Source organism: Lygodium microphyllum, chromosome 7 (assembly GCF_053477565.2).
Source record: "Lygodium microphyllum isolate KBCC chromosome 7, Lygodium_microphyllum_v1.1.10, whole genome shotgun sequence".
In the NCBI taxonomy this organism is placed as follows: Eukaryota; Viridiplantae; Streptophyta; class Polypodiopsida; order Schizaeales; family Lygodiaceae; genus Lygodium; species Lygodium microphyllum.
The window spans coordinates 137,606,703-137,678,791 of NC_141141.1; the positions used below are offsets into that span (position 1 = coordinate 137,606,703).

At 38.9% G+C, this 72,089-nt stretch overlaps 1 protein-coding gene across 1 annotated transcript; it reads right to left on the reverse strand.

Moving 5' to 3' along the window:
• Positions 1 to 30,330: 30,330 nt before the first annotated feature.
• LOC148034014 (uncharacterized) lies at positions 30,331 to 33,063 on the reverse strand. The gene is made up of 2 exons (XM_087682033.1): positions 32,575 to 33,063; positions 30,331 to 30,661 (listed from the first exon to the last, which is right to left on the reverse strand). The coding sequence occupies exons 1-2, from the start codon at positions 32,882 to 32,884 to the stop codon at positions 30,597 to 30,599; spliced, it is 375 nt and encodes a 124-aa protein (XP_087538159.1). The 5' UTR covers positions 32,885 to 33,063; the 3' UTR covers positions 30,331 to 30,596.
• Positions 33,064 to 72,089: the final 39,026 nt, after the last annotated feature.

The window sequence follows — 72,089 nt, forward strand, 5'->3', positions numbered from 1 at the left end:
TCGCAACCTCTCGGGGTAACTCCTCTCTCTCTCTCTCTCTCTCTCTCTCTCTCTCTCTCTCTCTCTCTCTCTCTCTCTCTCTCTCTCTCTCTCTCTCTCTCTCTCTCTCTCAAGCTCCTTCTCGTAGCCTCTTGGAGGGGTATCCTTCTACCTCCCTCTCTCTACCTCTCTCTCTAGTCTCTCAGGGTCTCCTTGTGCTTCCTCTAATTGCTCCCCATGTCTCATATTTATAGCTAAACAAGAGAAGAAGGGTTGTGGCTGAGAAAAAGAGCTCTTTGTGGAGGGGATCTTGGAAAAATCAGCAATCTGAAACTTCTAAGATGCAGTCTCATGCTCAAATCACAAATCTGATAGTTTTGTTGGCTCCGAAAGGGGGGTGAAACCCCAAGACACTTGATTAGAAATCTTTCAAATCACTCCTTCTTCTCCCTGTTCGATTGCTGCCTGTAAACTACGATCGCGATGCGCGTGATTTTGCTAATCATTCTTTTTTTCATGAAATCTTCAAAACTGGTTGACAAACCCACTTACTTTTCTTACATGACATTCTATTTTAGAAATTTCCATATCTTTTTAGGATATTTACAATAAATAATATCTAAAATATACTAGTTTTACCCCAAAATCTAATATTTTTGGACCATCCATATTATACATATTGACATTAATGACTAATATGGCTCATAACTTTCGTTCACATTGTAACTTCCGTGAAGAGCGGCTATAGTCCTTGTGAATCTAGAAAAAATATTGAGTTATGAATCTTAGTTTTTTTTATTTTTTATTTTTTATTTTTTATTGTTAGTTATTAATGTTAGTTAGTTTTTACTTTAGTTAGTTTTTTATTAATAACCTTACTAACTTATTAATTGACTAACTAACTTTCAAACTAACCAACTAACTTTTAATTGCATGGAAGTATTGCATCCACTTCTTTGCTTAGTGGGTATCTCAACATGGCATAGCATGCTACTCTAATCAATCAACATGATGTTCAATATGTGAAGTAATCTTTTATCTCATTCCATGTAATATAATAAAATGGAAATGGAACCAATACAATGGGTAGGAAGAGGGATTTACCATACAATGAATCACTGCTTAACTTACCCTTTACAATGGATTTTCATTTATTTTTGCCATGAACAATAAATCATCAACAAGATATTGGATTAGAGCAATGAATCCAATCAGCAATTCACTCCTAAACAAAAGTGATTTTATGCAATGCCACAATGCCAAGCAAGAATTCTAATTCACTTAATTAATCAATAGAGTGACTCAAAAATGAACTGGACTAAAGGTAATACAAATCTTCAATTCTTTAATCTCTCCATCAATTGAATGAGGCTTAGCAAAAGAACAAATAAGAGAGACCAAGAATTCATAAAATACCTCTTTCACAAGATTAAAGGAGGCTTGAATACCCCAATTGCTTGAACGTGCTCCCAAATGACCAATGTTGCTCAAATAAGCTTCAATCCTTGCTCCTTGAAATATTTGGATGATCTTAAAGTATCAAAGGCTTGAGATTGAGGCCTTGAACTCGTTTGCCCCAAAATATTGCTTCAACATTAGACTCCATAACTCCATAATGCTCCAATGTCAGTGATGAAGAAGCAATATCACTTGAAATCCTTTGAATTAAGTGTCTTCAACTCTCTTTATACTTCATAAATAAAGAACCTCCATTCTTGATGAAGAAACTCCAAATTTATCCTCCATGGAAGCTTGAAAGATTGAAGAAAGCTTATTGATCACATCTTGAAAAGATCTTACTATAGCTAAACTCCATGAGTGAAGAGAAATGAAAACCCCTTAAATTTATGAAGATTTACTAAAATTTGAATGGCTGGTCATGGCTTGCACCTTTAGGGTTTCAAGAGAGTAAGATATGGAGAAACATGCTTGAATAGAAGGCTTATAGACCATAGACTTGAAGTATGACAATGCCTTAGAAGGTATGAAGCTCCACAAGCTGACCACATGACCTAAGACGAGGGAAAGAAGTGCTAAAAAATTGATGCAAACTTTGTGATCTGCAACCCTATCTTCACATGATGATGTGGCACCAAATGGGACTCCATATGCTGAGAATGATACCCTACATGCCCTTATGCAATCCACTTGTGAAGGGAAGCAAGAATGGTAGAGGGAAGAAGTGATTTTTGAGATAGACACCATGAAAGATTCTCAAAATCTTGAAGGAAAAATAAGAAGACTCTCTCTCCAAAAATTAACTGAGTTTAAAGCTTCCACTAAGTCTAGTTATCCCTCTTTCTACCAAGTTACCTTCAAAATGACTTGTACTTGACACGACCTACTATTTTGGCCATGGTTTGGTTAAATCCCTTCAAGACCATTGTCAAAGCTCCAAGGTTAGCCTATGCTTCATGTAGACAACCTACAAGTACCTACCATATATCCTTGTACTTGCTATGTTGGATTTTTAGATATTAAAATAGGAAAAAAGGATAGGGAAAATAGAAAAATCAAATGGATCAAGATCCTAAGCTCTTATACCACTTGAAAACAAGTGAGGTAGGAGAGAGAAAGAGGAGAGAGAATATTGTAGGAGAGAGGGAAGATGAGTAGAGAGGAGAGAAATTTTGAACAAGGAGAGAGAAAGATAGAAAAGAGGTAAGAGAAGGCATGGAAGCTGAGAAAGAGAAGATGTAATATGAAGAGACTTTTGTATTAGCTGATGATGAAAATGAAGTCTCGTACACCTTATATACCAAGTAATGTAGCTTGTATTTCCCCACATTATTTCTAATCTCTTACAAGTAGATAGACAAACCCCAAAATGGGGAGAACATTTGTTTGCCTCAAATATATTCACGGTGATATGTCCATTAAGTATAGTGGTCCAAGTAATAGATGAGACACCCTCATATGCCGTAGTGGAGAAATCTTTTGCTATAGCATCATTTATTTTCTCTTTTAGAAGAAGAAGCCACATCTCTATAGAAATTTGGGTAGTATGTCTGAAAATCCATAGGCCTACGGTTGGTGATGGCATGCCTATAGATAGATTTCCAACAATCTAGGTGGTATAAATGAGTCAACATAGCAGCCATGCTCCTATTTATGAACCCATTTTGGGGTTTCCCTAGTTGCATCTAAAAACTCGGCATTCTCCTTGGAGAAGTCCTGGGGGATGAGACATTTGTGTTCCCCAAAAGTAGAAGATGGGGTAGCAATATGAAGGGATTCTTTTTGTTTTGGATTCTCATCTTGATAAGGGACATTTAAATGTGGGAAAATATTCCTAATAATAGACTTTGAAGATTATGACAAATAATTAAGTTACATTGGTTTACTTTGTTCAATAGCTCCAAATTATCATATAGATCCCTCCACCTTGCAATAGCAAGTTGTGTGCCTTTAAGAGAGATATGGTAGTTCTTCATCCAACATGAAGCATCTAGTTTGAGAAAAGACATATTTTCTGAATCAAGGTTATGGTTAATGATTGCCATGTCCAAGACAATAAGAGTTTGATGGAATTGAGGAGCATTGATATAGTAGAGAATGCCTTATATGAAGATTGAATGTGCAAGAAGAGAGCCCTTGTAGCTATAAGCTCATGATGCCATGAAGCAAACTAAAAAAGAAATCATGTTGAAATAAACTTAGCAACGTAATTATAGAAATGGCTTACATTTTACACCCCCTCCATTACTATATGTTAGTAAAAGTAAATAAGAAAGTAATACTTGATTCATGAAACGTGAAAGAGTTTTGGGACATAATGATAATCCAAACTTAAAACCAAATAATTGCTTAATACTTCTCAAATTTAGGTTACTATGCCAAGTGGAAATATTGAAATGAAGCAAGCATTAATACATGAAGGATCCAAACAAGGCAATCATGTGTAAGCTAGAAGGTATAGATCTATTACCACAAAACTAAATAGGAAACTAGTTTAGTAAGGACTAAAATGGTATTCCTACATTCTATATGTTAAGAGCTTGCATCAGTTACCATCCTTGTCACTAGCAACACATAGTTATCTTGTTGAATACCGTGCATAGGTACTAGACTTTGAGTAGTACTCAATTCGAGGAAAAAATAGGGAGTGACCCCCTTTTTCATAGGTGGAGTGGAGATGGGGGTTACCCATGATAGGTATAAGTTCTTTCCCACATGGATAGAGGTGCATTAACAGCATAGAATCTCGAGAAGGAAAGTAGGGTAGAACAAGGGAGAAGAGGCATAGAAAAAAGATTTTTAAAAGAGGATATAACACATTATACTAGCAATGAGTTATACAACCATTTTTTAATAAGATTGTGACAATATAGGCAATAGAACATTAAACTAGAAGGTATTAAAAGTTTCACATTAAAACAAAACATATTAGTTGTGAACTCAATGGGACAATGCAACCAAGTAAAATAGTATTACATAGAAATGAAGAAAAAGATTAACTATAACCTATCAAAATTTTAACTTAAATTTAAAAGTAGATGCTTGTGACAACCCACGTAATATGATATGAAAGTGTATGTGTGAAATGGTGTGTGGATGTAGCATGTACAAATGAGTCAATCTTTATTACAAATAGGATGACTGTCTAAGCAAAGGGGAGGGGTAAAGAAGAGAGCATGTGCATGTATGTGAGTGTGTATGTGCATGTTTGTGGGTATATGGCATGTGCATATGAAAGCATATGAATGTGTGTGTGTGTGTGTGTGTGTGTGTGTGTGTGTGTGTGTGTGTGTGTGTGTGTGATATGAACGTGATGTGCCTAGAGCTTCATTGTACTTGGCTAGCACCTACAAAGAGACTTGAACACCAATTTTTTTGCCAGTGATGATTAAGCTACTGATACAGTAGCTTTGGAGGAAAGATTGAGGTGCTCACAACATTACTTAGTAAGGATAACATGAGTTTATGTCATGAAAGTGAAGAGAAAAGGACAAAGGAGGCAATGGCCGTGAGTTGGAGAAACTAATATATATATATATATATTACTACTATATTATTTTAGCTATAGGTTCGAAAAGCCTTGAACCTCTAGAGGGCTTCCCGAACCTACCCCCTTTTCCAAACCTATTTTCTTTAATCAAAACCCCCTCCCCTCCTCTCTTTCTCACGTGTAATATCTCATTTTCTCTTCCTCTTCCCTTTTTTCATTAAAGCCTCCTTTCTTCACCTCCCTTTTTTAAATTAAAATCCCCTTCCCTTTTTAATTAAATTCCTCCCCCCTCCCGCCCTCTCTCTCATGTGTAGGGCCTAGGTTCTCTCTCTCTCTCTCTCTCTCTCTCTCTCTCTCTCTCTCTCTCTCTCTCTCTCTCTCTCTCTCTCTCTCTTTAATTAAATCAAACTTCTTTTTAAATCAAAAATTTCTATGTGTGTGTGTGTGTGTTAGATTAAGCTATTTTTTATTTAAAATTTTTTGAACATAGTTTTTCACACACTTTGAGAAGGAGATAGAATAAAAGAGAGAGAGAAGAAGAAGAAGAAGAATGATAAATAGAAGAAGACGAAGAGAGAAGGGGGAGAAATAGGAAAGAGAATAATCTTTTTTTAATTAAACATTTTTATTCTCCCCCTCCCCTCTCTCTCTTATGCATAGGGCCTAGGTTCTCTCTCTCTCTCTCTCTCTCTCTCTCTCTCTCTCTCTCTCTCTCTCTCTCTCTCTCTCTCTCTCTCTCTCTCTCTCATATTAAACTTTTTAATATAAACTTTTTGTTTAATTAAAATAAGGAGGGAGAGAGAGAGAGAGAGAGAGAGAGGATTACAAAGAGCAAAAAAGAAAAAAGAGGAGAGGGAGGGAACAGAGAGAAAGAGAATTATAGAGAGAGAAAATATAAAATTTAAGAGAGAGAAGAGAGAGGAAAAAAGGAAAAAAGAGGAGAGAGGGGGGACAGAGACGGAGAGAAGAAAATGAGAGAGAGAAAATAATAAGAGAGAGAATTTGAACACAGAGAGAATTATAGAGAGAGGAAAGATAAAATTTAAAAGAAAAAGAAAAGAAAAAATTTTAAAGAGAGAAGAAAAAAAGAAAAAAGAGGAGAGAGAAGGAAAGGAGAGGAGAGGGGGAAGAGAAAGAGAGAGAGAGAAGAATAATAAGAAGAGAGGGAAAAAGAGGAAGAGACATGGGAAAAAAGAAAAAAGAGAAATGTCTTTTTAAATTTTAAATATTTTTTGAGAGAGAGAGGAAGGGAGAGAGAAGGAGAGAGGGGGGAAGAGAGAGAGGATATAAAATTTAAAAGAGAGAAGAAGAGAAGAAAAAGATAAAATTTAAAAGCGAGAGAGGGAGAGAAGAAAAAAAGAAAAATTAGGAGAAAGGGGAAAAGAAGAAAAGGGGACGGAGAGAGAGAGGAGAAGAGAGAGAATATAAACATAAAGAGAGAATTATATATAAGGAAAAGATAAAATTTACATAGTTTAAGAGAGACTGGGGGGGAAGAAAGTGAAAGAAGAAGAAGAAGAGAGAGAGAACATGTAGAGAGAATTATAGAGAGAGAAAAGATAAAATTTAAAAAGAGAGAGAATAAAAAATAGAGGAGAAAGAGAGAAGGAAAAGAGAGGAGAGAGAGAGAGAGAAGAAAAGTGCAAAGAGAAGAAAAGGAGAGAGAGAGAGAGAGAGAAAAGAAAAAATTTAAAAAGAGAATGAAGAGAGAGAGAAGAAGAAGAAGAAAAAAAGGAAAAAAGAGGATAGGAGAGAGAAGAAAAAGAAAGAAGAGATGGGAAAGAATAAAAGGAGAGAGAGAGAGAGAGAGAGAAGAAAAGCAAGGAGAGAAAAAAAGGAGAGAGAGAACTAGGAGAGGAAAAAAATAAACTAAAATAGAAGGCAAAGAAAGAGAGAGACAGAGACAGAGACAGAGAGAGAAAATTAGACATAGGGAATTTTGGGGGGAGAGAGAAAGAGAATGAGAGAAAAAAGAAGAGAGAGAAAGATGAGAAATGGATTGTTGATCGAAGTTGCCATGCGATAGCACGGTAACTTTGCTTGCCGCTTCGAGGCAGCAAAGCTACCGCAAAGCGGCCTAGCATTCTGTGCACGCAAAGCGTGCGTAGAATGCTAGTATATAGAATGACCTTAATATTTTTTAATGTTAAAAGAAAAAAATTGCAAATGGATACGCACCATCTAGGAAGTTATCATCTTCATCATCAATGTCATTGTCGTCACATCCAAAATATGCTCCACACAAGCGTCCTCATCACCACAGCCAAAAAGCTGTGTTTTCAAGTTTTAACCCCAAAATCTCGCATCAATCCCTAGCACTTTTTCCTTTGTTTCACTGGATCGTATCACTAAGCAAAGATTGCACACAGCTCCACAAAGGACGTCAAACCTACAAATGATCAAAGGCTATATAAAGCCTTAGTTATAGGAGGCCATGGTAATTCGAAAATTTCCACACAAAAAGAAATTGTGCTACTAAGCAATCTTGGGGGGGGGGGGGGGGGGGGGAGGGAGAGCGAGAGGGAGAGGGAGAGGGAGAGAAGAGAGGAGGAGCTAGAGAGAGAGATAGTGAGAGATTTAGAGGGGTAGTAAAAAAAAATGAGATACAGAGGGATAGTGAGAGTAAACTAAAAGGGGAGACGAACATAGTGAACGAGAGGGAGAGATAGTAAGAAAATAGAGAGGAGAGAAAGAGATAATGAGAGAGAGAGAGAGAGAGAGTTAGGAAGAAGAGAAGAGAGAGAGAGATTTTTTTCTATATATAAAGAAAAGGAGAGGGGAAGATAGTGAGATAGAGAGAGGGGTAGTAAGGGACATTAAGAGTGAGATTTGTGTGTAGAGGGAGTGAGAGATCAAGTGGTGTGCATTTTATTTATGCTCGAGGGTCGTGCAGTAGTTCACGCTCACAGTTTTGGAGATCCCCCATCATATGCAAATTACTTTGCCACTCTCTTTGCCCCATCCGCCTGCTCTAAAGAAAACCCATCTACCTATACCACTTCCTCTCCATCCCCTATCATCCTCACCTTACCGTTGTCATCCACCTTATTCTCCATCTAGAGAATACATCAAAAACCCTTCCAAATATCTGTCATAACCTTATCACATGCCCACTCTCGTAAGGCAATTTCTCACTATTTAAACCCTGCCTACATTTCTTTTGAGCCTATTCTTCTACTTCAATGAGCCCCGATTTGAGCCTCAAGTCTAAGAAAAATTGAAGAAGAAGGAAGTAAGGAACGTGCTGACAAAGATAGCCCCTAAGCAGGGAAGTACTAGAGCTAGACATAAGGTAGCACACACAAGAAATGCCCCCATTCCGCAACCTCATTTCCAAGTTATTTCCTCGTATTTTTCAAAGAGGTGTTTTTAAATAAGGATAGAAGAAAAACTCATTTAAGTAACGTTGATCAAATCAAACTGCTAGATAGGACAAGATGCTTATGGGTACTCGAGCTGTCGAGTAGAAGGATAAAACACTAGATGCTTAGGAGCAAATTCAATTAGAATTAACCACCCATGATGGCACCAAGCCCCCAAATAAATCAGGTAGTTAGCATTATCCCGGTTTATGTAGTAGTCTGATTTTATCAACATTACTTGACAATAATTTCTTCTATCCTTATTTAACAAGATTGATTTGCAAAATACATAGAAATAACCTAGACTTGCAGTTGCGAAACGGGTGCGTCAATCATGTATGCTACCTCATGTCTAGCTCCAATACTTCTCCACTTAGGGGCCATCTTTGTCGACATGTTCCTTACGTCCTCCTTGTCAGACTTGAGCCGCCTTGAATCAGGGTTTGTTGCAGTAGAAGAATAAGCTCGAAGGAGCTATAGGCGGGGTTTAATTAACAGGATAGTTGCAAATGAAATAAACCGGATAGTTAGCATGATATTCAATTTGAATTAACCTCCTGTGATGATGCCTAGTCCCCAAATAAATCGGATAGTTTTTTTTTTTCATTTTAGTAATGAATTATGGGTTTAGATCATTTGTTGTTGTGAGATAGTTAAATCTAAACCTAACCACCTCACAAAAGGAATTAAGGAGGATATTAACTAGGGTAGATGTTAACAAGTACCTCACTAGGGTTAAAATATAAGAATTGATCATCTAGAAATAAACCTCAATGCTCAAATAGAGGCATCATTGTTGCTTAAAAGTGGGTTAACCTAGCAAGAGGCCTGAAAATCATGACTTCATATTATGAAATCTATGTTTGTGAACTCATGGCCTACATGGGTACATGCACAAGAGTGTTTGTCATCTTGCTTGTTACATCAAAAAGACTACCTTAAGATGCTAATGATTTCCAAAAAGAATAATTAAATACATGTTGAGCACACTAGGATATGAGAGGTCTCTTTGTAGAGACTCATCATAGACTAGGAGGCACCAAGGAGCCAAGGGAGCTCTGTTTGTAATTCCTTGGGTATTCTAGGACTAGCCTATCCCTTATGAGCCTAGGGGGATCTTTTGAAAGGCCCCAATGCTAATTATGACTATAAGTGGATTATTTTAACCTTTGGGTGTAGAGTCTGAACATGGACTAGAAAAATTATTGAAATAATAATATTTATTTATTTATTTTCTTTTTGAAAATATTATTTTTATTTGTATTCATGTTTGTGCTACTTTACACAAATGAATATTATTTTAAAGGGATAATTAATAAAGTTGATTTTTATATGTCCAATTAAATTATTCTGGATCAATTAGAGAAAAGAAAAACCCTTCAAAAAAGCATATGGTCAAATCCTCGAAGGGTCTTTCCAATGGCAAGGTGGTTTTGGTTCACCAAAAGGCTTCTATCACAACTCAAGCATTACAATAGGCAAGGCTAGAAAGCATGTCATCATTAAAAAACCTGACTAGTGATGTTTTAGGGGGGTCAGAGTTGTGAGAATTGACCCTATGGATAAAGGGTGTTATGGGCATGGAAAGTGTTCTTCAAGAGCAAGGAGATTTCTCTCGCAACTTATAAGTGAAGAACTTGAAAGAGAAGTTGAACTAGAACTTGATTGCAAGATAGCTTGATGACAAGAGAATGCTCATAAGAGCATGGCTTGATTACAAAACAAGAGTTGATGCAAGACAAGACTAGAATAAGACAAGAATTCGAAGAGGACTTGCCTTGCAAGAGCCTCACAACTGGTGTTGGCAGACTAAAGGGCTTGTAGCCCATGACCCCTATTTATACTATAGCCTAGGGAGGTTAAGGGGAACACATGTCATTACAAAAGGATGCCACATGGCATGACATGCATGTTGACACATGGTATAATAGCACACTAACACATGGCATGCTGACTGATCAACGATGATGCAGATATGTTCTTGAAACTTCATGGAACTAGGGGGTGTCCAACTTACACACGAACCGTAAGGGCTATCCTTACTTGAGTGTCTATTGCAAGAGAGAACTTGAAAGAGATATTGAACTTGCAAGATAACTCGATTACAAGAGAATGCTCAAAAGAATATGGCTTGATTACAAGACAAGACTTAATACGAGACAATACTAGAACAAGACAAGAACTAGAAGAGGACTTATCTCACAAGAGCCTCACAACTGGTGTTGGAAAGACTAAAGGGCTTGTAGCCCATGACCCCTATTTATACTGTAGCCTAGGGAGGTTAAGGAGAACACATGTTTTTACAAGAAGATCCCACATGGCATGACATACACATCGACACAAGGCAAACATGCATACTAATACATGGCATGATGACATCATCGATGATATAAGTGATGATGAGATATCTTATAGAATTTTCTAGAATCTTTTAGAAACCTCATGGAACCAGCGGGGTTGTCTCAAACCAAGGGCTGTCATTTCTTGAGCATTCATTACGGAGCAGTTGATGCACATCATTCCCCCTCATTTCTCACTCTCTTTGAGCTAAGTGTGGCAATGGTCCGCTTCGACTTAAGGGATGATAGCAATGCAATCATCCCAAAAGCTGATGCTAGATGGTCGACAGGAGGCTATAACATTAATTTAGGTTCCCATTTTTCAGGTTGATCCTTGCAAGATTGAGGTGGAGCTTCCCCTATGAGGTAGACTCAAGTAGCTCAAGATTATAAATGTCTGATTATTCTAACAAGTTCTAGGTAGTAGTAGTCTTGATTACTTCTTGATGGGCTACTAATATATGTATTATTGATGTTCATCTAGGTAGGCATGTTACAAAAATGAATGTTTATCGTGGTATTCACTAGGGCTGGTGGGCTTTGTACAAGTGAGTAACCACAGAATAAGTTTAGTTAGAAACCCATTAGGCAATATAGGAGCCAACAACATTACTTAGTGAATGTAAAATGAATTATCATCATGATAGTGAGGGGAAGTAGATGGTGAAGGACAATGAGTTGGTGAAAATAGAAGATAAAGCACCTGATTGTTGTGGCAATCAGTAGGACTAGCAAACTTAGCAATAGTGAATACCCAAAGAGCAAGCTTAGTTAGCAACCCATTAGTAGGAGGTGGCCAAAGGTAAATATGCATTGTGTGAGGCATCTTCAGATTCAATGATATATTAGATTGATACCAAAGCCTATGGAGGCTGGGAATGTTAGCAGTGACTACAATTATCTACAATGATGGAGAATATACAGAAATAGTGAAATAAATCATAACCCAAAATTATGGGCATAAGAATGTAACAAAAAATGAGCTAGCAAATGGACCACGATGAAAGGGAAAAAAGGACATGAAAAGGAGATGTTAATGGGGGTGTGGAGCTACGATGAGGCTTCAACCATGAAAAGTAGTGAGCTCATGAGAGTGACTGAGAGTTGAGTGGAATGAGATTTTCATGGTAGCTCCAAGTCATATAAAACATTGATGATAGAACACTCTAGCCTATGAGGTAAGGCTACATGATCCATAGTGTATCCAAGGAGGAGAAGAGGGAGAACGGGTACTAAAAGGGAAAGGATGACTCTTAGACTTAAAGAAGCTTGAGGTACATCCCCCTTTTAAGTCATTTCATAGAGTAGCTCCATGCTCAGATGTGGAGAAAAGGAGAGAGGGAATGATAGCAAGAACACCCTTTTATAATAAGGAGGTGGAAGCTCAAGGAGAATGGGAAACCCTAAATCCAAGGCCCATCCTATTATTTCTCCCTTTTTGTCTCTTTTCTTTTTCCACATCGTGCTATTGTGAAAAGAGGAGTATGTCCTATAAATGGTAGTAGAGCAAGGGTAAGAATCCATACACATAAAAATATTTGAAATAAAAAAGACTATGCACCTCGTGCCTAGATTCTTTCGACACTCCACACCTAGATTCTTTTGGCACTCCACACCCAGATTCCCTCCACACTTTGTGCAAAGTGTTCTTTCAATGCTTTGCACCAATTTTGAAGGACCTATCTCAATAAGAATTAGGGGACTTCGCATCCTAATGCACATTTCTTGTGGCAAGAATGTTGATGAGTGGTTAAGTCACAAAGAAGGCAACCATGTATACATGTATGTGTATGATTTATATGCATGTGTCCATTTGTCTAGTCTCATAAGCTCATCATTATTTTATCCCCTCTCTTTTGTTCTCTCTCTCTCTCTCTCTCTCTCTCTCTCTCTCTCTCTCTCTCTCTCTCTCTCTCTCTCTCTCTCTCTCTCTCTCTCTCTCTCTCTCTCTCTCTCTCTCTCTCTCTCTCTCTCTCTCTCTCTCTCTCTCTCTCTCTCTCTCTCTCTCTCTCTCTCTCTCTCTCCACACACACACACACACATGCAAGCATATGTATGTATGTATGTATGTATGTATGTATGTATGTATGTATGTACATACACACACATTCTTTTTTCTTTTCTTCTTCTCTTGTTGTCTCTAACACACACACACACACACACACACACACACACACACACACACACACACACACACACGTGAATACATTTGCACACGCATGTATATATATGTATGTGCATATTTAATATGTGTATTTCCATTCGCATAATAGTGTGTGCTTCCTCTCTCTCCCTCTCATCATTTTTCTCTCTATCCTTTCTTTTTCTTTCCATGTCCCTTGTCTCTTGTCTTTTTTCACATCACATGTGTGCATGTTGTGTACATGTGTGTGCATGTGTATGCATGTATATATATGCATAGATATATGTATAAGTGTGTTTCCATTTGTGCGATCTCATATGTATGTGTGTCCTCTCTCTCCCTCATCATTTTTCTCTCTTCTCCTTTCTTTGCTTTTCTAATGTGTGTGTGTGTGTGTAACATATGTATACTTGTGGATGTTTTTAGAATATGCACACATTAGATACATATATCCAACGATTAAAATATCATTTCATCAAGAAAATTCATCTCTCTCTTTATAATATATGTGCATTTGAAGGTGTCTTTAGGGTTTTGCACATTTCATCTCATATCTTCAATTAGAAACAAAATCAATCTATCTAGGGGAGAGAGAGAGAGAGAGAGAGAGCTATGAATAAGCTTTCAAAGGTTCACCTTTCCTCTTTTTATCATCATATCACCCTTTTAAAAAAACCTCTTTAATTCTTGTACACCCAACCTTTCTCTTTCCATCTATAGAGAGAGAGAGAGAGAGAGAGACATTATGGGAGTTTTGAGGTCTCGAAAATGCCTTTTAGGATGTGGAGAGAGAGTGCTCTATACCAATAGGAGCAAAGCCTACGTAACAAAACTTCTATTTAAAAAAAATTAAAAAATCATTTTACAAAAATATATAAATATAATAACATTATAAATTTTTATTTTTATTATCTATTTTTAGTCTCTTATATTCATGATTATGACATCTTTTGCATTAATGATATAGAGTCTCGACTACTTTTATTTAATGATATATCTAGATTAATGATAATGACTGATGTAATCTAAATTCAAATTAGTGAAAAGCATGGCACTCAGATTTTTCCCTCCTTTCTTTTATTCCTCTATTGTTTTTCCCTCTGTTGTGGTAGCCTAGTCCTCTCTCTCTCTCTCTCTCTCTCTCTCTCTCTCTCTCTCTCTCTCTCTCTCTCTCTCTCTCTCTCTCTTTCCTCTACCATGGATACAGAAATTTGACCTTCAACAAGGCGTCCAAGCTCCCAAATCACATCTATATCAGTGTTTAACTCATTCTAAACTAATGGAAGATGGATTCCTACTATCATTAGCAAAGGTAGTTGGATCACCATGCAACAAGCAAAACATGGAAAAAGGCAAAGACATGAGAGCTCGTTTATCTCTGCTTGGAAGGGCAGAATCCGAGATTTTAAGCTTGGAGCAAATAAGAATAGCATCAAAGAGGTACTAATGCAACATGTGTTCATGCATAGAGAGCTGTGTTTGGAACCTGGATCTTCAAAGCTTCCAATGCATAGACCAAATTGTAAGAATTTGATTCTTAAAGTTTTTCCTTTCTTAAACATGGTTTAGGTTTTTCCATTACAATATTTGTTTGTCTTGTAGATGTCTATCCCTCTAATCTTGAGGAATGGCAACCAGTGGAGTCTATTGTTGATGTTATTGATATTATACATGGTTCAATTGGAGAAGAAATGTATAGAGGCATAAAGAAGACAGAGCTTGCAGAGAATGGAATATTCTTTTATGACCATTCTTATGTTATTCCTATGCGGCATTGCCAATGGGGATCAATAAACCTCCTTCCTTTGCCAGATCTTTCAAGCTTTGAGTGGCCTTTCCCTAGTCCAGCTACTAGTGAGGGCTATAGATGCAAGATATTTTCTAAGATCCAAAAAGCATTAAAATCTAATATCTCAATTAGGCTAAGCAAAGTTACTTTGTTTATTCCTATTAATATATTTATTGATTTCTTCTCTAATATGGAGATAAGAAGAACAAAAAACATGCTTTCAATGAAGAGACTAACATATGATCATGTCATACAATTTGTTGATGAAGGATGGGATACAAGGAGAGAAGGAAAAATTATATGTAAGATAGATCAAGACTCTATAGCTTGTAAATATATGATTACTCCTCAAAATTTTATCCTTAGCTTTTACTATAGTCGATGGCATTTTGTTAGTAGTAGTCTAGTTGCTTTAGACTAGAATCTTGATGGTTTCAGCAAAGATCCTATAGTGGATCTTGATATTTGGTTCAACGAGGATATTATTGCAATCTTAAAGATCAGAAAATCATGTACGCTACATCATGTGAGGATAGATTTACAAAATGAAGACATTGAATTACGATGCTCCATTGTATTCCAACTTGACAAGAAACAAGTAAGTTTTCACATCATATTATATCTACTTAGATGTATATCAAGATCTCACTTCCTAACTAACAAACATTTGTACTTTATTTTTTGCAGATATCAAAAAGGAGAGAAAAGAATATACACTACAAGGACATTCAAGAAAATATATATTTACTGTCAATATAAAATATGTACAAATTTTGTAGCAGATGTCTATCTGCCATCTCTATAAGATATACAAGGGCTGAAGGGAAAATTTCTATATATGAAGGCTTACAAGGCGATATGGCAAAGCTATTTATTTTTTTGAGAACTGTCCTTGCTAGGAGTCCTTTTGTCTTTCTTTGATGCCTTAGGTGTAGAAGGTGTGGGTAAAGGTGTTGAAGCTGTGGCTTCACCTTCCGTGGTTATAGGCACCGCATCTCCTTCATCATGTAAATCCCCACCAATCTCCTTTATTGGTTGTATACAATTGACCATTATATACTTCAAGAGCTTTGCTCTGACGTACCAAACATGCTCAGATGTATAGCAATCCTTCGAAAACTGTCACACATTTATAGGAAAAAGAGTTTTAGTTCATTATTGTTCTTACAATAGACTATATTTTTATCATCAATGGACTATTTGCAATGAATATCTATCTTAAAATTTAGCATCTTTCATATTACCTTTACATGTTTATCATCATTAAGATAAACAAAGTTAACCATTCTTCTAGCATTTGCAATCACCCTCCAGCCAAGAATGGCTATCATCCTAATGAGGACACTGCAACCACCAACACAAGGTAAAACTATGAAATTTATGGATGGTAGTTCATAGAATAAACTTATGTTTCAATTATTTTAATCAATAACTTACAGCAACTTGTCTATATTGCATTGTATAAAATATATTGAAATTTAGAGTACTTACAAAAAAAAAAAGAATTGAAATATCAAGGAGCCCTTGGATAATATAACTTAAAATTTAGCATTTCCATGGCTTTCTTTCATAGAGTTGATTAAAAAACATTGCTTATCCACATAGTCTATTGCAATCAAGCTCCAATGAGAACTGAAAGCAATCATATCTCAACAAATTAGTAGGATAAAATCTCAAAAACTCTAATAGAATATTGAATCATTTACTTTTCATTATATGGAATTATAAGGAGCTCCAAAGTATCGAAGTCAATCAGATTGAACCAGTGCTCAACAAAACTTGTATCAAGCTCGTTCCTCATAAAGTGTGAGATAGATGGATCAAGAACCTCAATTTTTTGTTGCATATTCAAAGGAAACTCATGCATTACACACCTAGAAAAGGCATAGAAATAGTGAGTATAAACAAGAAAAATCTTATTGTTAAAAAAATATCAAAAAGTAGAAGTAATTATGGGTGGATATACCTTAGGCTAGCAAGAATAATACTGTCATTTATTTCTCTTCTTTTATCCTTAAGAATCTGAACACAGGCAGCATTAAAGGAGATAATCTCAGCTCTTTTGTCTAAGTCACCAAGTAAGAAACAAAACACATTGAATCCTTCTGGATTAGCTGCTTCAAGAAGGGTGACCAGCTCATTTTCAAAGGGCTCTAGTTGCTCTGCTTCCCTTTCTTCAGCCCTTTACCGCCTATACTCTCTCCATTTATCTGCATGTTCCTCTTTAGCTTTCTCCTCTTTTTCATGTTGCCTTGTATCCCTCTCATGGGTGACATCCTCAACCTTGGGACCAAAATCATCTTTCTTTCTCCTAGCTGGGGGCACATTAAGGATATTAAATGTATTCTCATCAGTGAGGGGAACTGGCTCAAGGACCTTTGAAAATCTATATCTTAGCCTCCTAAGAATTACCATGTCCTTGTCCATGAGTGTGAGCCTATGAGAGCATGAGCAGCATAAATATAGGAATCTTGAAAAAACTCAACTAAAAAATCCTATGTGGCTTCCTGTATACAATTAAGGGCTGTTCTTGTCCATCTGAAACTATCCAAACTATATTTGTCACAAATCTCCCTGGCAAGCCTTTGAAAAGGCAGCTTTGGAATTGCATTGTTTAGAGCCTTTATTGCCTTCCTAATCTCCCTTAGGCACCTGATATTTTGAGAAAACTTTCTCTTTGTCTTTGACTTTCTAGAGCACTTCTGAGGCTTTGGAGATTGATGAATCTTTGATGCTAAACCCCTAGGATCAATCTTCTCCTTCCTTGTTATTGATTTAGTCCTAGCCATCTGCCAAAAAAAGACATATTACTTCTTGTCTAGTGAAACACGAGTTTGAGAAGAGATACCTCCTTGCAGCATGTTATTTTCGTGTTTCACCAAACAACACATAAATAGCAAAACAATCAACAAAACTGAGGAAAACAAAACATTAACCTAAGGAATACCATAACAATTACCTACAATCTCTATACCATTAAAGCCATAGAAGCAATGTTATAAAACATCAAGGGAAAGATAATTCTTTATACTACCACCAGGTTATATCATAGACATGAACTTTTCAAATGCGAGTCAAAGGAAAAGTCCAGAAAACCATACCTTGTCTCGCGCTTTGCTGGAAAAAGTCTGTTTAAAACCAATTTTGTGAATAAGCCCCCGGTGAAACGCAAATATGTTCTTCACAACCACAGCTCGAAGACCCTGGTCGTGTTTCACACAACAATGTTATGCTGGTACCAAAAAAACAAGTATAAAAGTGACAACTACCTATAAGCTCCATACTATCAAAACCCTAGAAGCAATGTCATAAGACATGAAAAGAAAGATACTTTTTCACATTGGTATCAGCTTACCTTACAAACATGGATTTTGAAGCGCGAATCAAAGCCAATTTTTAAAAAAACTCCCAATGAAACGTGAAAATGTGTTGCATGACCACGACCTAAAGCTTCTTATTGCGTTTCACCTGACAATGTTGTGTTTGTGCAATAAAAATAAGTTTTAAAGTGACATTAAACTATTTTTATAATATCAGGCTAGTTTTGTCATGAAATTTGCCATGCATCTTTCAATTTTAGAATTACTATGGTAAAATTTGCAAACAAATAGTATTGTTAAACATGAAATGGAATACTTACCAGGTGTGGATGACTTCACGTGACAATTTTCTCGCAATTCTAGACAATTCTTTCGAGTTGCTTTGTCTTTTGCGAAGTCCGTTGAGAAATATGAACAAATTTGGCCGTTGTTTCCCTTTATTGGGGGACTTTTCTAAAAATTGATGGTACATGCATTAATTGGCGGTGTGTTAAGTGGAACACGTCCGCACGTATTCTGAGATATTGTTATCCCCGAAAAAAGGGAGTCTCCTTTCATGCATGCAGAAATATTGGAAATTTCCTCGAAATTTGCGGTCGCCTTTATTTTGCCATCATTATGTTAAATTTTTCGTTGGAACTATCGACACACATTTGACAATTGATCAAACTCTGAACACACAATATTAATATAAAAGCTTTTCAAAATCATCTTCTCCGATATTGTCTTTCTTTCTCCCGAAATTTTGCTTCAATTTGTCTTCAAGATCCTTGCTTCCTGTTTGAAGAGCACTTCAACAATTTCTGATAGGTAACAAAATTTTGTTATTACAAGTATCTGAACAAAATTTCATTGATTAGTATAGAAAGAATTTTTAACAACACTTGAAAAATCACAGATGTCATGTGTTTTGTGTCTTTCAAAAGGAGCATGGCACTTCCAGAAAGGATTTTATCACAAATTTTTGTGTTTTAATAGAATTAATTCATAGTTCATGTTTCTCTTGGTGTTCTGAATCTATCGACCAATGAAACACGAAATAATGTCTCTGGTTAGTGATGTCTTCCTAACTGTCGCGTTTCACCGGTCAAATGTTGAAATAACACTTGTTTTCAAGTAGTGTCCGGTGAAACACGAGTTCTTCACCAGCTTTGGCCTCTGGACACCTATTTTTGCGTTTCACCAGTCACATAAAAAATTTTCTCCTTTTTCGATCTTTTGTCTTGTGAAACGTGATTTGTTTGCATTTGAGGCCTCTTTCGATGGTTCTATCGCATTTGAATGACATTGTTGCCATTCTGATTTGTTTGTAGGGGATAAATCTTTTGTTGTTCAAGATGACAAAGAGAAAACTATCTTTGGAAGGAATGGATGAGGAGGAGCTAATGGAGACTTCTGATGATAGGCTCTTTGATTTCTGACACACAACTGGAACCAAGTTTAGCTATATCAGGGAAATTTTCAATGTTCCTTTTGATTTGAAAGAGTTATTGGAGGATCTTGAAGATAATAGGAGTACATATATTTTTATGATAGACATGTGCAAGGTTTAGAAGTCATGTGGAAGAAAAGGAGATCGAGCCAAGTGCACAGGTTGATGAAGAATGTCCGCTTGCATGTGTTCCAACATTTCCCACTTATCTTATCAACAAGAAGAGATATCTGTTGCTAAATGATATTCAGATCTTAGAGAAGATTATTGCTTAGCAATCCTTGCAGGTTGGGGCCAAAATGATATGAATTTTATAGGTTATGAACAAGAACCACTAGCAAGTCTTGATGTTGAGGGAGAGAATTTCCAAGACAGCTCTATAGCCTTACATACATGTATTAATCAAATCGTATAATACGAAAAGGAGGAGCTACCTACAGAAGAAGAGTTCTTGCATGTCCAGAAGAGACTTCGTATTGATTATATAGGGTATGAAGAGAGATTGAAGTCTCCATCAAATGAGAAACCCAAGAGTTCAATAAATCTTTATGATGATAGAACACCCTAAGGTATGAAATATAATTCGAAGTTACCCATTGAGTTTATGTTAGACTTTATTATGCATTATAGATAATTATCTTATATCTTATACTGTTGTGGTTTGTTGTGTAGATTGAGATTGAAGATCGGGGCAAGGGCTCTAGGCCAATGAAGCTTGGGAAAAATCAAAGCCTTGGCCATTATATTGGAAACTTAAACAATCAAACAATTGTAATATATCATAGTAGATTGTCAAGCTCTCCAAGTCTACCAATGATGGCTTTGAGAGCTATCTCAAAGGTAATTGGATCTCAAGTTTTCAGCAGAGGTTTGGACAATATCATTTTAGTGGAGAAGAAAGAAGCCATAACAGTTTTTGGCTTCATGCCTGGATACAGTGGATCTAGAGCTGGATATTTTGGAGTTCTTGGCTCCTATTTGCTCTCTTATGTAGGAGATAGTAAGAATTTGAAGCTTCTTCCAAGCTATCGAAAATAGGAGTTTTTGAAATACAAAGGTCTTATTGAGTGGGATGAAACAAAAGATTCCTCTAGAGACCCTGTCGAACTACGTGAAACCAAGGACTCCTCTGAAGGCCCTATTGAGGTGCCTAAAACTAAGGACTCCTCTGGAGGCCTTGTCGAGGTGCCTGAAACTAAGGACTCTTCTGCAACACAATCAGACTAGAAGATGCCAAAGATCAAGGGTTTTTTGAAACCCATCTTTTCCCAACTCTTTGTTTGGTTTGTAACCATTCTGTAAATCTTTGCTTTGCGCAAGAATTTAAATATCTATCTTTTCTTCTTTGGGTAACAATTTGTATAGTCCTTGCTAAATATTATGTATTGCTTGATGTGGTTGTATCTTTAAGCTTGAATTTATGCCAGATTTGTCGATAGAACCATTGAAAAACCTCTAATAAACTGTTGGCTTTGTGTCTTCCACCTCCGTGTCTTATGTGTCTGAAATATTTTGTTCTTGCTTGATAATGTGATTTTTCCATACCTTGGGTTGACTAGATAGATAGAGATCCATATTGTTTAATAAAGTATGGAGCATGGTTATATAAAATATGCTGCATAGTCAACAAATAAAGAAAGTTATTAAAAAACATTATATGAGTTCGATAATGAAGAAACATACATATACAAACTTCTTACCATATAGTGAGTAAAGTGTTGATCACCCCAAGCTTCTGTCATCGCCTTTTTGAAAAGGTTCAATTGGTTTTTAAAGTCTTTGAGATCACCATCATGCCATTCAATCTTATCACAATAAAAAAACACTTTTTCTAGTGTTTCCCAAACTTTAGCTTTTCTATTCCGATCTTGTCCATTATCAATGTGATCCTTAACTACATTATGTAGGGATTTCCACTAATTAAATTTAATAATTGAGCCACCATTTCTCGAGTTTATCTTGCCAAGTCTCCCATGAAAGCCTAGAAACCTTCTAGCCTTCACTCCACCAATAGATGGTTTTTTTGGGACACAATTACCATCCTTAGACTTCTGAAGATTTGGTTCAATAATAACATTGCCACCATGCAAACCAATTGCAGAGAGAACTTTTTCAATCTTTGTTATAGCATCTGTTCTAGTTAATAATGGCTTCAGCTTCCATGCAAATCTTATATAGAGATGAACAAGCTTTTCAATTATCCTGCAAAGTGCATGAAGTGTATAAATATAGACATTCACTAAAGGAATGTCCAAGACTGGTTTAAACTGTGGATCCTTATTGTGCCTAGAGGGAGCTCTATTCCAATTGCTTGAGTTTAACTCTGCAGCTGGCAACATGCAGTATAAGCAAGGAGATCTCAAGTTGTCTCCCTTTGATACATTATACATACATTTGAGTGTCTTTAGGTCACCAGCTATGTGCCACTTAATCCTGTAGTTCCCAAATCCTTCAACAAATAGCTCTTCTCTTGCTTGTTGCCTTTGAATAACATTAGGTATTGATGTTTGATGAAAAACCCAATATAATATATCAAAATTCTCAGTATCTACCTCAAATGCTCCTAGCCACCAGATGTTATATTCAAATTGAACACTAAATGATGTTGAGTGATTGCAATGACCTAACGAAGGTGCTCTATTCATCAAGGTAATAGAGATTCTCTCCAATTTTTTACATTTCAAAATCTCACTTTCATCAAGTTTAATCACAAATCTAGCCACTCCCTGTGCCTCTGCTACTGACAAGTCATAAAATTTGATCATTAAGCATTGTAGGGTCGGCAAGTCAAGGAAAATATTGTTAAATTCATTGAATGTAACCTCCTTTTTCTTGCCCTTGAAGGTAGCCTTGATATGAAAAGGCTCACCTAGAATCCCCATCACTTTGTTATTAACTCTCTATCTGATAGTCCTAACCACAAATGGCTTTGGAAGTATGCAATTACGTATATGTCCTTGCTTTCTAGTGTCTTCTGTACTAACTCAGAATCCAAAGAATGATCCTTTACAAATGACTCCAAGCATTGTTTCTTTGCCTTTTTAAATTTCTTCTTCTCCAAAATATCCTTTGAAACTACTGAAGGATGAAGATGATAATAAAACTGAGCTGCTTTTAAAGGATCTCTTTCACTTGCATTTAGTTGTAGAAGATATCTAAGCAAAAATAACATCACAAATCAATACAAGTAATTTAAATAAAGCCATATTTAAGATTTTCAAAGTGAAAAAAAATATACCTTGCTACTTGGATTCTTTTACCACAGCCTCCTCCTCCTCGTTTGAGATTCTCAATATTTTTAAGAGCTCTTTGTCGATTTCAAAGGCCTAATAAAGTTTACTTTCATTGATAAGCTTTGATACACTTTTCCAATGAATGAATTTTTTGTTGACAATCCTCTAGCTTCTGCAACAACTCTATATTGTGTTTCATCAAAAGATGATTCTCTAGTCCAAGGATATCCTTTTCTGCAACAAGGTTAAGTGTATAACCTAAAAATCCATTGTAGCCATCACCAATAAACCTCATTAATGATGAGCTATTATAGAAAGGAGGAGTGTTATTTCTGCTAGGATCTTTGGGATATAGCTTTCCATCTAACCAAAGATCAATATTCTTCTTTCCTTCAAACCTCAGTATATGTTTCTAGAGAGATCTTTTATGAGAGCTACAGAGATCATTGGATGATTGATCCATAGCTGAGTTACAGAGATCATTGGGTGATTGATCCATAGCTAAGGATATGATTAGAAGCAAGAACGAAAACAAAGAAAAGACTACTAAGGAAGAGAAAAAAAGAAGAGAGAAACGATGGAGGGAGGCAATCGAGTATCCACCAAAATTCAAATTGAATATTAGTTTTCACATTAATGAGGAGAGGTAAGATCTTCATTATGACAACCTTTGCCAACTTTATGGCGACCTAGATTTCTAGGTTTGATGTGACCACGAGAATATCACGACAATGACTTATTAATGAATTTTGATATTTTAACTTACCAAAATATAAACCTTTAAAAAATTCTATAAAATGATTTTATTTCTTAAATTGTTTTCTCTCTCTAGGATCTCTTACAGGGCATTTTCAAGACCTCAAAACTCCCCTAAAGGAGAGAGAGAAAGACAAAGACAAAGAGCCACATACCAACATTTCAAAGACTTGCCTTTTACATGTGCATCTTGTGTACAGATGTGTGCGCATGTGTATGCACATATGTGTATGCATGCATGTATGTGTGCAAGTATATGTTTGTGCATTGATGTAAATGTTTACACGTGTATGGATGTACATGTGTATGCATATATGTATGTGCATGCTTTGTAAGTTGTATCCATTCTCTCTCCTCTCCTTTATTTCCTCTCTTGTCTCTTTCATGGTTCTCCCTCTCTTTCTCAATGATTTTTCCATTCTCTCCCCCCTCTCTCTCTCTCTCCATTTTTTCACTTGCTCATATGTTACATGTGTACATGTGCATCACATGAGTGTATGTATTTGCACATATATGTGCATGCGTACATGTGTGCATGTGTGTGTGTTTGTGTGTGTGTGTGTGTGTGTGTGTGTGTGTGTGTGTGTGTGTGTGTGTGTGTAACATATGTACATTTGTGGATGTTTTTAGAACATGCTCACATTAGAGAGAGAGAGAGCACCATACCAACATTTCAAAGAGTGGCCTTTCCCCTTTTCATTATTAAATCACCCTTCAAAAAAGAACCTCTTTATTTTTTGAATACCAAATCTCGCCTCCTTGTGCCACATCATAGGCTCAAGGGTTTTCTCATTGGTTTACAAGTCACCCATGCAAACATTTAAATAATAAATAGTAAAGCTTAAACGTGTATGTCTGTACGCAAGGAAAGCAAAAAGAAGAAAATTTACAAAAGAAAGAAGTATTTGAAAGTAAAGTACAAAAGTCAAATAATGTAAATTTAAACATAACTTGATTTTTGAGGTCATGATAAAGATTATTAAAATGTTAAATCAAGTTTTTCAAAAATATTTACATTAGAAAATAGATAAGAGGAGAAGAGAGGAAAGACATGGTTTTAAACTAGTTGATCAAATTTATTCATACGTCAAATCAAGTTTTTCAAAATTACTTCTATTAGAATATAGATAGGAAGGAAGAAAGACAAGTATCAAGTTAACCCTCCTTAAGATTTCACTGATAAAAGTTTGCTCTTTTTGTTTTCACTTTTTGCACCATGGAACAAGTTGTGATCTTGATGCTTTGTACAAAACATAATGGAAGTATATATCCAAAGAGATACATTTATTTATGGCTAAAAAGCCAAAGCATAGTATATACCAAAATGAGGCAAAGAGAAGAAGTTGAACTCTTATAAAGATTGGTGATAGAGAGGAAAACCTAAACTCTTATGATGGGATGATGCATAGTGAAAATGTACAATCTTCTTAAGTTCTTGTTGGAAGGCATTGTGCGTGCTAATTACAAGGCTTTGCAAATAGTTACACCTTACAAGGCTTGGCCTAGCAAGAAAGCTCTTTAATGCACATTTGTGTGTTTTCAAACACTTGATTTATGCTCTTCTTCCTAAAAAACAACAAACAGAGTTTGATGCTAAGGTTGTAAAGTGCAATTTTCTAGGGTATAAGAATGGAAGTAAATTGTATACACTTCACCATGTTGCTAGGGTATAAGAATGAAAGTGCAATTGTCTAAGGTATGAGAATGGAAGTAGAGGGTATATACTTTAACATCTTGATAAGAAAAGTGATTGTAGGTAGGGATGCTAAAGTTGTAGAGTGCAATTGTCTAAGGTACATGATTTAACATCTTGCTAGGAAGAAACTGATTGTAAGTAGGGATGTGATCTTTGCTTAACCTATCATTGAACATACATTCATGTAAAAGGGCAATAAAATGTATCCACTCAAGGCATCTTGATATGTGCTCATCTCTTTGTTTGGTATTGCATAGCTCAATGGAGAACATTTATGTGCTCCTAATTATACTTCTTCAACACCACCACAATCTCATCAAAGTCACAAATATTGCTTTGCTAATCAATTGATCAATAGAATGGATTTGTATGAGGAAGTACTTGAAGACGGAGAGCACACCATGAGTCAAAACAATTGCTTAAATGGGCTTTACATATTAAGGATAGTATACTAGTTGGTTGTTGGTTGTTTTCCCAACAAGACACATGTTGGAACTTTGCATATTTCATTGCTAATGACTATGCTCTTTTTGCTTCTATCTAAGATAAAGAATACCCACTTGTTTGAACAAGCAAACAATTGTTGATTGGAAGAGGATTAGCATGGTTCTGTACTTGAGAATTATACATGAATATTAGTCGATTGACAATTGTTTGAACAAGCAAACAATTGTTGATTGGAAGAGGATGAGCATGGTTCTGTACTTGAGAATTATACATGAATATTAGTCGATTCACCTAAGTAGAAAATGGTCATTCATAGCGTGTGGATCTACAAGTTGAGGGTATTATAACCTGCTATAAGGCTAACTTCATCGCAATGGTTATGCGCAATAAAAGGGGATTTATGGTGAGGCCCTTACAACTACATCTATGGCCATGATTTGATGTCTTATTGCATTGGTTGCACATCATGGCTAGAATGTGGGCATTAATATGACACACTTAATGTATTTGTTTACATACATGAAACTTTTGTCATTGTCAAATGCAACTTGATCTGTTGTTCACATAGGAATAACCTAGAGTCACTTATCTATGGCCACCTCTTTCGCTAAAGTTAGCGTGCATTTGGCATGTGAGATGAAGTGGATTGGTCATAATGGTCCCATTGTATATTTTATTATTAAGAGAATTTTTCATTATCCTATTTTGCAAGGCATCCATCATCAAGTTTTGGATTAGAATGTACTATGAAGGTGCTCTTTATGAGCAAGTAGTTTCAAAGAAATGGAAATAAAAGTTGAGGGTCCAAGTTAATCTTAGACCTAAGCCTAATATGGTCCAAGTCTAGAGGCCTGAGTTGGCAATTCCAAAAGAGTGTATGGCCTTGTTAAATGTCATGGATTTGTAGTTGTTATTGCTCAAAATGGATGTCAAACTTATTTTAAAAATGATAATACCTAGAGGTGAGCCTAGTAAGCCTCTCTATTGTAGGCATCCCTATGGCACACTATAGCAACGGGCTGACCCTCGGTTGCAGCCAACCTTCTTGCCATTAAAACTTGCTTTTTCCTTGTTCCTTGCTACTTCCTATGCACCCTTCAACACAGTGGCCAACAATCCGAGAGTTGAATGTTGAGCACAAGCTTCAAGCATATCAAGTTAGAGAAGGGGAAACTAGGTTGAATAATGATCAGTAGAGGACTGTTTAAAGAGGATGTGCAACTGCATTGCTTAAAATCATTCAAAGGTCATTGGAGAGATGGACCTAACTAATGAAATAAGCATGTGCATTGCAAAAAGCACTGGCACTTATACAGTATAGACCCTCTTTTCAATGCACCCATTTGGTATTTCCTAAAAAAAATTGTTAGCCTGCAAAGTCATTTAACCAATGGCAGCATAATTAGTCTTTTTGTTTTCTTTTACAAGTAGAGATGTCATCCACAATTGTTCACTTCAAACTGTACGTTAGCCTACTTCACCACGTTCCAATCAATTCTCCAAATATTGTTATTTGTAGCGCTGGTGTACATGTTGGATGTAGCACGTTCTATCTGTGCTTGCATATGTGGTGCTCCTGCATATGCTTGTTGGTATACTCTCAATTGTACATGTCAGTTGTATGGTTGTGTTTGAGAAGAGAGTGAAGGGCTTGAATTCCCTTTTTATCTGAAGACCATAAACAATATCTATTATGGTATCATATAGAGGGCAGCTAGTTTTATAGTTCGTGCCATTGCACTGCTATCAAGTCCTGATCTGCAAATGAAGTTCCTAGTGACACATTTTGAAGATGAGAGAATAAGCCACTCATATAAGAGATTCTTTACTTTAATACTCAGTTTTGGTGCAGGACAAGAAGCATTTGATTGCTTTTGAGTTAGACACTTTGCACTTAAGAGTTTATGCCAGCCTGATTACCCTTTTCCCTTTAACATCAGATTCTGGATTTAGCATACTGTACAAAACTCTGTAAAGGCTCAAAATATGGAGATTGGAAACCATTGTGTAGTGTTGATCAGTGGAGGTCTTTTTGTTGTGTGGGCGTGGGATTTATAAACAACACACAAGGATGAAAGAAGCAAGACAATGGGTGAACAGGAGAAATCATCATATACGACATATCAGACCACGACCTGAAGCCTACCTAACACCACAAAATTCTTGAGAAGGACAGGAACTCGAGGGTGAGTATGAACAAGGGTACTGGAAACGAGACTAAGTACATTGGGATCCTGCCAAAGGTAAAAGTGGTACCCTTAACTAAAGGAAATATCTTCCTATGCTACCAAAAAAATGTAAGCAGAAAATGAGAGGTTCCATCCCCCGCAGAGAGACACAGAAGTGGCTAGAGCTTTGCACTGATGAAGGATACCAAGATATAGAGCTTTGCATTGGTGCAGAGAGACACAGAAGTTGCTAGAGCTTTGCAATGTGGCCCTCTAGAAGAGGTGCAAGGAGAAAATTGTTACATCAACCATCAAAGCAGCTCACCAAACCCTTAGGCGGATGCATCTTCAAAAAGAAATCCAGCAGCACATCAAAATACAGCCAGAACAAGAAGCAGAAAGTGAAGTGCCATGCTTTACAAGCCTTTAAAAGCTGCTACTCCTGTAAGGAACCAACTCCCCAAGCTCTCACAGAGCTTCATTTCCAAAATCAACTCAAAAACTTTGCCAGCCCAAACAAAAGCTCACCCAGCTTCTTGGTGGTAAGAGGAAATGCAGCAAGCTTGCCCCAAGACAGCTTCACATCTAACAGGAGCAGACATCACAAAAAAGCTTACATCGGGTCAAAAGCATCAGAACAGAAACAAGCAGTTGTGTGAGATAATATATCACACTCCTGAAACAATGTGGTTATACGAGAGGATGCCTATATACAGGCAACATTGACCTAGTTGACAAAACCCATAAAAGCCATCGAAGTCTAGAAGACTCCCATGTGCAAACCTCAACTCTGCATTTAGTCACATAAAGTAGCTCTTAGCATGATTTACAACTCCATCTTAACCCCAAGCCACCCATGCATTGTTGTCCCATCAAGTTGCTCTCGGCATTAGTCCCAAAGCTGGCACACTGTTGTTTCAGTCTTTATGAACATCAACTACACTGTATCCTTTTCTGTTTTGAGAAGCTCTCGTGGCAGATTCATGTATCATCATTGCCTATGATGGATGAATTTTAACTGCATGTCTGTCACTTCAATTCTCCAATTTCTAAAGAGGATGGTGGGTAATAGAAAGCCCATGTGGCATGTTAGCAAAAGTCAAACAAAAAATTAGAACGTAGTCAGGGAAGCTAAACAAGTGCTGCAACCTGCAGCCACTCTTCCCCATTGACTGCCTTACCACCTAGTACCAGTAGATGTCGCACAGAGAAACAACTACATGCATTTCAAAAGGCCCTCAAACCTAATGCAATGAGAAAAGCTAATATTGGATGGCAGATGCAACAACACAACTCAGCCACAACTGACTGCTCGAAGAGTTTTGAATATCAATCTATACTATCCATCTTGTAACTTGTAGACATGAACTGTCATCACATCAACAAGAATATGCCACTTGAAAATACAATAATCCTTACCACAGTTTTGGTCATTCATGTTTGCATGGTGAAGCAAACGTTTGCAAATGTCTAATAGGTTCGGAATACAATTGGACATAATGTTCTTCACTTTTTTGGGTTCAAAAAGGTCGTATGCTTTTACAACATGTTGTGGAGCATAATTTTAGTGAAAATACATGTCATTTTTGCTCGTTGGGACTTGTATAAACTTTTCCATACAAGAGAAAAAGGAAACATGTTCTGTTCATGTTTCTGAGGCTGTCCTTCTAAGCACACAGCAGCCTTACAGGCTGGCTCTCTCTCTCTCTCTCTCTCTTTTTTTCGTAAATCTCTCTCTCTCTCTCTTTTTTTTTCGTAAATCTCTCTCTCTCTCTCTCTCTCTCTAGTATCCACCGTATTTAGGGTTTGAAGTTTGAAACTGGTTCATTGCTGTATATTGAACAGCATTGAGCAGAGTCTAAAAGCCTAGATTATAGACTGCTGTAATCAATCTAACTGCAGCAAACAATTTGAACCCTCTTTCTTCTCAAGTTGTCATGAAGAGGGACAGAAAGTGCTAATGACAAGTCATTTTCATACTCTCCAATGGGAGGGAATGTTTAGCAATGTTTCCTGCTTTCTTCTACCTAGTATTTACCATTAAGGTTCATTAGTTAAGTTAGTATCTAGTATTCACTACGTTGGTTGGATTTTGAAATTTTGAATCTAGATGACAGATGTTATGACCTGATCTATTCTGTATTGATTTTCGAGCCATGTGGCTGGTTTAAAGCTCAAGAAACCACAATGTGAAATCCAGGTTCTTCTTGCTTCTATGAAGCTTGAATTTCAATTTACCAAAAATGAACCACTAAGACTTGCAGCTATCACCAATGTTCCAGACAATAACTTGGAGGATAACTGAATGGTACAAAACTCAAGAAGGCCCTCTTTAATGTGTTAATGTGTTAATGTGTTATACTAAAATGCTTGAAACATTCCACTTTACTATATTGATGCTTTAAGCAAACAAGAAGAGCTCCAAGGCTGAACTCTCTGGGTGCTAGACCAACAATGACAACAGATGCTGATGTACAGCAGTGAATGGCTACTTTGCAGCCAAGTGTCCAGTCCTTATGAACTGTTTGTTAGAGACCTGTATGATTTTATCAAAAAGTGATAGATAACAATGGTGTCTAGCAGTAAGTTTATCATCGACATGCATCACTGCTGATCAATTACAAAAGTAAGTGCACAAACTCAGTGCTTTTGAATGCTATGGTGAAAAACAATGCACTGACAATAGAAGACAAAGCGCCCAAAACACACCTGCCAGACTACTGGAAATTTGTTCCTGAAATTCCTTAATTTACACCTGAACATCTGTTTCTATACAAGCTCTTTGAAGGTATGAGCTCCAAAACAGTAGAATCAGGCCGTTACGAGAACTTTCAAGTACGATGTGTACAAAGAGCTGCATCCTGTTATTTCAAAGTGTCTCTGAGACAGGTCAGTGACTCCCTTGTACCTTCGCAGTTCTTGAAGAAGAAAAGAGAGCTTGCACAAAGTTGTATAATTTTAGAGTTGAGCTGTTTTCATGGCAATCACTCCACATCGAGCATCTTTATATTATTTGTCAAATCATTGATGGATTCCCATTCAAGAAAAACTGCAAAATCAGATAACACAGTTTGATATTTTTGTTGGCTCTGACTAAATAGATGGACAAAGCTACAACTGTGAGACATTAACAATCGACTATTGGCATGATACTACAAAATTCACGATTACATGTCTGAGGATTCAGTTTCATACACACACTTATAACAAGGGAAAGGTAGTAAAAGGCAAAAGAAGGCATATGCCTCAGTCAGTTTAGCCTGGCTGCTACTTTACCACATCTCCTCCTATACAAGATTGATAAATCTTAGAAACACGAACGCCCAACCTCAAAAATGGGGACACCCGACAGTTAATGGAATAAAAAGAGGCCACCGGACACTACACAGGGACATAAGAAACTGTCAACCTCATCTGTCCAACAAATCTCATTCAGATTACACCACACAAAAAGAATATGACAAGTTCACCACATTCAAGCCACTAGTGAATACATCTTTGTAATGAGTTGGTTCAGCTCTTCCCCATTGACAGAATGATGCTATGAGTACAAGTTCAGAGCAGGACTAAAAACAAAACTTTGACATGGTCTCCTCATGAAATGAACAGAAGAAACAACTGAATAGTCAAATGAAGAAGGAAAAGTAGTAGGCAATGATACAGGATCAAAATAATAAAGATCCATAGCCTTCTCACATTTCCAAGGTTTGTTGTATCTTGGAAAGCCTTGCCCAGTTTCACTATTTTTATAACTTCTGGTCTCTCAGCTTGTCACATATATATCCATAATAATGATATATTCAAGAGCAATATATAATTTAATGCACCTCAACACAGAAATAGTAAGTTTGCAAACACCAAAACCTAGCACACACAGGTTGGCGTTTTACATGTAAAACACAAAGACCCATCCCCACATTCCAAGTGTCGATTTCCTTACCTGGCTTACCAAAAGCACTTCTCTACAGCATCCTGTAGGGAGAGTATACAGCGTTGTGTTTCTTAATCTTTGACATAACTAACAGTAAATGATTGCCCTCATGCTTGTTCATTAAGTGGAATGAAAGCATCGACAACATGTGGCCCAAGCATTTTCCCAGCAGCTTATACCTTTTCACAATCCTTCTTACCCATCTTCATTCAGTGGAAAATTTAATGCTTCCTATAGTTAAAAAGTCTGGTCTCTCTTCTTTTTCAATAGAAACCCAAAAAAAATTACAAGATCTCCATGCCTCTGGGAACTACAAAAACCTCAATAGAGACAGGTCCTGGCTCTTGGCTTGGACAACCTCATCACTTGACCATCACTTCAGGACAATCCTGACCTCAGCCTCGTAACAGAGTAGCCGATTCTCCATATTCTAATGTGTGGTCAGCCTCGATAGAGACCACAATGTCGCACAAGTGCTGGCCAGGATCAAATCCCTTTAAGGAGTTCTTCAAAGATAAAAGCAATTCAAGATTTTCTGACTTCACTACCGCAAGAAGTTATAGACAAATTCCCACCATAACTTCCACATTGAGAACTACGACAACACCTTGAGCTTCTGCAAGGGAGGGATCACATACCTAGCTGGGCACGGCTGGGGGCAAGGGGCTAGTGGCACAGCTTACCTCACGAGCACAAGCTCATGATGTTGAACACTGTAGGGTAAAACAACAGAAAAGAGCCCCTTTACCCAGTCGGGAAAATGTCAAAGACTTCTTGTGCACTGGCTTTGTCGTGTTCAACAAATAATAGATGTAGACAGCAGATGACTGAGTTGGAAAAATGTGACTCTAAGCGCAAATGCCCAAACAGCGTGACAAACGAAACAACAATGCAACGGTAAAATGACAAGCTTCAATCAAGATAGATAAAACAGAGCAATGGCAACAAAAAGAAGCCCCGATCAAAAGGAAGAAAAACAAAGCAAATGGTAGCAGAACGAAGCTCTGATGCTTCCGGAAAAAGAGGCTTACCAGGGGCAACAACGATCCCGTTCTCAGAAGCAAGCTGCAGTGCCTCTTCCGCCTGCTCCATCTCCTCGAGCTCGGCCTGCAGATCCATGAAATCCTCGACAGCGTCGAGTTCCTCCAGGTCCTCGACGGTCACCTCCTCGCCATCCACGCAGTCGAAGCGGTCGCGGAGCCAGTACTCGCGGAAGGCGGGGCAGGTGTGGACGAGGCGCCACCACTCGGGGGAGAAGTCCTCCGCCTGCAGGAACGCCGCGGGAACGAAGAGAGGAGCGTTAGGGTTGAGATAGGAGAAAGGCCGGCTGTTCACTGCCATGTCTGCGTGAACATTGAAGGCTGGACGGGATCGATATCAGCGTGCCAAACTGAACACGAAAGAAGCAGATGCACAGAGAGAGAGAGAGAGAGAGAGAAACACACACACAGACGGATACACAGAGAGAAAGAGACAGACAGAAAGAGAGAAGAGAGGGAGAGACGTAGAGTGGCCTCGACATCGAGAAAAGGGCTGCCATGAGCAAGACGAACGCCCATACCCGGCGCTTCGGTGCCGAGCCTAAGGCACGGAGACAGCACATGTTCGGAATATCTTTCATGTTTTTTGTGTGCTTCCTTTTAGGAATATATAGGTACCTGCCCGCTCTAAATGGATATTCCTCACCTTGCTGCAAGCCTTAGTGGCATGGTTTGTAAAGCGCTTCACTTCTAAGTCTCCTCAATGTTATGGAGGAATTGATGCAACGATATATGATTCTTGAGAGCCAAGCAAGAGCGCACAGTGGGATAAGAGGGACATGCTTTGCCCCTAAGATCTCAAGAGCTGAGGAGGATGGGAGAATGGGTGTAGAGAGCTATGCTACTCTCCTTGAAGGTAAAGTTGTTGACTTGTAGGTTATGGCAAAGGCTCTGCTTGTCAACATGCAAAAAATCAATGAGACAAAGAGAAAGGGTTTATAGGGCTTGCAAAAGCATATTCACAAGGCTAATGTCTCACTTCATATGGAGGGTATTATGATTTCTTTGTTGTTGCCTCACAAAAGCATATTAATAAGGCAAATGTCTCACTTCCTATGGAGGCCATATGATCTAGGTATTATGAATTCTCTATTGTTGCCTTGCTATTCTTTTTCGACAATTGACTGTCATCAAATGAGGAGTTGAACAAATGGCTCCTCAACACTTATCAAGCACACTATTCATTGGTTTATCATAGGTTTGTGGGCAAAGAGTTCTACCAAATTTTGCTTGGATCATAGTGAGAATGTGACTAGGTCCTTTTGTGCTTAGTGAGCTTCAAGAGAAATTCGATCTATCATTTCCCTTGAACTACAAGGTTTTCAATCAAAAGATCTTCTGCTTTACTAAATGCCCCATCTAGGTTTCATTCCCAAATCTATGTGCAATCTTTACAATGGCGATTTGGAGCAATGCCTCATCTCTTGGCAAAGATTACTATATGTTTCTCCCCAATCCTCTAAACCTAGGGGTGAGAGGAAGGCTTGCATTCACTAGAATCACATGATGGAGCATGTTGAAGGGCTCAAACTACATACTAACAAAGTTTTCAAGGTCATTTGTGGGGTCAAATTTGCATTATTCCTAATTGCTATACTTGTATCATCAATCTGTGCATTTTGCAAGGGCCAAATGACTAATATGAAGAATGGAGAAGCAAGACAAAATGAGGATTATACTATAAATTGAGTAGCTGTGAAGCAAGCAATGCAAGAAATTGAGCATGGATGGACCAAGCATGTACATGAATTGATGCAAGATAAACAATTTTCATACTATACTTTTATTAAGAAGAGGGCATTTATTCTCCAATACCTATCGAAACAAAACACGCCATCCTAAACTAACTAATAAAATTCCAAGCCACAATTAGGGCACTATCATGGCCAAAATTAGGAAGAGACCATCCTAGCCTACCAAGTTAGAACTCACATCCAAACACTATATACACATAAGATTTGATGCAACACTGCCAATTTTTAAACTACACTTTTTCACTAATACTATAAAGGAAATGTAAAGTGATATAGTGTAGTCTTTTCCCTTCAAAATCAATCAATGAGACCAAAATGTGAAATACATCATCATAGCTACCAAACCCAAAATTCACTTTCAAACAGAAATCATCACCTAAAGATAAATCACACAAAGGCTACTTTATGATGCACCGACAATGCCAAGGTGATCTCCAACTTTTTCAAAGATGCTAGATGCATAAATTTATGTATTCGGAGCTCCAATCCAAGAAGTCTAATGAACACAAAATATAGGCGTGTACACACAAGGCATGTAAGTCTCCTTCTTTGATTCGTAGAGCAAAATATAGGCATGAGTACCTTGGAAACTCATAGAGGTTCACAATAAAGGCAATCTCTGCCTTCTTTGATTTCATTATTTGCTCTCGACAATCCATCTCTTCTCTTAACACTAGAGCTACATAGTGTAGATGCAAAAGAGTAGAGGTGGAGGCTTAAAGTGTAATGCATGAATCATAAGACCATTGACTAGAGAGGGAGAGAGAGAGCTTAGATGGCTTGGAGCAAGAATACAAGCCCACTAGGTGAGAGGTCATTGAATCATAGGCATATTAAGCCCTTGAAACAATAAGAGTCTCCATTCAATATCCAATTTGTTTAGCACTCACAAAGCCTAACATGAGTGCACATACATAGCTTAGAGAACAAGAAGAGGAAGCTTGAGAGCATACAATACAAAGAGTATTGAGAAGTATCAACACAAAAGATTTACAAGACTAAGTTATCCCTAAAGTGAATGGGCATATATACAAAGGTAAGGTAAAAGACATCCTACTAAGTGAAAAAAGTGCCATGGAGGTCCTAAGTGTATTCACACATCAATATCAAAATATGGCAATGTTTACCTCTATCTTTCACATGCAAGGACTTCCAAAATTTGACATTTTTGGGATTGCCCAAAGGCCCATTGCGTTTGTGTGGTGTAGGGCTAATTTTTCTCAAGGAAATGTGAGATATTAAAAAAACTTATAAGGAAATCTCTCTCTCTCTCTCTCTCTCTCTCTCTCTCTCTCTCTCTCTCTCTCTCTCTCTCTCTCTCTCTCTCTCTCTCTCTCTCTCTCTCTCTCTCTCTCTCTCTCTCTCTCTCTCTCTCTCTCTCTCTCTCTCTCTCTCTCTCTCTCTCTCTCTCTCTCTCTCTCTCTCTCTCTCTGAATTTAAAAAAACTGGTAATTATTCCAAGGTTTCATGTGGATAAAAATTTGAATTGTTGGGCTTGCCAAAAGGCATTACATTTGTTGCATCAAGACAAAAGTAAATGAGAAAAGAAACTAGATTACATTATACCTTTATATGTTCATGATGAAATTTTGAATTATACCTTACCATGAAAAGAACATGAATCATTTTCAAACATTATAATTCTTGACACGAGATGTTGCCACATTTAGCTATTTCATTTTTGTGGACAAGGTTAAGAAAGTATTTGTTATACTTTGTGATAATTTGTCTAACAATGTTGACTTCTGTGCAAAATTATCTTGCTTAAGAACATTATTGTCCATCTCTTCTAGTACCACAAAGCCCAAATTGCTACATATACTCTCTTTCTTGTTCTATTTTTTTTTCCTTCAAAGGGAGTGCTTAGAAAAACCATGGTTGAGTATGAATGGTTTAAAAGAGAAGTGTATTGCATTATAACATTGGTGTAATGGAAATATGAATAGTGGTTTTCTTATTGTAGTTTAATTCTTGAGGTACATTTGAAGAATATTGTTTTCTAAGACTTAGTCAATATAGATGGCTATATTAGGCATGAAATCTCTGATGGAAATTTACATTCTTTTGTGACTTCTTCTTTTTTGACATAGATGCTTTATAGTGGCATAATTGCATGCTAATTTTCAGGACAAGCAACTTGAGATGTCTCGTGAATGAGTTCTTACTATCTTAGTTTGTCTCTCAAAGTACCAAACATGAATCCTATCCCATAGTATCATATAAAGGACGACATGGAGGCCTCATCTAGAGGAGAAACGAAGAATAATGTATAAATTGACATGGTTAAAGTCATGTACACTAGTTATACCTTCTCCTGCACTTCTAAAGCTAACTTGCAAATGATAATTGTCGAAGGAGAGCTGAAAGAATATCTTTAGATATGCATCTAAGAAGATCAAAGTAAGCATGAGCACCATTTGTCTCCCAAGTAAGAACTATCTCCTGTAGTTGTCTCGATCTCAATCTATTGAAATAGGATCTAGAACTTGAGGACACAAGATAGATCTAAAAACTCTAGTTATGAAGAAGGTGTTGAGATATAGAGAGAGAATATACGTAGAGACACAAGAGAGAGAGAGAGAGAGAGAGAGAGAGAGAGAGAGAGAGAGAGAGAGAGAGAGAGAGAGAGAGAGAGAGAGAGAGAGAAGAGACACACCATGTACACTCCCAAAGACTATATCATATTGATCACAAGGGAAAAACCCAAGCTCCTATATATAAATGTACAAACATGACCAATAAGGATTATTATGTGCATGTAAAGTGAATCCATGCATGTGAAGTGAAACTAAATATGTATGTACAAAGATGACCAAGAGATCTGAGGTGTATGTGCACATGTGAAGTGTATGGTGCCTACAAGGAGTATGTACAATGGCACTACAATGCCATAGTAGATTAATTTCCAAAGATTGAAGCTGAGACAACTCCAAGTTCCAAGCACACCAGAGTGAAGTGTGTTTCATTGGGTCCTTTGGTGAATATATCTGTAGTCATCTTATCACTTGGACAATGTTCAATCATGATCACACCTTTCTTTACTTTATATCGAACATAACGATAGTGCATTGCAATATGTTTAGACTTGTTATGTTGAACATAGTCTTTAGCAAGACTAATAGCACTTTGGTTATCACATTAAAGTGGTGTGCTAGAGAGAGGAGGATGGCCAATATATGATAGAGCTTGTCAAAGCCATTACTAACTCTCAAGCTGCTAAAGATGCAGCTACATATTCAACCTTTTGTAGTGGACTTGCTAGTCCAAGAAACAAGACATCCATTGATAAAGAAACAATTTCCACTTGTAGAATGCATAGATAAGTGAGAGCTTTGCCCAATCTAAATCTATATAATCCAAAAGGTGAAGTGAATGTAGAGAATCAGAGTTTTGTTGGTGCCAATAAACCAATAAAAAATCTTTAGTGCCTTTCAAATACTTCAAAACTGATTTAGCGGTAGTCCAATGTTTAATACATGGAGAATTAAGATGTTGTCCAATAAAATTTATAGCAAAAAGAATGTCGAGGCGAGAATTTAAGCTAGCAAATTGAAGACATCAAACAAGATTAGCATAAGATTGATATAATGCTAATTGTCCATCATTCTGTAGAAAGTGAGAGTTTTTAGTAGAGCTCACAAAACAAGGTGTACTACCAGGATGTGCAAACCCAAACCAAACTTCTAAATAACATCTTTAATGAACTTTATTTGATGTAGTAATAAAACACCCTTTTCTCAATAGTGTTGAATTTGAGTACCAAGACATGAGTGTATGTCTCCAAGATCCACCATGTCAAATGCAAAACATAAAACCTTCTTTACTTGTTGAAGGAAGTTAAGATTGTTAGAAACAAGTATGGTATCATCCACATATAGAGCAAGAATAACAAAACTATCATTGCAACAGTTGACATATAAGTTAGGATCTAAAGAACAAGAGATAAATCCTTATTTTGTAAGGAATAGATCAATCTTTTGATACCAAGCACATGAAGATTGTTTGAGACCATAGAGTGCCCGATGAAGTTTGCAAGCAAGATTTTCCTTATGTTTGACTACAAATCCCTTTGGTTGCTCCATGTATATCTCTTCCTTTAAATCACCATTAAGAAAAGTAAATCTCACATCCATTTGGCGAACCTCCAAATCAAACTTAATAGCAAAAACTAATAAGACCTGAATATTGGTAATACAAACAACATGTGAGAAAGTTTCTTGATAATCAACTCTTGCAATTTGTGAGAAACCTTTGGCTTTGAATTTTTCCATCTACTTTTATTTTAGTCTTATAAACCCACTTGCATTTAATAGCAGTATGTCTAGGTGGTAACTCGGTTAGAACCCATGCACCTTTAGAGAGAATAGATTCATACTCAGCTTCCATGGCCTCCTACCATTATTCCTTTTGTGGGGATGACATGGCATCACTATAAGAGACATGAACTTCATAAATATTGAGAGTACCATGCTCATTATTGATTGGAAGATCAACATAAAGATCAATGCCAAGGTCATTATGAGCAATAATAGGTGCAGGTTGTGAATCCTAATTTGAAGAGTCAATATTATCTCGTGAAAGAGCTTCATCAGATAGAAAAGGAAAATAAGTGAGTAATGACATCGACATTCTCTAGTGACCACGTCCTCCCAACATCCTCTTGAGACCATGTGATGCCCATAAGTTGCTCATTGAAAATAGTATCACAACTTATGATTACTTTCTTGGAGGATGGATCATAAAACTTGTATCCCTTAGAAATTTTTGAATATCCAATGAAAATAACTTTCAAACTAGGAGGATCAAGTCTTCTGTGAGTATCTTTGGGTACATGAATATAAGCAATACATCCAAAAGTTCGAAAATATGAAACAGAAGGAGATTCACCTGTCAAAGTAGTAATCGGTATTTTATTAGAAGGAGCAATCGTAGGAAGATGATTTTGCACAAATACTATTGCTAAGATTGTTTAGCCCAAAAACATTGAGATAAGCCAAAATGAATGAGCATACATCGCATGGCATTGAGGATAGTCCTATTTTTACATTTAGCAATACCATTCTGTTGAGGAGAGTAGGGAATCGTAAAATGTATTCTTCACCATGATCATTGTGAATTTTCTTGATCCAATGACTAATATGAAGTTCAACAGCTTTTTGATATTTCTTAAAAGATAATAAAGCTTTTGATTTGTGTTGCAAGAGAAAAATAGTGGTGTATCTTGAGAAGTCATCAATAAAAGTCATGAAATATCGATATTGAGATTTCGATGGAGGAAAAGGTCCACAAATATCAATGTGAACAAGATCAAGTAAATCTTTGGAATGAATTGTAGTGGAAATGGAAAAGAGTTTGCCAAAATAATTTCCAAGTACACAATATTCACAAATACCCATGTGAGGATGAGCTTTGAATTCCATACCTTGAACAAGGTCACGCCGATAAAGATCGACAAGCTTAGAAAAATCAGTGAACAAAGTGATGATGCCATATTTTGCTATTAAGATTGCCAGGAGTTGTAACAGCATTTGCAACATCTTTATTTATAAATAAATAAAAAAAAAGATTACCATTTGGAGGGGCGACAGCTACGGTTTGGCCATATTTTTTAGTGCAACACTTGGTATGGTCAAAACCAACAAAGACCAAGATCCACATGTCTTGCAACTGAAAGAAGATTCCTTTGTAGATTTGGGACATGTAAAACTCCACACAAAATTCTTGTTGAAAAAAGAGTACCAAGATATAAATTACATATACCTTTGACTTGATAGGTTGTGTCACTCAGCAAGATAAACCAATTTCTTAACAAGAATGGAATGATAATTATGTAACCATTGGGACTAATATGTCTTGTTTCTCATAGTACCAGAATCAATAACAAAAAGAGATCCATCACGAACATGAAGTATCCTTTCCAGAGAGATAGAATAACTCACACAATGTGTTTCTTCAGTAGTGTTGTCATGCGTAGTAGCATATGCTTTATTATGTTCTGAATCAAAACGCCTCTTAAAACATAGATGGGTTAGATATATCACTCTTTTTGTAGTAGTCATAAGGAGAATAATTTCTAAATAAACGTGGTTGTTTATTTGTAATACCGTGTTCTTCATCATATTATTTTTCCTAGCAATCATCTGTAGTGTGACCATTTCTATTGCAATAAGAACAATGCCTATTATAGGAAACTTGAGACAAGAGAAGTTACCACCACGATGACTCCTACGTGTAAAGCATGGAAAAGGATGCCTTTGAGTAAGTATAGCTTGGTCACTTGGTAATGATTGTGTGTCCTCTTGTGAGATCATAATGGTTTCTTGATTTGTGTGTCGTTGTGAATATTCAATCAAAGATATACAAGCTTGAGCAAAATTGATCCCATCTTTGTTAGATAATATGGTAATAATATTATCATAAGCAAGATCCTTTACTATGTCAAGAAGCTGTGTCACCGATTGCTTTTGTGGAATGGCATCACAAGCCACACAGCAGCAACAAGCTGATTGCTGATAGCATTCTTGAATGATTCAATGTGTTGTCATAGAAGTTCCAATGTTGTATTATAACTCGGTGAGTTGATTACGAAGATAAAGTATATCCGTAATATATTTCTTCTCAAAATTTGATATCAAATACTCCCATATAGCTTGTGAGGTTGAAATATTACATACATCAAGCATAAGAGATACTTGAAGAGTAGAAAGAATATACCAATGAGTTGCTTTGCCACGTCTAACCCACTTATTATAAACAATTTGCCATTCTTCAAAGATAGGTCCTTCAATTACAAGGGTATTATCATGAGCCTAATCAATTGGTTGAGGCAAACATTCATAATTACCAAGAATAATATCATGCAAGTCATCGCCTTCAAGAACTAGTAACATCTTTACTTTCCATCCAAGGAATCCTTGTGTTGAGAGTGGAAAAAGATTGATTCTGATACCTTCTGTTTAGCTTCTGTTTTGTTCTGATTTTCTTCTGTATGAAGCATGGATTGATGATTGATGAAAGTTGAAATCTTTTGAAAGTTTATTGAATAGTTTTTTATAGTTTGGAATGGTTTTAGTATGAGTTATGAGGATTTGTTGTTCTCTGATGACCTTTTGTAACCCTCTGTAAACCTTCTGTAGACCTTCTGTTTCTGCTCTATTCCCGTTCTGTTTTGTTCTATAGAACTTTTGTAAGTGTTCTGTAGAATGTATGTGTGACTCTGGAAAAAGTTTTATAAATTTTGGAAAGGATGAATCTAAGTTTAAAAGAGCTAAAACAAATGGAAGAAGCAGTTGCTGAAGACTGAAGAGAAGACTGGAGTGACAGAGACAGGAGCGAGATATGAAGGGTTACTGTAGTGGCTCTGGTGCCTCTTCGACACAGACATACCTTTTGGGAGGTGTATCCACGACCTAAAAAGGATTATTGAGATTCACTCTTGAGTATTGTAGTGAGGAGATGATGTATTATTGAGAGAGAGAGAGAGAGAGAGAGAGAGAGAGAGAGAGAGAGAGAGAGAGAGAGAGAGAGAGAGAGAGAGAGAGAGAGAGAGAGAGAGAGAGAGAGAGAGAGAGAGAGAGAGAGCCGATCCTATGAAAACTATGTACCTTTCTATGAGAGATTGAAAGAGAAAACTATGAAGACATTGAAGATGAATACTATGTGATTGATTTTCATTCAAAAATGGTGTATTATTTTTTTATTGATGGATTTTATGAAGATGTTGAAGATTATGGCTGATTCTATCAAATCCGTGGGAGATATCTACTATGATGCTGCATGAAGATTTGTTGTTTTCTTTGTTTTAGTCATCAAAAGAATGAAATATAAGCTTATTGATGTTACAAGATAGATTTTCATGCAGTAGAATCCCCTTTTCCTTGGTGCTCCTCTTGGGGCTCCATGTTTTTTGTGCGTAGCCGGGGAAACTTGCCATCAACAAGCATTAGAAGAGGCTGAAAATGAAAGAAATGGCATTGCCAAGAAGAAAAGAATTCAATGGATGTTTGCAAAGTTCCTTCTTCCACACTGAAGAGTTGGAGATTCTCATTATCAAAGCCACTTTCCACAAGAAGCTCATCCCACAATGGCGGAAACATATTACCATCATGATGCAAGCTCTATGTAGTGGACTGTTTCCTCTTCCTGTTGAAGCAACAGAAACTTGCCTCTTTGTGGCAAATTGTTTGGAAACAAACTGAAGAGCAGAACCAGAGAGAATGACTATCCATGGAAGATTTAGTATTCATTGAGAAGTTTCCATACATCATCAAGTGGGAGATCGTGAAGAAGCTTCAGGAGTCGTGGTCTGTGGAGGTTCACGAAAACAAAAAGGAAAAAAGTTGGAATTTGTTCATGGATGCTCAACAACAAGATACGTGGGATGCTTGGTGCACTGACAATCTTCTGTTTGTCCAATAAGCAACCCACTGCAAGTTGTTAGACAGAGTGTTTTTCACAACATGCACTGTTGAAACCCTCAGAAGCTGGCATTATTATAATGATGGCACAACAATGATCCTAAGAAGAATGAGTTTTGATACTTTCAAAATGGAATATCTCCCCCTTTGTAGTGATTTGAAAGCCAAATTCAGAGATGTTGAAAAGAAGAAAGTAGAAGAGATGTTGGCCAGAGAATCCCCCAAAGACTAAAGCCCCTCTCTAATTTTATTGTGTTGAGTATTGAACTAGTGGTTGGAGCCAAGCCCCTGATGAATGATGCAATCAAGAGGCAAGCGTTAGAATGAGTCCATAGGTACGTGAGAAGAGAGAAGGCAAGAATCAAGGTTGAGAATGAGCTCGCAACAGAGGCCTCCTTTGACGCCCTAAAAGCACTCTTTACAAAAGTCCCCATGGCGACTCAAGGTCCCCTTCCTAGTCAGATTCATCCTGGAAATATTGATGACATGCCATCAAATGTAGTCCCATTGCCAATTTTTAAGGGAGAGTACAATGAAGACCTTGATCTTCATGTAGCAGAATTTATGGTAGCATGTGTGGCTAACAATGCCAGAAACCTTGAGCATTGGTTAGCAATATTCCTTGCCACTTTCAAGAGCGCGGTGTTTCAGTGGTATGAGAGACAAGCAGCAGGAACTTTTGGCACATGGGACGATCTGAAGTTGGCCTTCCTCACTAAATTCAGGTGTGAAGGTTTTGAAGAGTAGATGCGAGAGGAGTTCATGAACCTAAGTCAGTCCTCTGGAGAAAAAGTAGAAGCTTATGTCTTGCGCATGGAATCCATCCTGAAGAGATGGACTAACCATCATTTGGACAAAGGTATCCAAAAAAGAGTGTTTCTCAGAGGCCAACCAGAAGTCCGCAAGTTTGTGGAATTGAGAAGACCAGTCAATCAGCAAGCTGCAGTGGAAGGTGCAAGATTGTATGGTGAAGTTGAAGCAAGGTTGTCAATGGCTCCAGGAAGAGGAGTCTTACCTCCTCCCATGCTAGGAATGGTATACCCACCAAATGCAGTTCCAGGGACAATTCCCTACCCTATCCCCATATGCAAACAATGCCGCAGTACAATGCACCTAATCCACTGTGGTCGCCACAAACGACAGTGCCTCAAATGGTGGTTCAACCACAACAACAGTGGCCTCAAACAGTTCCTCCAGTGGCGACTCAATAACAGCGAAATCCTACCAACTGGAATCAACAACCCCAAGTCTCAATAGGAGCTTTGAATCAGAACTAGAACATAGGATCCTCTGGATCGACCCAACCAGTGTATATAGTAATTACAGAAGCTTCCCAAAACCCTACTACAAATACTTCAGGAGGTGAAAGTCTGAAGGACTACTTATCCAACTCAGTGCAAGTATCAAGAAAGAGCTTATGGATGTGATTACAGAGCAACTACAGATATTGAAGGTGAATACCACCAATATATCCACTCTTGCGAGACTTGGGAGAGATGTGATGCGTTCTAATACATGGTGCGGAAAGTGTCATCAAGTAGGACATTTAGCCACTGAATGTACTCGAAAACCAACCATCCCTAGAGCCTTTTGTTCCTACTATTTGAGGAAGAACCATACAGAGAATATTTGCTCTCTGAAAGAGACTCACGAATGAAGACAGAAAGATGAAAATGTAAGATTCAATTTGCTAGAATCCAAAATGACAGCACATGTATTGGACCAAAGCCTAGGGATTTTGGTCCTAATTTTGGTCCAAGGAGGTTTCCCTCTCAAAGTTACAAAGGACGACAGTCTGGCGGTGGTTAGAGATCGGAGGTGAAATGTTATAGGTGTGGAGAAAAGGGTCATATCTCCTCGAATTATCCAAACCCTAGACAATCCGTGGATTACAAGCCCTTATGCAGCCGATGCAAAGGAGAAGGCCACACTGCAAAGGATTGTCCAAGTCCAGCCCCTGTCAAGGCCAATGCCATTGATAGCCAATAGAAGGTACAAGAGCTTGCCTCCAATTTGGTAGAGTTGGAAGTTGCCGCTATCACACATGCCAAGAAGAAGGAACCAATTGTCTAGAAAGAGAACAATTCTCCTGCTAAGACTATGAAATTCAACCTACCAACAGAGGGTCAGAGCAGTACTCGACAGAACAATGCAATACAGAGCACTGCAGTGCCATAGAGAGTCACAGATACAGTCCCAGAAACAGGACCAGAGGTCCAAGAGATAGACAATACAGAAGCATCTCTAGTAACAGAGGAAGTGCCAATGCTGCAATTACTAGAAGGGCTGTTAAACAGATCTTTTCCAAGAAAATAGAGGCACATTCCCTAACAGTAGGCACTATAAGCCAACTACCAAAGGAAGCAAAGTCTTTGTCCATTGGAGAATACCTCCTGCCTCAACTAGAATTGACTTTTGAAATCACCTTTGATAGTGAAATAGAAGCCTGGATGTACTGTTCTCCTTATTACATAGCAGTTGTCGCAGAGATAGTAGCAGAGACATAGCCAAAGGCAGAAGCACAAGCAGAAACAGACATAGAGGCAGAAGGTCTGTTCTTCTCCTATAGAGCTACAGAAGCAGAGACAGAGCCCCCAAAGGAAGAGGGTGAAAATGATAAGGAAGAAAATGAAGCATGTTATGAAAGCGCAATTAAAGAAGATCCTCTCATAGTGGATGATCTTGTTGATGTCCCTACAGAGACCTCAGAGGCCGAAGATCTCGGGGTGTTGGAGGGAATGACCATGGTTCCATTTGGGTTGACCAATGGACTACAAAGTATGCAGAATCTACATAAGCAATGGATCAAAGGCATAAAAATTAAGTTCACCAGTGGCTCCTGTTGCCCTGACCATTCATTCTGGAGAAAACATGATGATGATGTCTTATGTCAATAGAAGCCAAAGCCATCAGAGCCACGACTTCTAGAAGGTCCGTGCTACGTGACATTCCTGGACGCATCCTCTGAAGATGAATCCCTAAGTCCAAAATAAATCACCACTCACAAAGAAGCAAACAAAGCTCTGATACCCTTCCAACAATTTCAATAGACATGGGGCCCCAAGAGAAACACCAAGGAAAAGGGGATTCTAATGCAAAAAAATCTATCTTGTAACATCAACAAGATTTTATTTCATTCTTTTGATGACCAAAACAAAGAAAGCAGCAAATCTTCACGCAACATCATAGTAGATATCTCCCACGGATTTGATAGAATCAACCATAATCTTCAACATCTTCATAGAATCCATCAATAGAACAATGAATACAAAAGAATACACCATCTTTGAATGGAAATCAATCACATATTATCCATCTTCAATGTCTTCATAGTTTTCTCTCTCAATCTCTCATATACAGTTACAATGTTTTGATAGAATTGACTATCTCTAGCTCTTTCTCTCTCTTTCTCTATCAATAGTATATCATGTCTCACTACAATGCTCTCATAATAACTCTCAATAATCCTCATTAGGTTGTGGATGCACCTCCCAAGAGGTATGTCTAATATGAAGAGGTACCAGAGCCACTACAGTGTCTTTTCACAGCTCACTACTGTCACTGTCACTCAGTCTTCTCTTTAGTCTTCAGCAGCTGCTTCTTCCATTTGTTTTAGCTCTTTTGAACTTAGATTCACCCTTTCCAAAAGTTAGAAAATTTTCCCAAAGTAACACATACATTCTATAGTACACTTGCAGAAGGTCTATAGAATAGTACAGTACAGTACCAGAGGAGATATAGAACAGTTACAGAGTAGAGATAGAGGCTCTATAGAAGGTTTACAGAGGGTTACAAAAGGTCATCAAGACCTCATAACTCATACTAAAACCATTCCAAACTATTCAATAAGCTTCCAAAAGACCTCAATCTTCATCAATCATCAATCCATACTTCATATAGAAGAAAATCAGAACAAAATAGAAGCTATATAGAAGGTATACAGAACCAATCAGATCCTCAACAAAACCTATTAGAACATCAGAGAGCTTCATATCTCTACTGAGAATCATCATGATCTTCCAAAACATAATCAATATCATCCAAAACACTCTCAAACACTTCCTTTATCAACCATGCATCACTCTAAATCCATCAAAAATCAATCATTCAGACCTCAAAAACAACAAAAATTAGTCAAAAATTCAATCTTTTTCCACTCTCAACATATCCCCACACTTAAAAAGGAAGCCTCCTCGCGACCTAAGGAAAAGAAGAATATAAGTTCACTAAAGAGCTCAATTTCATCTTCCGTAGGATCTTCAACATTCTCTCTTAACCACGACCCCAACTTATTACCTGTATTTCTAAAAAAAACTACTAAAGGAAAACTTTCGTTATTCATTAACTCATCTGATAATCAATTAAAAGTCATAACGAATTTGCAAAGGATATAAGAGGTGCTTCTTCAGCTTTCCACGATAGGTGTTCCATCCACCATCAATAGTTTGAAAAGAGCTCTCGAACAAATTATTCTCAATTAGCATGAACTCATCACGTACAATTATTACACACACACAACCACTAACACAACCATCTGAATGACACCTCCAAAAAGAGATATATCACTAAGAATCGTCCAAAATACATTGCAAAGGCATCAATGAAGGTGATGCCTTTTGAAGTCTTGGTGGTTTCGAAAACGATCCATGGAAAAGGACTCATCCACAAAGGTATTTGGAGGATTTTGAAAGAATTGCAGGCAGCACATCCTTTCTAGCAAAACAAGGTATCTGCTAGGTAGACATAGGGCATGAAAATATAAGATATCCAATTGTTGGGAATCAATGTTCACATTGACATTCATACAAAGCTTTGGAATGGACTTTTGATCATTATGGGAATGCCTATGCATGTATGCTAGATACCAAGTAAAATGAGCTGTCAATCTCACTGAAGGATCTAGAGATTGTGAATATTGGTGAGCAAAATGAAGGTAATTCTGGTATGCTTGACTAGCAGTAGTCCAGTCCCCTGGAATTATTGGCCAGTTTATCTGAGATCCTATGAGAGAATCAGTTGAGCTCCATCCTCTTCTTCTAGGAATCCGTTGATCAAACCCATCGTACTCACTAACCAATTGAGGGGTTTGAGAAATAGAAGTGGTAGGAGATGGAAGTGGAATAAGTAAAAGAGGATGATGAGATGGGTAGGTAAAATCATAAAAGGAGGAATAAGATAAAGAAGAAGTGGCTGAAAATTTAAGTGAATCAATTAGGAAAGGTATCAATTGATAAACAGGAAAAGTAGAAGGTATATGGATAGATGGAGAAGGGCATGGTGGAGAAGGGAAAAAAACTCGATCTTCGATGAAAGAACAATAGGTAAATATAGGAATTTGAGGAAAACTTTGAGCTTGAAAAAGAAGAGGTAAGATTGCTGCTAAGTTGGTTTGATAAAGGGAAAGATAGGTATCATAACGATGAGCCATTTACTGGTAGTATAATAGGCTAGGAATGGAGGGACCTAAAACTGATATTTTCTAGTAGGCTTAAAAAAAGGATGAATCAAATGGATGGTTCTTGGAAAGATAAGCTAGGAGATCCACCCTCAGTTGGTTAGTGCTCTGCACATAAGTAAAAACTGTATTCTGACGTTGATTCAGGACCACAGAATCAATCAAAATGCCATGAATTGTCAGGGCAAGTAGCCACTTTGAAGAATGACACTGGAACATGTCATCTATCCGTGACTCTAAATAGTTGACATACACAACAGCTTGCAAAACCACATTCCCCACATACCAGGCCATATCTACATCATCTGAAATCAACAGATCACCTCGTAGATACATGTAAGACATCAACATGGTATCCATCGTCACAGAATCTTTAAAAACCATATGGACCACTTCTGTCAGTAACTCAGGAGACCAAGCCCCACTCCAACCATTCTTTGAAAGAGGAAGATCCATCGTTGAAAGCTTCATATAGAAGGCCAATTTCTGCAAATTGATAGTGGACAAAGAAAGAATGGTCTGGAGGAACATACTCCTGAAAGTGCTAAAATATAGACCATAACAAATCCATCCTGGACTGCAATCTTTCCACTAATCTTGAAACAATGGACACAATGTGGCCTGTCTCTAGAGAATTGCCAAGTCCTGCTTAGAGATAGAAGGAATCATAGGAACATTGGGGCTTGGAGGAACGGACCGTGACTGCGTCAGTTGGTCTTGCAACTACTTGATTTGGTAAGCTTGTGATTCCACTGTGTTATGAGCAGTCTGTAAGGCTGATAGTTTTGTATCTAAAAGAGTCTGAAACTCTTGAGCTTCTTTGGACATTCTCTCTTTCTCCTCTGAGACTCTAGTGACCTCTGACTGAGCTTCTGTTATATTGAATCTTCAAAGAATATATTTATTCTCTCTGGGTCTCAATCATTTGGGTTTTTTGCTCCATTTGCTTAAACAAATATGCAAGTGTGTCTTTAGCAAAGGCTAACTCTGAGGTTGCCTTATGCATCTGGTCTTTGGACTGCATCAGTTCTTCATAGAAAGAAGCATAGAGCTGTTGAACACAAGCTGTCACACTGAAAGTTCAATCGAACTCTGGATGTCATTACAAAGAAATGGAATAGCACCTCGTGATACTAAAATTTTCAGTGAAAGGACTGATATTTCCAAAGAACCTTCTCTATGCGCCCTGAATAAATTGTTACATGTGAGATAGGCAGGGAGGTCACTGCCAAAAGTAGCAGGAATTGTGACTTAAGGAATGATTGAAGGAGTTTTATCTGCCATATGCTTCAAGTGCTTCCGTTGAATGACCAATGGAGGAGGGGAATCAAGATCCTCTATGTCAATAGGTTCTGACTCTTCTAAAGGTGGTGGGGGAGGTACTAGATTAGATGGAGGAGGTGGAAGCACACCCTTCTTAAGGCTTGAGTATGTGAAGAAAGCATATAGGTAGGAACCATAAGTGATATTTGTGACATTTCCTCTAGTTACTTTGATAAAATGTTGGTCCATCTTTGTAAGCAGGCAAGTACTCCTATCAATAGCCACCCCTTTTAATACCATCCTGGAAGTTGTGAAGAGTTCTTTGGACAAGTAATGGGATGGTGTTTTGGCAGGCATAAACCTGTCTTGGAGGAACTGATAGACTAACTTCCAAAGAAGATCCGTGATAATGGAAAAAGATACTCCCGAAGTGTTTATCACTTTCTTGACATCCAGAATCTCTTTGGTTTGCTTCTGTAACAGCTTGAAAATCTCATCGTTGGAGAATAATTGTCTAGCTGTAACAAAGGGCTCTCCTTTGTAGGGAAGAGACAAAGCCTTCCCTAACCCTCGGGGTGTCAATATCATGGAAGTACCATGAACTAGGCCCGACTTCTTGCTGTATGATGCAAGGAACTCATCACACAGGGATAGATCATTTGGAATCAATGGGAATGAAGCAGCCACGAAAATCGTAAAGTCCTACTTTCGCTATAGGCTTAAAAGCCAGTAGGGAAGAATAATCCCTACGGACCAACGGGACATACTGGATAGGAGGAGGAGCATGAGACGCCATTTATATGGAAAACACACACACCAACACAGACAATCACAAAGAATGCATGGTAGGGGTGTGTATGCAATAGATTGAAGGTGCACAGAGTAGTCTCCCAAATGCAATGAATCTAGTCAAAAAAACAAACACCACTGAGACTGGAAAAAATAAAGCACCTTAGTGTTTTTGCTTTATTTGGATCTTATTTTTATTTTTTAATTTTATTTGTTTGTGGTTTTTTTATCAATTGTATTTTAGGTGTGTTTGTATCGTGTATAATGTTTGGTTTTTTTTGTTTTTTTAATTTTTTAAAAATTTAATGATTAAAACATGATATATGACACATAAACATGTTGTGAAGTGTAAGGGTGGGATTTCAACAATCTAACAAGTGTCAACAATGTGTTGTAATTTATCCATGATTTTTCAGGTGATTTTTGGAATTTAAAATGAATTTTCATGAGAAAAAGTATTAAATTTAGGGTTTTTGGCTTCAAATAATATTTTGGCCTTTTATGGAAGCATTTTTTATTAAGAAATTAGTGGCAAAAGGAGCAAGGGGGTTTGTGAAAATTTTTGGAAATTTTATGGATTTATTTCTGAATTTTAACCAATTTTTAATGAATTTTACTCATTTTACATGTATTTTTGAAGGAATTTTCACATTTTGAAATTTTTTGCAATTTATTTTCTTGAATTTCCACTTTTTAAAAAATATTCCAAATGATTTTAGCAATGTTGGAAAAATTTTAGAAAATTTTTGGTTTTTTTTTTTGAATTTTAAATGAGTTTTTAGAAATTTTAAGTGTTTTATGTTTATTTTTAATGTATTTTGCGGGTTGGAAAATAAAAGGCAGTACCCGGACTACGTGTGAACACAGGAGGATGACTGCATGTGAACGGCTGACTGCAACACTCCATCGCACGGACAAATCGGAAGCGCGTCCTCGCGCGTGAACGCTTGCTAGCACACCCAAACACCAAGAAAACGGCCACACAGCGGGAAGACAACGGAGGAGAAGGGGTAGAAACAGGGCTGTAAGGGGGTAACCTTAAGTGAATTAGGTGACTGAGTAGGTTAAGTGAATTAGGTTAGCTTAGTCTGAGAAAGTCAATTAAGTTAGGTTAGTGTGTTAAATCAATGAAGTTAGTGAGGTAAGTTTAGTTTGTTAAGTTAGATTAGTTGTAGTCAGGTTAGTCTATTGAAATAATGTTAGTAATGATAAGTAATGTTAGTCTGTGTAATATGTGGAAGTAATGTGAGTTAGGTTAAGTAATGTTAGCCAGTTGAAACTATGATTAGTTAGTGTAAACTAAGGTTAGTGTAGGGTAACTAAGGTTAGTTAGTTTAACTAGGGTGAGTTAGTTTAACTAGGGGTTAGTTAGGTTAACTATGGGTTAAATAGGTTAACTATGGGTTAGTTAGCTTAACTATGGGTTAGTTAGGGGAACTAACTAGGGTGGGGGAGGGGAAGAGCCATGGAGGAGGAGGAGGCGGCAGATGGCGCGGTTGGGGAGGAGATGAAGGGGGAGGAGCGTGCGAGGTGGAGGAAGAGCGAGGCGTGGGAGGAGGCGGTTGGTGGAGCCGGCACTGGCAAAGGAGACGAGGAGGAGGAAACGGCGCTGTCGTCTGGCGGCGAGATGGTGGAGACGGCTACTGCGGCGGTCGAGGAAGCTGCCAGCGCGATGCAAGGAGGGCGAGTGTCGGAGCTTGACGGCCATAAGCAGGGCAAAGGTGAGGGAGAGGGCGGCGAATAGGGCGACCAGGGTGGCGGATGAGGAGGCGGCCGTTGCGCGAGTTGGAGAGGAGGGCGAGGAGGCGACCGTTGCGATCGAGGGAGGTGGCAGGGTTGAAAGGAAGGAGGAGATGGAGATGGTGGAGGGAGGCGACAAGGAGGGAGCCGACAGGCACGCAGGTAAGGCAGTTAGGTTTTTTTTAAATTTTTTCTTTCTTTCTTTTGGCTTTTCTTTATTTGTTTTTAAATATTATTAGTATTTTGGGTGTTGTTGTTTTGTTTTTTGTTTTGTTTGTTTGTGAAAAAAAAGTTGTGTTTTATATTGTTTATTTGTTTTTTTTTTTTGGTTTTTATGTTGTTGTTTTTTTGTGTGTTTTAAATATGATTTGTTTTTTTTTTAAAATATTGTGTATTTGATTGGTTGTATGTTTGATTTTGTTATTTGTTTTTTTAAAATAAATAAAAAGAAATTGAATATGGGTGTGTAAAATAACACACGGCGGGGATGGTGATGCGTGAACCACAGACACCACGAGGGTATCCTGAGGTGCGTAAAACCAGAAACAGGCGCGTTCATGCGTAATACGAGAAACACGGTCACACAACAAAAAGGAATAAAAATTAATAAAATCCAAACTATTCGTCGGATTGAAAAACTATAAAAAGAAAAAATGTGTCGGGAGACGAGGGGAAGATGATGGAAACATGTGACACCGGGTCCGGGGCAAAATCAGGGTATTCACATGGAAAAAACACAAAAAAAGCCCGAAAACACATAAGAGTTTTAATATAAAAAAATCCACGCATCGGAATGAAATGCAAAAAGAAGGAAAACTATGCAAAACAATGTGTTTAATAAACCTGTCAGGGAAAAACACAATTTCGAGCAAGATAGGACACGTTCACATGGAAAAAACCCCAAAAACGGCCCGAAAATGGACTCGAAAATTAATACACGAAGAACTGGGCACTAGAATAGAGGACAGTAAAAATAAAAAATGTCCGAAAGAAAGGGATTCACAGGGTTGGTGCATCAAAACTCAGTTTGGGGGAAATTAGGAGGGGTTCTCATGAAAAAAACACGAAAAACAAGCAGAAAAATTAATAACTAAAAATTCGACAATCAAAAGAGGGGGGAGAAAAAAGGAAAAAGTGGGGGAAAAGCTGGCAAGACACGGCTGTCAAATTAAACTGGAATTTTGGTGAAAATAGGGCAGGTTCACATGGAAAAATACAAAAAATAGACACGAAAAAGGCTTGAAAACCCGCAAAAATTAATAACGGATGAACCGTGCAACGAAATGACACAGAGTAAAAACGAAAAATGTCAGGGGGAAGGGGAGCACAGGGCTGGCACATCAGATTAGGGTTCCGAAGCAATAAAGGCACATTCACATGGAAAACCGTTTAATTTACGAGAATTGCTTCAAAAATTGATAACTTGAGAATGGTCTGTTGGAACGGGAGTTAGCAAAAAGGAAAAATAGGCAGTTCAAAGGGACGAACAGAACTGTAAGGTTGAATTGGGATTCTAGGGAACGTAGGGTGCATTCATATGGAAAAATCACAAAACAAAGAATAAATGCAAACGGCCAAGGAACAACCCCAGGGATAGGGTAAAATAGAACGGAAGAGTGGGGAAGGGACCCCATCAGGATAAAATGAAGTCATGGCATGGATGCCTAATCATAGCAGGGTATATGCATGGGGGTGTGCAACATAGACACGTAGGGACGCGTCCCCACACTTAGAACCTTAGTAGGAAGGGTAAATCGAACATCAAGGACCTAGTACCACACATCAGACCAACCACAACATCCCCACACTTAAGACATGACCATTACTAAAAAACAGAAGGTGTAGGGTTAGAAACACTTGGCCCATATTGCCGAGGAGGAATGTCGACTATTGAGGTTGCGTCCTATATTGTTGTCGGCTACAGGAGGTACCCAAGTGTCTTTATAGTACACGTCCGTCGTTCTCCGAGGTAGGGACCACACAGTAGCACCCAAGGACGTAGCTGGTTGAAGGAATAGCAGGAAATTCGTCGATGACGAGGGATATTACACTCAACTCACAATCACTCAAATGGAATGAAAGAAAAGTCACTCGCTCCATTACTAACATCACTCGAGGAAATAATGATGAAAACCCATAGCTCACACCTGGTTTAGGAATCGACAAGGGGGTGGTGTAGAAAGAGTATGCCATGGTGCACAATCGATGGTGCATTAGTGCGTCCAACCCGTCTGGCATAAGTGCAAGAAGAAAGGCTAGGGAGCCTTGTAGTGCAGTGTACAGAATAGAATGACGTGTCCTGTGCTTATGGCAAAGACCTAGCCTATGGGTGCATAGGGGAACAGAAACATACCTAACTCCAATGGTCATAACGTCCCTCAATCCTCACCTCTCGATAATTGATTAAAGAAACATCAGTCACACTCTGCCCACCCTCTGTCTCACACTTTGTTGAAAGATACAGAGGGCAGCCCATTCCTAAAACCCATTGATGTAATCCCCACCATCACTTGTGCAAAGGTTGTATGCCTTGTGCACTTTTGATGGTGCAACTGTGCAGCCCACCCTGTGCCGGCATACAGTGCAAGAAGGAAGGCCATGGAGCCTTATGGTGCAGTGTACAGGAACAAATCGTGCATTGTGCATTGAGAGGCCCATCCCATGCTTGCAACACTTCGTTCACACATCTCACCTCTCATTTGATTTGAAGGGAAAAATTGGTCACTCACCCCACTCTCTGTCTCACTCTTTGATAGATACGGAGGGCAGCCCATACACACATCCCCATCCTATTAGGATGAAGCTCACATCACTCAAGGGGCTGGTGATGAAGATCATGTTGACTGTTGTTGTCATCAGAATCTTGAGGAGGAGGCATATCCAGGGAGGCACCCTACAAATCTTATACTTTAATGACTTGTAAGAAGAGTCGTATGTTAAGAAGGGAAGACATATTGATATTACAGAGACAACGCACCAAGGGAGGTGTCTGCAAATTACTTGTTGGAAAGGTTTTGCTGATGAGTCAGCTATCCTGAACTGCGAGGTATTGCCACCTTTTCCATAGTCAGCTTCCCGTCTAAGGGTGTTTCCACATTTTCTTGGAACGAGGCCTGCTATGACAGGGAATTTCTTCATTTTCTCGCATAACAGTTTCGTTTGCTTTGTTTTTTTTTTTCTTTTTTTAAAATTTTTGTTAAGAAAGAGAATGGTAGATATACCATTTGTCAGGACCAACCTCGCCAGCGTTGTTGGATCAGACGAGAAGAGAACAAGGTCGGGTGGAGAGGTATCTGAGGGATTAGCAGAACGAGACTGCCTCATGAGGAGAATCATAAGGGCTATCGAAAGCATGTCGAGAAGGACAGTGCGACACCCAAAAGGGAAAGGGTAGGTCGACTGTGATTGTCAAGATCCCCAGGGAAATACATCTTCAAGCGATAGCCATTGATCATGAAAGGATCATCAGAGGCATCAATGGTCTGCACCTGAACAGAGCCGTTAGGATTGATAGCAAGTACCTTGTACGGGCCCATCCACCATTGTTGAAGCTTGCCAAATCTCGAATCATAGGCCAGGATAAGATCACCTTCTTTGAACTTCTTGTGCTTGATGAAACTGTCATGATAGGCCTTGCGTCGCACTTGAGTGGTTTCCATACACTGTAGGGCCATCCGTAATATCTCATCCAAGCATTCCAAGTGCAGGAGACGGCGTTGAAGTGACTCATTATCTGCCAAGCATTCTTTAACTACCACTCGCGAAGAGGGCAATTCCATTTCAACAGGGAAGATGACTTTTGTACCATACACTAACTAAAAAGGGGTCTGTCTTGTGGCTGCCTTATGGGAGGTTCTTTACGCCCAAAGGGCCTCTATAAGTGGATTGTCCCAGTCGTGACGATGTGCGACAATCATTCTTGTCAAGATCGAGCAGAGAATGCGATTAGTAACTTCAACTTGGCCATTGGCTCTGGGGTAGTAAGGAGTGGACTTGCGATGGTGGATCTTATACAGTTTCGTTAGCTTCTCCATAATTTTGTTAAGGAAATGAATACCTCTGTCACTTACTAGCTCAAGGGGACTGCCAAAATGGGTAATAATATTCTCGTATATGAACAGGGCTACGCTGTTACCATCATCCCGCTTCAAGGCTTTAGCTTCACACCACTTTGTGACATAGTCCGTACATACTAGAATGTATCTGTTCTACTTTCGTCTAGTAGGTGGATCAATGGAACCCACAAAATCAATCCCCCACTTCTCGAACGGCTGTAGGGAAAGAATAGGTTGCAGTGGCATGGCACTTGTTTTGGTGGGTTTCCCCATTCGTTGACAAGCATCACATCTCTTGCAGTAATCATATGCATCTTTGTGGAGGGTCGACCACCAGTATCCTACTAATAGAGCCTTCTTGGCTGTCACTTCTCCTACGAAGTGTCCACATGGTTTGTTATGGCATGCTTTCAATACTATGCTGATTTCATCCCTGCAACACATCTTCGCAACACTTCATCTTTGCCTCTCTTGTACAGTGCATCACCTAGCAAAGTGTAGGGCGCTGATTCTAACAGAAGCTTTTTCTTCTCACGGCTTGAGATGCCAAGAGGATACTGTTGAGTTGCCAGGAGGTTGGCTATGTCTGCATACCAAGGAGTAACTATTTCAACTAGAAACAAAGAAGTATCAGGAAGATCTGGATCATCCTGTTCCTCTTCTTCTGTTTGAGGGATCCGTGATAGATGGGAATGGCCAAGCTTAGTGACCACTTCAAAATCAAACTCCTGGAATAGGAGCAACCATCTCATCAGTCGTCCTTTAACATGTGCTTTGTTCATTAGGAAGGACAAGGCTTCATGATCCACATAGAACTCGAAATGTGTTGGCAATAGATAGTGTCGAAACTTCTCTAGTGCAAACACCATTGCCAAGCATTCAAGCTCTGTTACTGTGTAGTTCCGTTCCCTATCAGTGACATTTCGACTTGCATAATAAATGGGTTGATCTAATTTAGAGGGGCCCTTTTGACATAGGACAACACCTAGCCTTCGACTGATGCATCTATGTGCACATGGAACTCCTTCATCCAGTCAGGAGGTTGTAAAATAGGTGCTTGGATAAGGCACTATTTTAGGGTATTAAAGGCTTCCTCACAGTCATCAGTCCAAACGAAATCAGCATCTTTCCTTAAAAGCTTGTGCATAGGAGCTGCCTTGGTTGCAAAATGTGCAATAAATTTTCTGTAATAGCCCTCATGGCTAAGAAATCATCTCAATTGGTTGAGGTTTGTTGGTGCTATCAAGGCGGCAATCTTTTCAATCTTTGCAGGGTCTGTTGCAATCCCTTGTGCACAGACAATATGACCCAAAAGAACTCCCGAGGAGACACCAAAGACACATTTGTCAGGGTTGAGAGAAATCCCATACTTATGGCATCTGTCAAAACATTGCTCTAGGTGTCCCTAGTTATCTCGGATCAAACTATAGACACAAAAGTCATCAAGATACACCTCAATGAAATCATGAAGATGATTCTGAAAGGCAGCAATCATTACTCGTTGGAAGGTGGCAGGAGCATTACAGAGCCCAAATGGCATCACTCTATAGGCATAGGTCCCCCATTTTGTGGTGAAGGTTGTTTTAGATTAGTCCTCTTCTGCAATTTGGACTTGGTTATATCTGTTGAATCCATCCAAGAGGGAATACAGCTCATGGCCTGCCACTGTATCCAACAGTTGGTTTGTAAAAGGGATGGGGAAATGATCCTTCTTTGTCTTCAAATTGAGCTTTCAAAAGTCGACACATATTCAAAGTTTCCCGTTCTTCTTGGGTAATACCACAATGGGCGAAACCCATTCACTGCTAGCCACGAGATAAATGAACTCGGCTTCAAGAAGTTTCAATAATTCAGCCTTCACCAGAACAAAATAATTAGGATTCATACGTCTTTGTCTTTGCCTTACAAGTTTAGCATCAGGCTCTAGGTCAATGTGATATCGGCATACTGTGATCAATCCCCTTTAGATCTTTATATGACCAAGCAAACACATCTAAGTTCTCCTTGAGTAGGTCTCGCAGGACCATTAGTTCTTCTTCTGGAAGATTGAGACCCACTTTCAAGTGACGTTCAATACTGTCAGTATCCAAGAACGTTACTTGTCTTTCACCTTCCACTTTGCGAATAAATGTCCCACGGATTGCTTCTGGATAGAGGTTTGACTCTTTCAAGAGAGTAGTATCCTCGTCTGATGTTCCACTAGAACCAGTGTCCTCCTTCTGAATAGATGACTCATTTATTTGTTGAGGTTGTTGCAAGGATATCAGAGCTTTGTTTGCTTCTATGTGAGTGAGGTCTTCAGGACTCAAGGATTTATCTTTAGAGGATGCGTCCAGGAATGTCACAAAGCACGGACCTTCTATGGGCCGTGGCTCTGAGGGCTTTGGCTTCAGTTGGCAAGGGGCATCATCATCATCTTTTCTCTGGACTGAACGGTCAGGGCGACAGGAGCCATTGGTGAACTTAATTTTTATGCTTTTAATCCATTGCTTATACAGATTCTGCATACTTTGTGGTCCATTGATCAACCCAAATGGAACCATGGTCATTCCATCCAGCACCCTGAGATCTTGGGCCTCTAAGTTCTCTATAGGGACATCAACAAGATCATCTACTATCAGAGGAAATTTTTCATCTGCACTTTCATAACCTGCTTCGTTTTCTTCCTCATCATTTTCATCCTCTTCCTCTGAAGGCTCTGTCTCTGCTTCTGTAGAGGCTTTGTAAGAGAAGAACAGATCTTTTGCCTCTGCATCTGCTTCTGCTTCTATCCTAGCTTCTGACTCTGCTTCTGCCTATGGCTCTGGCTCTATGTCTGTTACTATCTCTGTGACTGTCTTTGTATCCGCTCTGTCTCTGTTCTGCCTCTGCTCTACCTCTGTATCTGTTATTGCTCTGTATCTGTTCTGTCTCTGCTCTGCCTCTGCAACACTGTCATGTAATAGGGAGAATAGTACATCCATGCTTCTATTTCACTATTAGAGGTGATTTTAAAAGTTAATTCTAGTTGAGGCAAGAGGTATTCTCCCATGGACAAGGATTTTGCTTCCCTTGGCAGTTGGCTTACAGTACCCACTGTTAGGGACTGTGCCTCTATTTTCTTAGGAAAGATCTGCTTAACAGCCTCTTCATCTCCTGACGTACCATCTGTTACCTCGTTGGAGGAGTCAGTTATGACTTCGATGGATGTGGATCCATTACCTTTTTGCGATCCATACAGCTTTAACACCACTTTGTTGGGTCCTCTACCTAGGGTTAGGGTTCCTTTGAACCAGTCCATCCTAGCTCTTGCTTCAAAAAGCCAAGGTCTTCCCAACAGCAGAGGGTATGAGGTCCCATAAGAATTTGGTTTGACCACCAAGTATGTCAGTAATTGTCTCTTCCTGCAAGGGTTGTTTTCACATATGGAAGGATGCCCAAAGGTTTGATTCTGCTTTGGTTTGTCAATCTGATAAGCCACTGTGTAGGTTGAATTCCTTGCAACCCTAAGTCCTTCATTGTCACATCCATCATTATGTTTACTGATGAGCCTCCATCAATCAATGCATCTGAAATAAAGCACCCTTCAATCCATACACTAATCTCTGGGGTTCCAGGATCTAGGAAGGCGTTAGCCACATCTACTTCCTTTACAGGCTTCGGGGCCTTATTGGTCTTGGTCGTTGTTGAAGGAGTGATCCTTAGTCCACGTCTTCTTGTCAAGATGCTTTTAAATTTCTTTCGGCAGCTGGGAGACAACATCAGTAACTGTCGGAATGCTAGGTTTGGTTTAAATGTGTCTAGGTTTTTGACCGAGTCATAATCTTTGATAGGATCCATAGGCTTCTCCAGCTGGGGGAATGGGGCTATACCCATTTTCATCTTTCCTTTTTCTTCTAATAATTGCAACATCAGCACTTCCTCTGTTTCTGGAGGTGCTTCTGTATCATGTATCTCTTGGACCTCTGGTCTTGTCTCTGGGACTGTCTCTATAACTCTCTGTGGCACTACAGTGCTTTGTACTGCACTGTTCTGTTCTGTACTGCTCTGTCCCTATGTTGGCAGGTTAAACTTCACAGTCTTGGCAGGAGAGTTATTTTCGGTCTGAACAAATAGTTCCTCCTTCTTGGTGCGCGTGATAGCAGCAACTTCCAACTCTACCAAATTGGAGGCATGCTCTTGTACCTTCTGTTGGCTATCAGTGCCATTGGCCTTTACAGGGGCTGGGCTTGGATAGTCCTTTGTAGTGTGGCCTTCTTCTTTGCATCGGCTGCATAAGGGCTTGTAATCCACAGATCATCTAGGGTTTGGACGATTGGGGGAGATATGTCCCTTTTCTCCACACCTATAACATTCTATCTCTGATCTCTGACCACCCGCCAGACTATCGTCCTCTATAACTTTGAGAGGGAAATCTCCTTGAACCGAAATTAGGACCAAATTCTCTAGGCTTTGGTCCAATATCATGTGTTGTCATTTTGGATTCTAGCAAGTTGAATCTTGCATTTTCATCCTTATGTCTTTGTTAATGCATCTCTTTCAGAGAGCAAATATCCTCTATATGGTTGTTCCGCAAATAGTAGGAACAGAAGGCTTTAGGAATGGATGGTTTTCGGGTACATTCAGTGGCTAAATGTCCCGCTTGATGACACTTTTCGCACCATGTATTAGAGGGTATCACATCTCTTCCAGCCCCCATAAGAGTGGATATATTGGCAGTATTCACCTTCAGCGTCTGTAGCTGCTCTGTAATCACATCTAGAAGCTCTTTCTTGATACTTGCAACTGAGTTGGATAAGTAGTCCTTCAGATTTTAACCTCCTGAAGTGCTTGTGGTAGGGTTTTGGGAAGCTTCTGTAATTACTACATACACTGGTTGGGTCGATCTAAAGGGTCCTCTATTCTGGTTCTGATTCAAAGCTCCTATTGAGACTTGGGGTTGTTGATTCCAGTTGGTAGGATTCCATTGTTGTTGAGTCGCCATTGGAAGAACTGTTTGAGGCCATTGTTGTTGTGGTTGAACCATCGTTTGAGGCACTATCGTCTGTGGTGACCACAGTGGATTAGGTGCATTATAGTACGACACTGTTTGCATCTGGGGATAGGGGTAGGAAACTGTCCTTGGAACTGCATTTGGTGGGTATACCATTCCTGGCATGGGAGGAGGTAAGACTCCTCTTCCTGGAGTCATTGACAGGCTTGCTTCAACTTCGTCATACAATCTTGCACCTTCCACTGCAGCTTGCTGATTGACTAGTCTTCTCAATTTCACAAACTTGCGAACTTCTAGTTGTAGGCCTCTGAGAAACACTCCTTTTTGGATACCTTCGTCTAGATGATGGTTAGTCCATCTCTTCATGATGGATTCCATTCGCGAGACATAAGCTTCTACTCTTTCTTCAGAGGACTGACTTAGGTTCATGAACTCCTCTCGCATCCGCTCTTCAAAACCTTCATGCCTGAATTTAGTGAGGAAGGCCAACTTCAGGTTGTTCCATGTGCCAAAAGTTCCTGCTGCTTGTCTCTCATACCACTGAAACATTGCGCCCTTGAAAGTAGCAGGGAATATTGCTAATCAATGCTCAGGGATTCTGGCATTGTTAGCCACACATGCTACCATAAACTCTACTACATGAAGATCAAGGTCTTCATTGTACTCTCCCTTAAAAACTGGCAATGGGACTACATTTACTGGCCTGTCATCAATATTTCTAGGACGAATTTGACTAGGAAGGGGACCTTGAGTCGCCATGGGGACTTCTGTAAAGAGTGCTTTTAGGGCGTCAAATGAAGCTTCTACTACGAGCTCGTTCTCAACTTTGATTTTTGCCTTCTCCCTTCTCACGTACCTTTGGACTCGTTCCAACGCTTGCCTCTTGATTGCGTCATTTATCAGGGGGTTGGCTCCAACCAGTTGGTCTATACTCAATAGGATAGTATTAGGAAGGGCTTCAATATTTGATATATTATCTAGCCAACATCTCTTCTACTTTCTTCTTTTCAACATCTTTGAATTCAGCTTTTAAACCACTACAGAGGGGAAGATATTCCATTTTGAAAGTATCAAAACTCATTCTTCTTAGGATCGTTGTTGTGCCATTATAATAATGCCAGCTTCTGAGGGTTTCAACAGTGTATGTTGTGAAAAACACTCTATCTACCAACTTCCAGTGGATCGCTAATTGGACTAATAGAAGATTGTCAGTGCACCAAGCATCCCACATATCTTGCTGTTGAGTATCCACGAACAAATTCCAACTCTTTTCCTTCTTGTTTTCGTGAACCTCCACAGACCACGACTCCTGAAGCTTCTTCACAATCTCCCACTTGATGATGTCTGGAAACTTCTCAATGAACTCCAAATATTCCATGGGTGGTCATTCTCTCTATTTCTGCTCTTCAATTTGTTCCCAAACAGTTTGCCACCAAGTTGCAAGTTTCTGCTGCTTCAATAGGAAGAGGAAACAATCCACCACATAGAGCATGCATCATGATGGTGATATGTTTCCGCCATTGTGGGATGAACTTCTTGTGGCAAGTGGCTTTGATAATGAGAATTTTCAACTCTTCAGTGGAAGAAGGAACTTTGCAAATATCCATTGAATTTTTCTCTTCCTGGCAATGCCATTTCTTTTAATTTCAGCCTCTTCTAATGCTTGTTGATGGCAAGTTTCCCCTACTACTCACCAAAAACATGGGGCCCCAAGAGGAACACAAAAAACATGGGATCCCAAGAGGAACACCAAGGAAAAGGGGATTCTATTGCAAGAAAATCTATCTTGTAACATCAACAAGCTTTTATTTCATTCTTTTGACAACCAAAACAAAGGAAGCAACAAATCTTCATGCAGCATCATAGTAGATATCTCCCACGGATTTGATAGAATCAACCATAATCTTCAACATCTTCATAGAATCCATCAATAGAATAATGAACACAAAAGAATACACCATCCTTGAATGGAAATCAATCACATATTATCCATCTTCAATGTCTTCATAGTTTTCTCTCTCAATTTTTCATATACAGTTACACTGTTTTGATAGAGTTGACTATCTCTAGCTCTCTCTCTCTTTCTCTATCAATAGTATATCATATCCTCACTAAAATGCTCTCATATAATAACTCTCAATAATCCTTATTAGGTTGTGGATGCACCTCCCAAGAGGTATGCCTGATATGAAGAGGTACCAGAGCCACTACAGTGTCTTTTCACAGCTCACTATTATCACTGTCACTCAGTCTTCTCTTTAGTCTTAAGCAGCTGCTTCTTCCATTTTTTAAAGCTCTTTTGAACTTAGATTCATCCTTTCCAAAAGTTAGAAAACTTTCCCAAAGTAACACATACATTCTATAGTACACTTGCAGAAGGTCTATAGAATAGTATAGTACAATACCAGAGTAGATATAGAACAGTTACAGAGTAGAGACAGAGGCTCTATAGAAGGTTTACAGAGGGTTACAAAAGGTCATCAAGACCTCATAACTCATACTAAAACCATTCCAAACTATAAAAAACTATTCAATAAGCTCCCAAAAAACCTCAATCTTCATCAATCATCAATCCATACTTCATATAGAAGAAAATCAGAACAAAATAGAAGCTATATAGAAGGTATATAGAACCAATCAGAACCTCAACATAACCTATTAGAACATCAGAGAGCTTCATATCTCTACTGAGAATCATCATGATCTTCCAAAACATAATCAATATAATCCAAAACACTCTCAAACACTTCCTTTATCAACCATGCATCACTCTAAATCCATCAAAAATCAATCATTCAGACCTCAAAAACAACAAAAATCAGTCAAGAATTCAATCTTTTTCCACTCTCAACAGGACAAATGAGTCATCTCTTCAGAAGGAGGACACTGGTTCTAGTGGAACATCAGATGAGGACACTCTCCCTTGAAAGAGTCAGACCTCTATCCAGAAGCAATCCGTGGGACATTTATCTGCGAAGTGGAAGGTGAAAGGTAAGTGACATTCTTGGATACTGACGGTACTGAATGTCACCTGAAAGTGGGTTTCAATCTTCCAGAAGAAGAACTAGTTGTCCTGCGAGATCTATTAAAGGAGAGCTTAGATGTGTTTGCTTAGTCATATTGACCTAGAGCCTGATGCCAAACTTGTAAGGTAAAGACAAAGGCGTATGAATCCTAATTATTCTACTTTCGTGAAGGCTGAATTATTGAAACTTTTTGAAGCCGAGTTCATTTATCCCGTGGCTAATAGTGAATGGGTTTCGCCCATCGTGGTAGTACCCAAGAAGAATGGGAAACTTTGAATATGTGTAGACTTTCGAAAGTTGAACTCGAAGACGAAGACGGATCATTTCCCTATCCCTTTTACAAACCAACTGTTGGACACAGTGGTAGGCCATGAGCTGTATTCCCTCTTGGATAGATTCAACAGATATAACCAAGTCCAAATCGCAGAAGAGGACCAATCCAAAACAACCTTCACCACAGAAAATGGGGGACCTATGTCTATAGAGTGATGCCATTTGGGCTCTGTAATGCTCCTACCACCTTCCAACGAGTAATGAGTGGCTGCCTTTTAGAATCATTTGCATGATTTCATTGAGGTGTATCTTGATGACTTCTATGTCTATAGCTTAATACGAGAGCATTGGAGACACGTAGAGCAATGTTTTGACAGATGCCAAGAGTATGGGATTTCTCTCAACCCCGACAAATGTATCTTTGGCATTTCATCAGGAGTTCTTTTGGGCCATATTGTCTCTGTATAAGGGATTGCAATAGACCTTGCGAAGATTGAGAAGATTGCCGCCTTGACGGCATCAACAAACCTTAAGCAATTGAGAGGATTTCTTGGCCATATGGGCTACTACAGAAGATTTATTGCACATTTTGCAACCAAGGTAGCCCCTCTACACAAGCTCCTAAGGAAAGATGCGGATTTCCTTTGGACTGATGATTGTGAAGAAGCCTTTAATACCCTAAAACAGTACCTTATCCAAGCACCTATCTTGCAGCCTCCTGAATGGACAAAGAAGTTCCATGTGCACACAAATGCATCAGTTGAAGGGCTAGGTGCTGTCCTATGTCAAAAGGCCCCCTCTAAATTAGATCAACCAATCTATTATGCAAGTCGGAAAGTAACTGACCATGAGCACAACTACACAGTGACAGAGCTTGAGTGCTTGGCAATGGTGTTTGCACTAGAGAAGTTTAGACACTATCTATTGTCAACGCATTTCAAGTTCTACGTGGATCATGAAGCCCTGTCCTTCTTGATGAACAAAGTAGATGCTAAAGGACGACTGATTAGATGGTTGCTCCTATTCCAAGAGTTCGATTTTGAAGTGGTCACTAAGGGTGGTTGTTCCCATGTCGTAGCTAATCATCTATCACGGATCCCTTAAATTGCAAGAGAGGAACATGATGATCCAGACCTTCCTGATGCTTCCTTGTTTCTAGTTGAAATAGTTACTCCCTGGTATGCAGACATAGCCAACCTCTTGGTAACTCAACAGTATCCTCTTGGCATCTCAAGCAATGAGAAGAAGAAGCTTCTGTTAGAATCACCCCCTACACTTTGCTAGGCGATGCACTGTATAAGAGAGGAAAAGATGAAGTGCTGAGAAGATGTATTGCAGGGGATGAAATCGGCATAGTATTGAAAGCATGCCATGATGAACCATGTGGTGGACACTTCGCAGGAGAAGCGACAGCCTAGAAGGCTCTGTTGGCACGATACAAGTGGCCGACCCTCCACAAGAATGCATATGACTATTGCAAGAGATGTGATGCTTGTCAGCGAATGGGGAAACCCACCAAAACAAGTGCCATGCCATTGCAACCCATTCTTCTCCTAAAACCATTCGAGAAGTGGGGGATTGATTTTGTGGGTCCCGTTGATCCACCCACCAGACGGAAGCAGAACAGATACATCTTAGTATATACGGATTAGATGTACGGATTATGTCACAAAGTGGTGTGAAGCTAAAGCTCTGAAGCGGGACGATGGTAACAACATAGCTCTGTTCATGTACGAAAATATTATCACCCATTTTGGCAGTCCCCTCGAGCTGGTAAGTGATAGAGGTACTCATTTCCTCAACAAAATCATGGAGGAGCTGACGGAGTTGTATAAGATCCGCCATTGCAAGTCCACTCCTTATTACCCCAGAGCCAACGGCCAAGTTGAAGTCACCAATCACATCCTCTGCTCGATCCTAACAAGAATGATTGCCACACATCGTCACGATTGGGACGATCGACTTACAGAGGCCCTCTGGGCGTACAGAACCTCCCATAAGGCAGCTTCCAGCTAGTGTATGGTACAGAATCCGTCTTCCCTGTTGAACTAGAATTGCCCTCTTTGTGAGTGGTAGTTAAAGAAAGCTTGGGAGATGATGATTCATTGCAATGCTGCCTCCTACACTTGGAATGTTTGGATGAGATTTGGCGGATGGCCCTACAATGTATGGAAACCACTCAAGCACGATGCAAGGCCTATCATGATAGCTTCATCAAACACAAGGAGTTCAAAGAAGGTGACCTTGTCCTAGCCTATGATTCGAGATTTGGAAAGTTTCCTGGAAAGCTTCAACAATGGTGGATGGGCTCATACAAGGTACTGCTGTCAATCTTAATGGCTCTGTTCACGTACATACCATTGATGCCTCTACTGATCCTTTTCTGATCAATGGCTATCGCCTGAAGAAGTACTTCCCTCCTTGGGGATCTTAACAATCACAGTTGATCTACCCTCTCCCTTTTGGGCATCGCATTGTTATTCTCTTCGTGCTTCTAATAGCCCTTATGATTCTCCTTATGAGGTGGTCTCATTCTGCTAGCCCCTCACAGATACCTCTCAATCCTACCTTGTTCTCTTCTCGTCTGATCCAACAACGGTGGTGAGGTTGGTCCTGACACATGGTATTTCTACCATTCTCTTTATTAACGAAAAAAGAAAAAAAGAAAGAAAAAAGACAAAACTGTAATGGGAGAAAAGGAAGAAATTTCCTGTCATAACAGGCCTCATTCCAAGAAAAGGTGGAAACACCCTTGGTGGGCGGGAAGCTGACTGTGGAAAAGGTAGTAACACCCTGCAGTTCAGGATAGCTGACTCACCAATAGAACCTTTCCAGCAAGTAATTTGAAGCCATCTTCCTTGGTGCGCTGTCTCTGCAATATTAGTCCATCTACCCTTCTTAACAGAGGACCTTTCTTACAAATCATTGAAGTTCCAAACTTGTTGGCTGCCTCCTTGGGTATCCCTCTTCTTTAGTATCCTGATGACAACACTAGTCGACATGATCTTCATCACCAACCCCTTGAGTGAGGCGAGCTTTCATCCTATAATAGGATGGGGACGTGTGTCTAGGCTGCCCTCTGTATCTTTCAACAGAGAGTGAGACAGAGGGTGGGCTGAGTGAGCAGTATTTCCCTTCAAATCAAATGAGAGGTGAGATGTGTGAATGGAGTGTTGCACGCATGGGATGGGCCTCTCAATGCACAATGCACGATCTGTTCCTGTGCACTGCACCATAAGGCTCCCTGGCCTTTCTTCTTGCACTATATGCTGGCACATGGCGGGATGCACTGTTGCACCATCAAATGCGCACAAGGCATACAACCTTTGCACAAGTAACAATGAAGATTACATCGATGGGTTTCAGGAACGGGTTGCCCTCTTGGATCTTTCAATAGAGAGTGAGACAGAGGGTCGGCTGACTGTGACTGGTGTTTCTTCAATCAATTATTGAGAGGTGAGGCTTGAGGGACGTTATGACAATTGGAGTTAGATATGTTTATGTTTCCCTATGCACCCATAGGATGGATCTCTGCCATAAGCATAGGACACGCCACTCTGTTCTATACACTACATTGCAAGGCTCCCTGGCCTTCTTGCTTGCACCTATGCCAGACGGGTTGGATGCACTAATGCACCACCAATTTGGCATACTCACTTTGCCCCATCCCCTTTGTCGATTCCTAAACCAGGTGTGAGATCTGGGTTTCCATTAATATTACTTTGAGTGATGTAAGTTATGGGGCGAACGAATGAGTTATCTAAGTTATGGACCTGATATCTAATGTCACAACCCAGTTCGCCCCTTTGACTGACACACTTCTCCTTGTTACATCCCCTTGTTCCGGCTTACTGTTTTTGAGTTATTAATTTTTGAAGTAATTTTCACTAATTGAATATATTTCCATGTGAACGCATCCTTCTCACTTCAAAACAGTAATCTAACATGTCAACCCTGTTCTACGTCTTCCCTTGGACATATTTCCTTTTTACATCCTATCCTTCTGCTGTACGGGTTGTCCTTATTTATTTTTGCGATTTTTCGTGTCTTTTTCGTGCGTATTTTTGCCATTTTTCCATGTGAACCTACCCTATTCTCTTCGGAATTGTATTCTGACAGGATAGCCTTGTCCGACCACCCTTCCTGCACAATTCTCCTTTTTCCTCTACCATGTTTCGCCCTCTAGATTTTTTGTTATTAATTTTTATTGGTGTTTTTAAGCTCAATTTTCTTATTTTTTCCATGTGAATGCCTCCTAACCCCATCGAATTGTGATTTGACGTGAGAGCCTTGAAGATTTTATGAATTTTATTATTTTTCCTTTTTACTGCCCTTGGTTTTGGTGCATGGATCCTTCCATATTAATTTTCGAATCTCTTTTCGGGTATAATCTGTGGGTTTTTTCCATGTGAACAGGTCTTATCTCTGTCAGAACTATGTTCTGACGTGATAGGTATGTCTGGCATGACTTTTCTCACCATTTTTCATTTTTCCACATTTCATTTTGGTGAGTGGATTTTTCGATATTAATTGTCGTATGCGTTTTCGGGCCTGTTTTTTTGTATTTTTCCCATGTGCATGCCCTAACTTGTTCCAGACACGCCGTTGCACTTTTCCACAGTCTTTTACTACATTGCATTCTGGCTCATGGTTTGCATGATATTCAATTTTCTTTGTTTTATTGTGCCCTCGCGCGTCTCACCTCGCGTGTGAACGTGCGTGTTTTTGCTTTTATGCATCTCGCGACGCCCCGATGGCGGCCGCGCCTTCCCCATCGCCATCCCGGCCCCTGCTGCTTCCCGCTACTACTAATTTTTATAAGCGCAGGACAAGGGGGTTTTTTATTTTTATCTTTATTTTTTTCATTCTTTATTAAAAAAACATATTAATTAAAAAAAACCCACCCCCTACCCGACGCTTTCCCTTCCCTCCCTTCTTCCCTCTTTTCTTCTTTCTCTCTCTCCCTGTCTTTCTCTCTCCCCATTCCTCTCCTCCTCCATTCTTCCCCTCTTCTCCCTTCTCCTTCTTTCTCCCTCTTCTCCTCCTCCATTCTTCTTCTCTCTCCTCCTCCATTCTTCTTCTCTCTCCTCCTCCCTATTCTTCTTCTCTCTCTCCTCCTCCCTCTTCTTCTTCTTCCCTTCTTCTCCTCCCTGCTTTTCCTCTTCCCTCCCTTCTTCTTCCCCTCCCTCTTCTTCTCCCGCTCCTTCTCCTCCTCTTCTTCTCCTCCTTCCTCTCCCCACGCTACTCGTCGCCTTGCCGGCCGCCCACGCCGCCGCCTTTCACCCATCGCCCGCTGCCCTGCTCGCCTCCCTCCTCCGCCACTCCTTCTCCATGGTTCTCCTCCCTCGCCCGTGTGGCTAAAGTATTATTTGAAGACAAAACCCTGATTTTGATGCCCAAGTTCATATAAAATTCATTTTAAATCTAAAAAATGAGCTGAATAATGTGAATTAAATCTAATTACCTATGTGACACTTGATGCTCATGATTGGTTGCGAAAATTTCATGTTCGTCTCCTTTAAAAAAAATAAATCCAAAACCTATTATTTAAAAAAATCCCAAAAATCATAACCATAAATCCTAATCAATTCAACATCCCAATATATCCATCTTTTTGTTTTGCTCATATGTATCATTTGTTTTATTATTTTTGGTCAATGTGTTAGTTATTTTTTCGTTTTTCTGTACGATAGGATGACTAGTTTTAGTCGACCTTTTGTCCGTTGTGCGGAATATTTGTAGATTGTGCCTTTCCTTTTTTTTAAAGGATGTGGTATTAGACTTTGCAAACAGCACTATTCATTGCCAGGTTTTTTCTATTTTTCCCTCTCTCACATTGCACTGTAACACACATGTAATTGTAATAAAATCAAACACTTTGTTAATTTTTAATTTAAAAGGAACCTGACTATTAATTGTAAAAGGAACCCCGCCGTTGCACGAGCACATGGCACAATACCCCATATAATTTTCTAAAAATAAATCCACAGTGCATACGCACAATGCGCTACATACATAATTTATTTGTAATTAAAATGAACCCTTGTCGTCACGCATGCATGCACTTTGCACCATAGATCACGTAAGTTGTAACAATGAATTGCATTTTTAGAGACCCCCAGTTAGTTAAGTCAGTCTAAGTAGGGGTTGGGATTGCGGAATCGACTCACTATGCATTAATGGTTAACTAATAATGGACTACAATCTGATTTGTACATGATTAAAATGAATTCGATAGTGTTCACCCATCCACGTTCACTGCACCATAGGTTTACGCAATGCATTTATGCGAATTGGGATTTGTTAAGTCAGAGATGTCAATCTTATTCATCTGTCTTTATTCTGTTGGTCCAAGTCTTGGATTCTAATTGAGTCTGGTCATTGCTTAGGGTACGACGTGTTTGAGTTTTTTTTAATTGATTGCTTGATTCCATGGGGTCTTGGGTGCCTGCTTGTTGCATAGCATGAAGCTTTCGATCACACGAGTGCATAGGTCATGTCAAATTTTTTTTGTAGGATGTGGATTGTTTGGGGAAGTCTGGTTCAGTCTAGTCTAGTCGTCTGTCCCTTTTTTTAATATTCTTCTCAGTGTTGATTTGTTTGGGTTTTGTAGGAAATTTTTCTTCTTTTTCCTTGGTTGTGTATATGGGTTTTTTGTTGTAGTCTAAATGGCATCTACCTCTATTCCTCCTATTGTCATCCAACATGTGCCGTTGCTAGTGCATGACTATGCTCTTCTCCTGGAGGTGGATTGCATTCTCCATGCTGGTTTTCATTCTTTTGTGGCTTTGAAGTTTCCGCCAGTGTGGACAACACGATTTGCTACTCCTTCTTGGCATCTTACAAGAACCAATCTGGCTTGGTTTATAACCGACGCTTTTGCTTATCCACAGCCAATATCAGTGATGCGTTGTGTTTGCCTCTTTCAGCATCTTTCGTCCCTAGTGGAAATCAATTATTGACAGCTGAGGAGATCCTTTCTCTCCTGCAGAAAGAAACCTCTACTCCTTTGGTCTCCAGCAAAGTTATCACCAGTTCTGGGGTTTTTGTAGCTCACATCTCCTCCTCGGTATGGAAATAACTTTGCCAGTTTCTGCAAGACAGGTTCATGTCAGGGAAGCTTGCTTCCAAATGTCTCTCCAAGGAGTTGTTCACTGCTTCTGTTAGGATCCTGGAGGGAGCCAAGTTCAATTGGGCAGCATTCATGCTCGCAAAGATGGATCATCATTTTTAGAGAGTTTGGAAAGGTCAGGGCAGTAATGTCTCCTACGATTTTTTTCTTCAGAAGGTTATCTCCCTTGCACCTCCTCGTGGTGTGCCATTTTTCTGAACCTGCTCCTCTTCCGAAGCAACCTCCACCTTCTATTCCAACTCCTTCTCCATTACAGCTCAATTCTGATTTGGAGGATGAGCCCCCGGCCAGATTCTCTCGCAGTAAAAGAATAGTACTAAAAGGGCCCTTTAGTCTTGTTTCTATTTCAGTTTTTGATTCTCCTACATAGGACTCCATTCCTCCTGTTTCTACGAGTTTCCTTCCTTTATTCTTGTCATGTCCTAATCTATTTGCAGCACAAAGGGATGGGCAGTTGGATAAACAGATCCCTGCTTCCTCACAAACAATGTTACCTGGACCTTTGCTTCCTCAGTGTAGAGGGAGCTCACGCTCAACCGCCAAGACCCACGGACCGCTTATTGTTTCAAGCATTTCAAGCGAGCTCTAATGGCTATCTCTCACCTAGCCGATGCACCATCCATCCTACGA

Coding starts and splice junctions, on each gene's coding strand:
- LOC148034014 (XM_087682033.1), bottom strand. CDS start 32,884: ATGGCAGTGAACAGCCGGCCTTTCTCCTATCTCAACCCTAACGCTCCT. Junction 30,662..32,574: donor CGGGATCGTTGTTGCCCCTG/GTAAGCCTCTTT, acceptor CTGATTTTGCAG/TTTTTCTTGAATGGGAATCC.